The 64,546-nt window shown below is 33.4% G+C and overlaps 5 protein-coding genes across 12 annotated transcripts; 3 read left to right on the top strand and 2 right to left on the bottom strand.

Moving 5' to 3' along the window:
• The first annotated feature begins 9,194 nt into the window (after positions 1–9,194).
• Positions 9,195–12,554, top strand: LOC111404819. Its single transcript, XM_023033568.1, has 3 exons — positions 9,195–9,408; positions 9,687–9,772; positions 12,186–12,554. Exons 1-3 carry the CDS (start codon positions 9,195–9,197, stop codon positions 12,552–12,554), a joined length of 669 nt encoding a protein of 222 aa, XP_022889336.1.
• A 9,587-nt stretch (positions 12,555–22,141) lies between these two features.
• On the top strand, positions 22,142–26,177 carry LOC111404248 (F-box/kelch-repeat protein At3g27150-like). Of its 8 annotated transcripts, none has more exons than XM_023033046.1 (4): positions 22,144–22,464; positions 22,683–22,720; positions 22,827–22,888; positions 24,230–25,643. In XM_023033046.1, the coding sequence occupies exons 3-4, from the start codon at positions 22,877–22,879 to the stop codon at positions 25,475–25,477; spliced, it is 1,260 nt and encodes a 419-aa protein (XP_022888814.1). In that variant the 5' UTR covers positions 22,144–22,464; positions 22,683–22,720; positions 22,827–22,876; the 3' UTR covers positions 25,478–25,643. The 8 variants fall into 8 exon arrangements, with proteins under 8 accessions (XP_022888813.1, XP_022888814.1, XP_022888812.1 ...); XM_023033044.1 differs by having other exon boundaries at positions 22,683–22,742; XM_023033045.1 differs by adding an exon at positions 25,820–26,177 and having other exon boundaries at positions 22,142–22,888; positions 24,230–25,286.
• Positions 26,178–27,017: 840 nt separating this feature from the next.
• LOC111404246 (SWI/SNF complex component SNF12 homolog) lies at positions 27,018–30,368 on the top strand. Its single transcript, XM_023033042.1, has 2 exons — positions 27,018–29,022; positions 29,842–30,368. Exons 1-2 carry the CDS (start codon positions 27,479–27,481, stop codon positions 29,921–29,923), a joined length of 1,626 nt encoding a protein of 541 aa, XP_022888810.1. The 5' UTR covers positions 27,018–27,478; the 3' UTR covers positions 29,924–30,368.
• Positions 30,369–33,798: 3,430 nt separating this feature from the next.
• On the bottom strand, positions 33,799–50,655 carry LOC111404245 (sulfite oxidase-like). Its single transcript, XM_023033041.1, has 12 exons — positions 50,410–50,655; positions 49,851–49,966; positions 49,685–49,747; positions 49,548–49,584; positions 47,648–47,729; positions 47,125–47,243; positions 46,936–47,031; positions 46,021–46,131; positions 45,836–45,937; positions 45,168–45,215; positions 34,451–34,666; positions 33,799–34,151 (listed from the first exon to the last, which is right to left on the bottom strand). The coding sequence occupies exons 1-12, from the start codon at positions 50,482–50,484 to the stop codon at positions 34,035–34,037; spliced, it is 1,182 nt and encodes a 393-aa protein (XP_022888809.1). The 5' UTR covers positions 50,485–50,655; the 3' UTR covers positions 33,799–34,034.
• A 1,917-nt stretch (positions 50,656–52,572) lies between these two features.
• Positions 52,573–53,879, bottom strand: LOC111404818 (protein NSP-INTERACTING KINASE 2-like). Its single transcript, XM_023033567.1, has 5 exons — positions 53,849–53,879; positions 53,554–53,728; positions 53,110–53,113; positions 52,753–53,013; positions 52,573–52,671 (listed from the first exon to the last, which is right to left on the bottom strand). Exons 1-5 carry the CDS (start codon positions 53,877–53,879, stop codon positions 52,573–52,575), a joined length of 570 nt encoding a protein of 189 aa, XP_022889335.1.
• Between the last annotated feature and the right edge of the window lie 10,667 nt (positions 53,880–64,546).

Genomic DNA, 64,546 nt, shown 5'->3' with positions numbered 1-64,546 from the left:
AGACTAAGGACTTTAAGTGCAATATATATATATATATATATATATATATATATATATATATATATACGTACAATCCTGGGAGAGAGAGGAATTCAATTGTGAAAGAAAAAGAGAGAATCGACAGAGGTATTTAAAGACGGTTGTTGTTGGAGTCAAACAAGGTGGCAGCTTGCGAAACATATACAGAGACACACAAACCGAAGATAATTTTGAACAAGTAGTAGGGACTGCAGTTTCACTTGGAAAATTTATCATGTTACATCGGGAACAAAGGCAGAAACAAAGTCAGAAAAGAAGGCGGCTACAGCGAAATTGGGAAATTCATTCACGTTTCATCAATTAATCCCAGTGATGTCTTCTATTATTTTATCTTGCGTTTCTTCCATTATTATGAGTAGCTAGATTTGATTTAGGGTGAACAACGTAATCTTTTGGAACCTTTTTTTTCATGCAATTAAGATTCTAGTGCTTTTATTTAATATGTGTTGATTTTAATGTTGTTCTTAATGCATTTAATTACTTGATCACTAGTTAGATGATTTGTGAACAATGATTGCGTAGAGATGCGGATTATTTGTTTAGACCATATGTTAAAATCCGGTCAATTGATATAACGTGTAGAGATACCTATATTAATTGTTGCGATCGTGCACGAATTCTTAAAAACAATGTTGCGTTTAATTAAATTTAATTTGCATAGAGATATGGAATTGAACTAATTAAATAGGCTTAACGAGAACTTGAGAGGGGTAAGTTGAATACAATAAAAGAATTCGACCGAACACTATTTTTATTTTATGAATCTCAATATTATAAATAAAGGTGACCAATAGGTGAAATTGTTCTGCTCTAATCTCCATTTATTATTTGAATTCTTACTAATTTTCTGTTATATTCCCGAGATTTTTAATAGTTCGATTTAAAAATCACAGTCAATCAAATATATATATTTTTATTTATATTCATCAAACAGGAGTTAGGAATAATAAATTGAGTACTAAAGTATAGTCCCTGTGGGAATGATAATCCGGACCCAAAAGATCCACTTTACTATTTGTTACGATCCGTCCACTTGTGGGATAAAATCGACAACAATACCTCATCTCCGATTAACTATATCACAATAAAGATTGAATGATTTAATTTTGTAGTCACCGTGTGGCAATAAATAATAATATTGAACATGTGTGCTTTATTGAAGTTTATAAATTGCACATTGAAAGTGTGTTATATTGAGTTTTGTAAATCCCAAGTTGGAAGTTTGTCAATTGTGGGACTCAAGAAATAGTTATAAAAACGCTCCACAAGGTAGGAAACTGGGCATATAAGGTTGCCATCTCTAAGGTAACATTTTTATTATATAATTTTATTTTATTTTTTGATAAAAAAGTCTTTGAAATCGGTCCAAAAATTGTGACCGATTCCCAGTTTTCAATTATTTGACCAATTATTAATTAAACAGTTAATATATTATAACCGAACCAAATTTTGGTCCGATTCCTGGAGTTTTCAGTGGATCTAACTGTCCGGTCCGATTTTATGAACATTGCTTCATAATACACTTATAGATTTCACATGTATACTACAATTTTGGGACTAATTCATGAAAATCATCTCGGGACTAGAAAATCACAGAACCTACTGAGTCCTGACAGCAGTTAGATCCTTTTTTGTCGGCTTCCCATCCTGAGTCCCTCTCTGTGCACTGATGCATATGCTGATCAGGGATAATCTAAGGTAATTAATTGTTTAGATTTATGCAAGTCTGCAAATAAAAATAAATAAAAATAATCCATTGGAGCTTCGTTCCCCTTCAACAATTCGTTGCCTGTGAACCCGTCTGCTCAGCAACAATTTGGATCTGGCTTTCCGGGCAATTTCAGATGTTCCGATTGACTGAAGAAAATTGATATCCAATAGGCTCTAAAGACTCCATCATACATACAAAAAACTCTCCGGATATATGTATTTAACACTTTTGCTAATAAAATTCGTACGATAACTAAGAAGCCACATGCGAAGCCACCTACATGGACACTTAAAATTGCAGGGAGGATTTTGGAGGATGGGATATATCCTCACCAAGCTGGAAAAATCAAGCTCCTTTTATCCAATGTTCTCTTCATTTTTCAGAAGAGTAACTATTTCCTTGGACTAGAAACTCAACCCTGATAACCATATGATTATATGGGACAGTGCTTGGTTACCTGCTTCTCATGAAGGCTTTGAGGTAAAAAGGAAAGTGGATCAAGAATTCACGGGAATATACGGTTAGAAATTAATTATATGCCCGAAAAGTATAAGCTTTAATCGGCTCTGATGGAAGTCTTGGATTTCAAGGTTGATATTCCTGCAAGAATCGTGGCTGCCATTTGGCATTATGTGAAGGCTAAAAAATTGTAGTGTCAGGATGACCCGATGACCCTTCTCTTTCAATTGTGATCCTCCACTACAGAAATTGTTTGGGCCTAGAGTCTTTCACGAATCACGAGCATACTGTTAATATGGGTATAGTTTTATTTAATAATATGTTGATGTAGTGGGAGTTTCTTATTCTGATTAAACGCATGTTTGTGTTATTTAGTTCTACATATTTGGTTTTCTGCCGAATAAATTGGATTCTTTAAATTTTGTTCACTGTTACCATTTGCTTTCTGTTTGTGTTTCAAACATAAGGTTGGAAAGCTTGGACAATCTCCAACCTTACATCAAAATTTGCACCAAATTAAAAGTCATCTCCAATCCATTACACCAAAAGTTGCACCAAATAAACAATGTTTAGTTATTTTCTTCATTTTTTTATTTTTAACAATTTATATAGCTAAAAAATATTTATTTATTCAATTTACTACAACATAAATTAGCACATACATAATTACGTTTCGTTACGAAAATATGAAATTATTTAATATATTTTAAAAATGTAGTACAATTAATAAAAATACCACAACTAAGAAAATATGAAATCATCTTATTGAAAATAACGTAGTATATTTAGAATCTCGAAATTATGGTACGACGAAGTCGACCTAGTGTCATAATTTAATTATCGAAATTCATATATTCATCCCACAAGTATTCAATTAATGCATTTCAAAATACAATGTGAGCATCTTTATCCTTGATTTGTCTATAACGAGCAAGGAATTGTTGGAAACGTTGATTTTCGTCTTCAACGTTAATCATGTATGTTTGCATTTTAAAACTTTTTGTATACTCATCTATTATTATTGATTACGCGATTATAATTTATTACAAATGATGATCATCAATAATAATAATAATAATAATAATAATAATAATAATAATAATAATAATTATGAATTAAAATTTATTTATGATGTAAAATGACACAAATACCCCTCATATCAACTTGGTCATACATGAAAAAATGGCAAATGGAATTTTATCACATTTGGTGCAAATGAATAGTGTACTCCAACCCAACACCAAATCGGTGAAACACAATTCACTTGCAAATGGTGCAAGATTTGGTGTTGGGTTGGAGTGGTGTTTTTGGTAAAAATAAAAAAATAAAACAATTGGTGAAATTTGGTTGAAAATTTGGAGTTGCCCTTAAGGATTGATCTCACTATGGAATGAAGAAGGATTAGTTGGAAATAGACGTGTTTGAGATCGCATTGCATGTAATTTCCCACTACACATCCATACTTGATCCATGTCATTGAATATATTTGGTATGGTGACCATTGATAAATCCAGTTACGAAATAAGTGTAACAAAAGTCGCTTTGATTTCATGTTGAAATAGGATATAGTCCAGATTGTAACTGAGGCAAGACAAGATAATTTAGTGTACACTTAAGTTATGGAACACGATTATTTTCAGAAAAATTATGTAGTCCAAGTGGGAGATGGTTGGAATATTATTGATATAGGATATAGTCCAGATTGTAACTGAGGTAAGACAAGATAATTTAGTATACACTTAAGTTATGGAATACGATTTTTTTCAGAAAAATTATGTAGTCCAAGTGGGAGATGGTTGGAATATTATTTGTGAAAATTACACTAGATCAAGATTTTTCAAGATTATATTTCAAAAATCAGATAATAAGTTCATTTAATCATAAATCAGGTGTTAATTTAACGATTAATATCAATATTAATAATATAAAATATATCCAACCCCATCCCGTCCCATCCCATCCCATCCCAATCTAGTTTAATCCCAATCCTAAAATTCATTTCTCTCCATCTTGTCTCTTCTCAGTCTCTCAACCTTACCAACACCTTTATCGTCACTGCACCCACAGTCGAAGACCATCGTTGAACTCATAGCTATGATCGCTTTCGATGGAGTCACTATTGAATGCCAAATTGTTGGAGATCTGAGATTTGAGTGTTGTCCCCGCTGGAGATCGAACTGTTGCCCCATTGGAAAAGATTTGCACCACTGTCTTGCTGAAAGTAGAGAAGCTGCAACACGAGGGTTTGAGATCAATAATGGCGCTATGATGGATGTGGCTTCCCTCGATCTGTACCGTTGATATAGAGATTGCACCGTCGCTAATGGACAGCTTTGCAGGTTGCTGCCAGAGAACGATGGTGGTAGTTTGTTGCATTTTATGGTGTTTTTGGTTTGTTGATTTTTGGTGTTGGGGTGGTTTTTGTTGGCAGTTGATCTAGCAGTGGTGGTGGCGGGGTGTTGGTGGTCACAAGTGCCCGTGGTGGTATGTGATCATTTGGTGTATGTGATCAACTATTTGGTTAATCCGTGATCAAATATTTGGTTATTTATGACCAATTAATTCGAAAACTTGTAATTGATTTGTGACCTATAAATTTTTTGATTTGAAAATGATCAAATATATTATAATCTACCAAAAGTTTTTATTGTGATCATGAAATAATCTGTGACCAATTAATTTGATAATATTTAACAGTGTAACTTATAAATACGTACATGTGTCTAATAATTGTAAATTTGTGACCTTAATTAATTAATATAATTAATTAGCAGTGTATTTTTAACTAATTAATTGATACTTGAGTTTTAAACTTTGAAACTTAAAACCTGAAAATTGAATTGCTCCATATTTAACTCCTGACTTGTGAATTGTCAGGGCCTGTCCTGGGCTGAGATGAGTGAGGCCTGCACCTCAGGCCTAGGACCATAGGGGGCCTCGTTTTGGTCCAATTATTTTTTTACTTTTTTATTTTTTTCTCTTAAGAACAAGACCAGTTGGCCCAAGCCAAAACCAATTATCCAGCCGGCCGAAAGGACCTAATTTTGGCCCAATAATTTTTTTCCCTCTTAAAAATAGCCGGTCCAAAGAACCAAAACTAATTAGAGGAAATTAGGTTAAATACGGCCCAAAACGAAGAGAATTGATTAGTACCCTAAATTACAAATTTATTCATCAATATCCTAATGAACCGTAGTTTAAACGTGAAAAACGGATGAAAAGAGATCATATATAGCCCCAACCAAGCCCTAACTCAAAATACGCTTCAACCCGCTCATCTCTGAAAAAAGGTTGTAATTAAAACCCAAAATTACATAAATGTTCATCTGCAGCAGCTCAACAATCTGCTCAATTTCTCGAAATAAATTGAATTCGTAATTGAAACTAATAACGTGAAATAGTTTCACGTAGGTAAGTTTAATTTCATTTCCTAGATTTTTTTTACTTTAGTATTATTTTTTGTGAATTTATATATAGTTTAATGATTGTAATGGTGAAATTATTGCGAATCTTGTGTTTGATAGAATTCCTCACACAAATGCATTTTGATGCTTTTCATATTTTGATTCATATACCTTCCAATAGAGTAGGAAAAACGAAATTGATCGCTAACATTTTGTTCCGATGCCCTATATTAAAATGGTTGACTAAAGGAATATTATTGTTTTCATAGTGATTTTGATAATTGATACAACTCTAAAAAATTTAGAGCTTGGAATTTCTAAAGTCTGTTGCTTTTATTCATGACCAATTGTTAATAAATAGTTATAAGAACGTTAAAACAGTGTTAGAAGTATGGGATAGAGCAATTGGTGCGATATAATCACAAGATTTGACAAAGTTTTGTGTTGACTGCCCTTTTCTATGTAGTGATTTCTTTAACGTAAAGGTGAAAGATTACATTTTTTGTTTGATTTTTGTCTCGTTTGTATTATTGAATAGATCACTTTTCTTTCGGCTAATGGTAATAACTATGATAATAGCAATAGTGACCCGAGTGAAGTGCATAGGGGAGTAAATGAGGTGGGGAATGGTGACGAAACTATTGGATTGACGATATGGAGATTGCTTATGGTGGATTTGCTGTGGGCCAATTTTCCAAAGGGAGGAAGCAGTTGCTAGTTGTATATACTAAGATGGATGGTGGGTTCAATAATAAAGGTGTTCCAAGAATTTGTTCACTGTATTTGATTATAGAATTGTTGCATAATGGATGTGAGTTATAAATATAAATCATCATTAGCCCTTCAGTTAGACTATCTGTGTAATGTGTTGTTGGATAATCACTTTTTCTATATTACTAATTTGATAAAATATTATGTTGTAAAGGAATCATAATGCAAAATGATTCCATCCATTCATCAGAAGACCCTTTTTATGGGTTCCAATTCATTAGATTACAATTCCTTTTACTCTTTGACATATATTGCATGAACATTATTTATTATCTTTAAATGCAATATGCTGCATGGTAGAGTTTATATATGTAAATAGAGAGTTAGTCCCCAACTTTTGAAAAAGAACATTTTGGCCCTCAATATTCCATTAATATTGCAAAATTATTTTTAGTTGATAGAAACGGTGCTTAACCCAAAGTGGCTCTGCCACCATATTTCATTAAACAAATTAACTTTTTAGCAAGTTTGTAAGGATTGCAATTTTGAATGTGATGGTTATAAGAGTCTTATGTATTCAAACGTCAAATATTAATTAATTATCGAGAACAACTAACTAAAATCGAACAATAAAATCAAGGTTTGCTACTCTTAAATATTCTTAATTCCCTCATCACTAGATCTTAGGCTTGGAAATCTTAGACATCATATATAATTTTATATAAATTTTTGTTTCAGGCTTGTGAGTTGTGACGAGATCATACTCAACCGTGTAATTCTACAATTATCATCAAAATTTCACTTCTCAGATAAGCAATGTCTTGCCCTAACTTGTTATTAAAGAGATTGAAAATGTTTGAAGCCTTGTCGGCTTATATAATTGCAGCCTGGTCGGCTTATATGATTGGTTATTGTGGGATGAACAATTGCACAGGCGCACATAGTAATTGTATTGGAAATTGTAATTGTGTGTTGATTGAGATATTTTGTAATTATTTTTTAGGTTAATCATTGGACATTAGATACAGACTCATACACTATGTCTCCTAAATATGAGTCTGGTACTCAAAAGAGGAAAAGGAAATGAAATGAAATTGCATTGATTCAAAGTCAAGTAGGGGATATTAACAAGTACTTCAAAAGCAACAATGTGAATGCGTTGAATGAGGATGAAGTAGAGATTCAACCTGCCCATGTTAATGAAGTAGATAGTATGGATGAAGAAGTGAGTCAACCTGACTATGTTAATGAAGTAGATGATAAAGAAGAAGAAGTGATGAAACCCGCCTCTAATAATGAAGAAGATGATAAAGAAGAAGAGGGTTCCTTTTCTCTAAATTTGGAGGATCCCGAGAATTGGAAAATCATTGATCAGAAAACAAGAGATTACTTAGTTGAAAGGGGTCCAAAAGGAGTTGATAACATCTCATTTCTAAAAGATTGTACAAATAGACATTTCGATTCTTCACAATATAAGCGACTGCTACGAAATGGGCAAACAATTGATAGAAGATGGCTAGTATATTCAATATCTATGGACATGATCTTCTGCTTTTGTTGGAAGCTATTTAAAACACCCAAAAATGTGACCAAAGTTGGCCAACTAGGTAATGATGGATTCAAAGATTGGTATAATTTGCATCGGTCTATTAAAAGTCATGAAGGAAATGAAGACCATTTATGTTGCATGACTGGCTGGATTGAATTGGAAAATAGGCTTCGAACAAAAACTACAATTGATAAAAGCGTTGAATTGTTGATCGATGCAGAAAGAGAACATTGGAGGCATGTATTAACAAGGATAATCGCTATGGTTAAAAGATTCGCCAAAAATACCTTGCCATTTCGAGGAGATGATGAGAGACTAAATGTTGAGAATAATGGCCTATTTTTACAAATGGTGAAAATAGTTAGTGAGTTTGATCCAGCAATGAAAGAGCACCATCGGCGGGCTAATGCAAGAGAGATTCAATACAGGTACCTTGGCAAAAAAAATCCAAAATGAGTTGATATAGTTGTTGGCTAATGACATGAGAAATGCAATTGTCAAGAAAGTTAAACATGCAAAATATTTCGCGGTTATACTTGATTGTACTCTAGATGCAAGTCGTGAGAAGCGGATGTCTTTAATAGTACGATTTGTAGATGATTCATCAAACTTACCTACAGTTGAGGAACATTGGCTTGAATTTTTTAAGGTAGATGACACAACAGGACTTGGACTTGCAACCGAGCTTCAAAAGGTTTTGATCAAACTTGATCTGGATATTGATGACATTAGAGGACAAGGGTATGATAATGGATCTAACATGAGCAGGAAGCACAAATGTGTACAAAAAAGAGTACACGAAATGAATCCCCGAGCTTTCTATACTCCATGTAGTGCTCATAGTCTAAATCTAGCATGATGTGATATGGTGAATTGTTGTTCCAAAGCTGTACCCTTCTTCGGAGTGATACAATGCATCTACACTTTATTTTCCTCTTCTACCAAGCGATGAAAATTTTTCAAAGATAATGTAAAAGGGTTGACGGTAAAGCCATTGTCACAAACACGTTGGGAAAGTCATGTTGAGAGTGTGAAGCCTATAATGGAGCAAACTGCACAGATAAGAGAAGCCTTACTTGATTTGGCAGAATCTAACGAAAATCCTAAAGTGAAGAGCGAAGCCGAGTCGTTAGCAACACATGAACTTCAGAATTTTGAGTTTTTGCTTGGCATAGTAATCTAGTATCGGTTGTTGCATGCAGTCAATATTGTGAGTAAATTTTTTCAAACCGAATCCATGGATATTGATCATGCTATCGATCTATTGCAAAGACTTGTTTTATTTTTTGAAGATTATAGATAAATCGGATTTGCCGTTGCTATGGATGAAGCAACAAAAAAAGCAAATGACATGGGAATTGAAGCTGTATTTACAAAAAAACGCATAATTCGAAGGAAAAAACAATTTGATGAAAGCGGTAGTGATGAGGTAAAGCAATCAGCAGAAAAATCTTTTAAAGATGAGTACTTTATTTTTATAATTGATCAAGCTCTATCTTCTCTGAGGAGTCAATTTGAACAATTCAAACAATATGATGACATAATTGGATTTTTGTTTAATTTGAAAAGGTTAAGGGATGCGACTTTATCAAGTTTGTTGAACTCTTGTATGAATCTTGAGAAATATCTTGAACATGATGGGCGTTCGAACATCAATGGAAATGATTTATGTTCGGAGTTACAAGTCTTGAAGATTTATTTACCAAATGAAACAACAAAAGCAATTGAAGTGCTGCAATATTTGAAGACTCACAATATTTGTTACTCAAATGCTTATATTGCTTACAAAATTTTGTTAACCATACCAGTTACAGTTGCATCTACGGAAAGAAGTTTCTCAAAATTGAAGTTGATCAAGACCTATCTTCGATCATCTATGTCACAAGAAAGATTAAACGAGTTGGCTATATTATCAATAGAAAAAGAAATGGTTGGGTAGCTAAATTATTCAGATTTGATTGATGTTTTTGCCTCTAAAACGGCAAGACGAATAATACTCAACTAATTGTTTGAAACATTGTTGGTTTTGATAGTTTATAATATAAATCGTTTTTATAATATATTTAGTTGTTGTTTTAATGTTAGTTTTTTAAGTTAGCAATGGGTCGCATAATACACCGTTGAATTTTGTATTTAAATTGCTTTCGCTGGGGGGCCTACTTTACACGCTTCGTCTCAGAGCCCATAAATCACAGGACCAGCTCTGTGAACTGTTTACTATTTTCTGCGATGAGCTTATATGTTTAATTAATAGTTGTTATGAGCTATCTAATTAAGTAAAATCAATATAAGTTATCCAGATGTTGGTCTCTAAAGCATCTATTAGATAAGGAATTTGCAAAATGTAGTTACTCGTTACTAGAATATTTAAGGTTAATGGAACTCCAATTAAAATTAATATATAAAACAGTTTAAGGGTTATGGTCCCCAAGGCTATTCTACGATATATATAAAAAGGAATTATTGAGGAGAAATTTTTAATTATCAATTTTACCCTTATATATTTAATCATAAGCCCAATATACCTCACGCGATATCTATTTAACACTATATTTAATTTATTTACAAAAAAAAAAAAATTAACTTCTACACCACTAAATACAATTATTACTAATTATTGGTATTATGGCTTTCGTTAAAAAAAAATCATTATTATGTACAATTAAAAAAAGTTTCAACAAGAAGCATTATTATATGCAATGAAAAAATCTTAGAAAATATTAGTATAGATAATAAAAAAAATATTTCAACAATAAGAATTGTTATATTTATTTAAGAAAAGCATTATTGTGTACAATTAAAAATTATTATTGTATAGCATGAAAACAAAATGTTTCAGTAATGAATTTTTTATTTTCAATCCAAACTATTGCTAAAATCATTAATAGTGCGGTTAAAAAATATTTCAACAATGATTTGCAAAAGTATATTAAGATATCAGTGATGAAATGGCAAAGTTCATGAACTTATAGAATTAAGGATTTATAGTAGAAAACACCCCTAAGAAACGTTTTCATGTGCGATATAACTCTACATATTGGAAATCATATAAAACCTCCCATCTTTGAAATATTTTGTGTGAAAATTCCTTGATGTCAATATATGTCTGATTTGTGTTAAAATAGTAAAAATATATATATATATTAAAATTAAGAAGGAATAATTGCAATTTCAATGCCCAAATTTTTTTATTTGTTTTTTACAAATTAAATCCAAATTTTTTATATGTGCGACTTATAATTCCAAATCTTTAAAACTTTATTTTCCACACCCCTACCCCACTTAATCTTTCTTCCTCATTTTTGGTTTTGGTTTGGAAATGCTTTCCAATGGCTGGTGGAGTCATGTTCTTTGCATTAAAATAAACTGATGCATGGATCCAATTTCGTGGTCCCTGTAGAAGGGAAAAAGAATTTCATACTCTTTCTTTCGAGAAAATAGAGAACAATAAAGAAATATTAATTGCAGTTTTCTCCATAAGTTCGGAAAAAGCTTATAATGAACCTCAACAAATTTTAACCTTTGAAATAAGATCTTCCCAAGGTTCAAAAAATGCTCTCAACCACTGGCGGATTCAGTGCCTGACAAACTCCCGCAGCTACACGTGCTGGATCCGTCGGCAACTCTTTTTTTTTTTTTTTTTTTTTTTTTTTTGGTTGACAACAAACAACATTTTAGGTAATATTACTGATAATGTGTCTTTGTTTCAATCATCCCTTCAGGTTAAGTTAGTTAGACTGTGCATATACATGATGTAGGTCTTGAGTTTGAATGTTTTGGCAACCAAGTTATTTTGCAATATTTTTAGTTCTAGAATCTTTATTTTTACCAAAATTAATTCAGTGCCAGAAGAGATTTGAACCTGGGACCTTGTGCTAAAATTATTGCAAGCTTAACCATCGTAGCAATTACTCTTTTTTCACTCTAGGTTTAACAAAATATTATATGTTACATCTGGTTTTAATGCAATTTCAATCATCCAAACCTGTACTCTTCATTTAAATTATACAAAACTTGGCAACGATATCGTTTGATGAATATAATTTATTCTTATAACAAAATTATATATGTTCAATTTAAACAAAATAATTGTTATATTTAAATTTTAGGCCTTTTTTGATTCTCATTTATTTCAAAATACATTTTTATCTATCTTATTTTTAATCATACATCTTTTTAATAAAAGAATATTATACGCAAATTCAAAACTTTCATTTATTTTTAACTACACATTTTCTATCAAATCACTATTTCAAAATATATTTTTTGCTAAGAAAATGACATCAAATGGGCTCTTAATATTTTATTGCAGTTGACAGTCGACGATCAACAACTGCCCGTGCTGACTCAAAATCCTGGATCCGCCACTGCTCTCAACCAGCTTTATTCATCAAAAAAACAACCTCTGTGCATAATTCTTCTCTCTTTTCTAGGTTTTACCTCTATCAAGAACATTATTTTGCTTCTCAAATGGATCTCCATAACATTTTTCAGAAAACCCAAAAATTTCAAGAATGATGGATCTTGGGCAATGATCACTGGCTCAACTGATGGCATAGGGAAAGCTTTTATTGTTTACGTTGCCAAAAAATGTCTAAACCTAATACTAGTAAGCAGAAACTTGAGCAAACTCAAAAATAGGACTAATGAAATTCAAGCCAAGTATATCGTAATACATTGATCAAGATTTTCGAAATTGACTTTACGGGCCAAATATTTTAGCTGGGATTCTTGAAATGAAAGATGTTTTGATCAATAATGTACGAGTTACATATCCATCAGCAATGTTGTTTCATGAGGTGGATGAAGAAATTTGGATGAATTTAGTGAGAGCTAATGAGGAGGGAACAAGTTTCAGTACAAGAGGTATTATAGAGGAAATGGTTGCAAGGAAGAAAGGTGCAATTGTTAATATTGGTTCTGGTGCATCCATTGTTGTACCTTCTCATGTGGAAAATAAAGTTTTAATTAAAGATTTGGACTTATATGTGGTATATATATAAAAAAAAAATGATTTAATTTAAAAAAAAGTTAGGGTATTGAAATTTTAATTTTTCCTTTTTAATTTTGCATTTCTTATTGTTTTTAACAGGAAATTTGACTGTTATTAACGATAGGGAGGATTTCGCACAAAATGTTTCAAACAGGTTTTCTACAATTTCCAATAAGTAAGGGGTATATCACACAATGAAATGTTTCTCAGGGGATTTTCTGCTATTAATCCTCGAATTAATTCGTCCTCCAGTCTAACCTAATTATAAAGCCAAATAAAAATTATTAATTAATTCATAGATAAAACAATTTCCTAATTCATTCTCAATCAATAATATAAACTTAATTTATTAAATATACAATGTTATTAATCTTTTGCAACGTCAGTTTCCCCATTTCAAGAATGTCTTTCTAGGGTTAACTAGGCAACCCCTTTTTTTATCGATGAATGCCCATAAAGAAGTACTTGACTATATTGAATTTCACCAAAAATTTTATTGCATATTGCCTCTATGTTTTCACTTCCTATATACTTACTTCCCCACCCACAGTCTATTCTCTCGTTCGCAATATCTCTTCTTCACAAGAAAAAATAAAAAATTAAAAAAAATAAAAAAAAAAGAGAGAGAGAGAGAGAGAGAGAGAGAGAGAGAGAGAGAGAGAGAGAGGAAAAAGTAGTGTTCATAAGATAAAACAAGTTAACATTGAAGAGAATTGTGTGTTTCTATTTCCTAAATTGTAAATTTAGAACTAGATTTTGATTTTAAGTTCTTATCAATTATTTTTACGATTTTTTATCATCATTTCCTTTTTGCTTTCACAAGATTGTTTGAAAAGATGTGTCTTCAATGATACAGAATCTAATTAGATAAAATTGAAATGAAATGAATCAAATATATTTACTTGGATTTTAGGCAAACTTTCGAATTTAGATGTACATATCCATATAGCTAATATATGACTTACCTCAACTAATTGATACATTTCATGGAAACAATGAACCCAATACAAAGGAAATTTTAGATAGTTCTATCAAAACTCCAAATGTTGATTTCAAGCAACATTATATTTAGATCCACATAAAAATTGTGCTTTTGATGTTATACTTGAAAGAATGAACACTGAAAACAAACATGTATTTTTATCAATGGACATGGCGATACAGCAAAAGCCTTTTTATACCGTGCTTTACTATCAAGGGCTCAATCTCATAAGTGATAGCAACTACTACAACTTTAGGTGTAGTAGCACTAATAATGCCAAGAGACAAAATCATCCATTCAAGATTTAATGTTCTACTCTAGACTAATGAATAACCAATGTGTATTATATTAAAGCAAAGTACTAAACAATAATAAAAATATATTTTATCAAGTACTTCAGAACTGATTTAGAAGCAAAGCTCATAATATGCGATGAAGCACCAATAACCAACAAAATAACAATAGAAATCATTGATAGAACTTTTAGACATATCTTGGACAATGCAAAACAATTTAGCGGAGAGGTTTTTGTATTTGAAGGAAATTTTCGTTAAGTACTAGCTATCATTCCAAGAGTAATAAGACCACAAACAATTAACCAAAGTTTGGTTAAATCGTATTCTTGGTAGAAAATGAAAAAACTTGCTACGAAATCAAACCATGCATACTCAAAATAATAATCGATTTGCATAATACTTTATCCAAATTGATAATGGAACAAAACTTTACATAGAGGATGACTTCATCAATTTACCAAATGAAATAAATATAGCATGTGACAATGCTGAAACTTTGGAGTTACACTTAATCAATACCATGTTCTAGGTTTAATGGAAAATGCAGTTTCTCTTGATTATCCGACATAAAGTAGAATTCTTCCAACAAAAAATGAGTATGTTGAGTGCCTCAATGACAAAGTAATTGGATTATTTCCTGGAGAATGTGAATAATTTGCCAGTTTTGATGAATCAATAGATAATACAAATCAATTTTACCAAGAAGAGTTCCTAAATACTCTGTTGATAAATCGTATCTCACCACACAAGTTAAACTTGGAAAGAAATTTGTCTAGTGAGGCTCTTAAGGAATCTGGATCATCCAACAGTGTTGTGATTTCAAGAGACATATTATCCATACAGAAATAGACGCTAGACGAGTTCTCCTTCTTCACATCTTATTAACTTCAGCAAATTGTGAAAGATATCCGATCAAATTAAAGAGGAAACATTTTTCAATACGTTTATGCTTTACAATGATCATTAACAAGGCTCAATGAAAAATAGTGCATACTGTTGAAATATATCTCCTGACCATTTATTCTCTCATTGGCAACCATATATTGCACTTTTCTCATGGAGTTTCAATACAAAAAATAAAAGTCTTGATAAAAGTAGAAAATTCAAAATAAAAAAGTTGTGGGATGTTGACAAAAAAAATTTTGTAAGTTATTATAGTAAAAACATTATATTTCAGTTTATTCAACCTTTTAACATTATATACTTAATTTTCAAGAAAAAAAATCGTATTTTATACACACACACACTTTTTAACAATTTTAAATTTTTATTTAACAATATCAATTACCTCAACTACTTTTGTGAACAATATTAGTATTTCAAAAATATTATACATATCATTCATTAGATACATAAAACGTGCAACACAATTGCTTACTACTAATCATTCAACATTTTATATCTCTTCATTTACATACATAAGAGAGAATCCATTGAGTACCGTAATTAGTCTGTGGGAGACCTCAAACCCCATTGATTCATCACCATAGATTCATGTATTCTTCCTCTTCTATAGAATTCTTGATAATTTTTCATTTGATATGTATCATAGATTGAACTTGCAATTTTATCCGTCTATTTGAAATTAAGATCCAACAATGGATCTTATAATTTAATGGCGAAACAAACTTGTAACGAAAATGGTAAGTCTACACGATTATGACTTCGAGTCAAATTTAAAATTTATGAAAAGCATACCAGAAATTAAAGGCAATACCACCAACTAATAAGTGGAGAGACGACAGATAACCTTGAACTTTTTTGAAGAAAAATTGTTAAAAACTATTAATAAAGGTCATATATCAAATGGATAAGGACTTCCACTTTCTAGCCAGGGTTACGGCGTGCCTAACTAAATGGCAAGATTTATAATTAATATAAATTAATTAATCAGTTGCTCAAGTTTAATATATTGAAAGTTTGTATATTTAATTTAAATAAAAATTGACGAGTCGAGATTGAGCTTTTTAATTTTCTCATTTTTATAACAACATATTAAGATACATGATCTTTCTATAGCAACTCTTTAACTAAGATGCTAATTGAAATTTAAGATCTTTTCATCAATTCTTTCGAGCAACTTCAACACTATATGATAACTCATTTGGGTAACGATTGCTATGAGTTGAATACAAAGACTTCGATGGCTAGATTTGGTGGCCATTTATACATAAAAATGTTATTCTATGATTGGTAAATATGCATTATAATTATTACGGACCGAAAATTTTACTTGAATGTTTATCTCATAAATATTCTTAGATCCATCCACTCCCCTTTTATATTGTTGTTAAAAAAATATCCAGATAAGAAATATATGCATATTGGAAGAGAGATTGAAGAGAGTTTTGCTTAGCAGCGTCTTTAATATTTACCTAGAGATGGTGAAGACAAGATTGAATATGCTGTCTCGTTTTCGTTATTTTATTAATGAAATCTCGACACTTCACTAGATTTTTGAGTTGTCACATTTATAGAACTTTTAAATTGCAGTGCAATGTCAAGATTTATTGGGAGATAGCAAAATTTGGGCTCTGGGAAGAAACAATTTAAATAACTCAATGTGCCATCCTCGACCAACATATATTTTTTAAATGAAATGATTAACATGAAGTCGGGCAAACGACTTGGAACCCAATTTTTTATCATCACATATATTTGAAATAACACATCTTTTCAGTGAAAATTGAATCTAACATGTATGTGAAGTAATGTAAAGACAACATTTGAAAAGCTAGTTTGAAAAACCGCAAACATGATTTGAGAATCTAATTCTTGAATTGAAATTGCATCCATTTTTATGCTCCATTGGAAAAACTAAATTCCTCTCTTGATCACTATTAGAACACTACATTTTAGAGGGAAAAAGAAGCTTTATATTTTAAATAATTAATTATTCCTTCCACTGGAGACCGTAATAAGCAATTCAAATTTCCATTATGATTATCGAATTCAAGAAGGGTATAAGCAAAAACCCACAAGTCAAACTACACAAATCTCTCTCTCTCTCTCCGCTCCTCTCACAAATCACCAATAAAAATCTATCTTCTTTACCAAATCGACGATGCCATTTTTTTGTTGGCATGTTGGGTCTCGTATCAATTATTTATTTTACCATATTCCTTAAAAATTAATCTATTTGTACAATTGTGTTTGAGTTTTATGGTCGACAACATTGATTTTGTTAAGATCTAGAACATTGATTTAACAAATAATTTTTGAAACGAATGAATGCAATGTTGTTAAATGTGAATTGTCAAAATTATATATATGTGTGTATGTGTGTATGTGTGTGAAGTGATCTCCAAAGCACCGGTGCTTAGTTTATGTTAAACACCAGTAATATGGCACACCATTTAATTGATGAATCATTAAATACATGGAATCTATCATTAACTTATTCACCAATTAAATAGTGTGTCATGTCACCAAATACCGATACTTAAAAGATCATTTCCGTATTTATATATATATACACCCACAACACACACACACACACACAAAAAAATAGCATGACTAATTTTTTAATCCCTTCAAAGAAAATGGTGGGTTCCAAGAAATCACCCCTTTTTGCATATATACCTCTCTGTGCCTCGGTGCCCTCTTTCTCGAGATCTACTACATGTACACTAGATCTAGTGTACAAATAGAATTTCCCTTCTCTTTATCTATTATAATACATATTTTATGTATACATGGCTTCTTTCTTCCTCTATTTATGCCGATTGTACAATAGGGTTTATGCTTTCTTAGGGTTGAGTTGAAATGTTTTTATTATGACTTCTTCGATAACTGGGTTTCTTTTCGCTTCCCGGGTGAGCTTCTATTGCTATCTCCATGTGTACATTTATTGTATCTAATAAATGACTTGCCTCAACTTATTGAAACCATGCACAGAAACAATGAACCCAATACAAAGGAAATTTTAGATTGATCTGCCGAAACTCCAAATTTTGATTTCAAGCAACACCATATTTAAATCAGTAAAAAGTATGCTTTTGATGTTATACTTGAAAGAATGAACACTGAAAACAGAGATGTATTTTTATCGATGGACATGGCGGTGCAGCAAAAGCCTTTTTATACCGTGCTTTGCTAGCAAGGGTTCGATCTCAAGAGATGATAGCAATTACTACAACTTTAGGTTTAGTAACACTAATAATACCAAGAGACAGACTCATCCATTCAAGATTTAATTTTCTACTCCAGACTAATGAATAACCAATGTGTAGTATATTAAAGCAAAGTACTACATCAGAATTGATTCGAAAGCAAAGCTCATAATATGGGATGAAGCACCAATTACCAACAAAATAACAATAGAAATCGTTGATAGAACTTTTAGAGATATCTTGGACAATGCAAAACAATTTAGCGGAGAGGTTTTTGTATTTAAAGGAAATTTTCGTCAAGTACTGGCTATCGTCCCAAGAGTAACAAGACCACAAACAATTAACCAAAGTTTGGTTAAATCGTATTATTGTTAGAAAATGAAAAAAGTTGATACGAAATAACCATGCATACCCAAAATACGATCGATTTGCACAATATTTTATCCAAATTGATAATGGAACAAAACTTTACACGAGGATGACTTCATCAGTTTACCAAATGAAATAAAAATATAGCATGTGACGATGCTGAAACTTTGGAGTTGCACTTAATCAATACCATGTTCTAGGTTTAATAGAAAATGCAGTTTCTCCTGATTACATGACATAATGTAGAATTCTTTCAATAAAAAATGAGTATGTTGACTACCTCAATTACAAACTAATTGGGTTATTTTCGGGAGAATGTGAAGAATTAGTCAGTTTTGATGAATCAAAATAGATAATACAAATCAATTTTACCAGGGGAAGTTCCTAAATACCTCGTTGACAAATCATATCTCACCATATAAGTTAAACTTGGAAAGAAGTTGTCCAATGAGGCTCTTAAGGAATCTGGACCATCCAATAGACTTTGTAATGGAACAAGAATAATTTGTTGTGATTTCAATAGACATATTATCCATACAAAGATAGACGCTAGACAAGTTCTCCTTTTTCACATCTTATTAACTTTAGCAAATTGTGAAAGATATCCATTCAAATTAAATAGAAACATTTTTCAATACATCTATGCTTTGCAATGATCATTAACAAGGCTCAATGAAAAATAGTGCATACTATTGAAATACATCTTCCTGACCATTTAACCTCTCATTAGCAACTACATATTGCACTTTTCTTGTGGAGTTTCAATACAAACAATAAAAGTTTTCATAAAAGTAGAAAATTAAAAATAAAAAAGTGTGGGACGTTGACAAAAAAAATTTGTAAGTTATTATAGTAAAAACATTATATTTTAGTTTATTCAACCTTTTAACATTATATACTTAATTTTCAAAAAATAAATAAATAAAATCATATTACACACACACACTTAACAATTTTAAATTTTTCTTTAACAATATCAATCATCTCAACTATTTTTGTGAACAATATTAGTATTTCAAAAATATTATGCATATGATTCATTAGATACATAAGATGTACAACGCACATGCGTACTACTAGTCATTCGAAATTTATCTCTCTTCATTTACATCTGTAAGAGAGAATCCATTGAGTACAGTAATTAGTTTGTGGAAGACCTCAAACCCCAATTATTCATCACCATGGATTCATGTATTCTTCCTCTTCTATAGAATTCATGATAATTCGCCATTTCATATGTATCATAGATTGAACTTAGAATTTTATCAGTCTATTTGAAATTAAGATCAGACAATGGATCTTATATTTTAATGGCGAAACAAACTTGTAACGAAAATGGTAACTCTTCACGATTATGACTTCGAGTCAAATTTAAAGTATATGAAAAGCATACCAGAAATTAAAGGCAATTCCAACAACTAATAAGTGGAGAGACAACACAGAACCTTTAACGTTTTTGAAGAAAATTTGTTAAAAACTATTAATAAAAGTCATTTATCAAATGGATAAGGACTTCCACTTTCTAGCTAGGGTTACGGCGTGCCTAACTAAATGGCAAGATTTATAATTAATATAAATTAATTAATCAGTTGCTCAAGTTTAATATATTGAAAGTTTGTTTATATTAATTTAAACAAAATTCGACGAGTCAAGATTGAGCTTTTTAATTTTCTCATTTTTTTATCACTAATTTTCTCATTTTTATAACTTATTAAGGTACATGATCTTTCTAGAGCGACTCTTTAATTAAAATGCTAATTGAATTTTACGATCTTTGTTTCAATTCTTTCGAGCTACTTCAATTCTATATGATAACTCGTTTTGGTAACGGTTGCTATATATGAGTTGAATACAAAGACGTCGATCATTAGATTTGGTGGTCATTATACATAGAAATGTTATTCTTTGATTGGTAAATATAAATAATAATTATTCCAGACCAACTATTTCCTTGTATGTTTATCTCATAAATGTTCTTCGACCATCCCACTCCCTTTTTATATTGTTGTGTAAAAAATGTCCAGAGAAGAAATATATGCACATTGGAAGAGATATTGAAGACAGTTTTACTAAGAAGCTTCTTTAATATTTACCTAGAGATGGTGAAGACATGATTAAATATGCTGTCTCATTTTTGTTATTTTATTAATGAAATCTCGACATTCACTACGTTTTCGAGGTGTCATATTTAGAGAGAACTTTTAAATTGCAGTGCAATGTCAAGATTAATTAGGGGATAGAAAAATTTTGGCTCTGGGAAGAAACCGTTTAACTAATTCAATGTGCCAACCTCGACCAACATATATTTTTTTAAATGAGATGATTAACATGAAGTCGAACAAACGATTTGGAACCCAATTTTTTACCATCCCATATATTTGAAATAACATATCTTTTCAGTGAAAATTGAATCTAACATGTATGTGAAGTAATGCAAAGACAACATTTGAAAAGCCAGTTTGAAAAAACGCAAACATGATTTGAGAATCTAATTCTTGAATTGAAATTGCATCCATTTCTATGCTTCATTGAAAAAACTGAATTCCTCTCTTGATCACTATTAGAATACTACCTTTTAGAGGAAAAAGGACGCTTTATGTTTTAAATAATTAATTATTCCTTTCACAATGAATATCGAATTCAAGAAAAGTACAAGCAAAAATCCACGAGTCAGACTATACAAATCTCTCTCTCATCTAGCTGCTTTACCCAAATTGACGATGCCCTTTTTTTGTTGCCATGTTGGGTCTCATATCAATTATTTATTTTTCCATATATTTTAAGAATTAACCTGTTTGTATAATTGTGTTTGACAGTTATGGTCGACAACATTGATGTTGTTAACATTTGGACCATTTGTTAAAATTGAATGAAAAATATTGAATAGAAATAATGAAAAATATTGAATAGAAGTCTCTTCATATATTGTAATTCAAGTAACTCAAGTCCCTTCATGTTTTTAACTCCTTTATCAATGAATAGTTTAACTCCTTGATTAATAAGCTAGCTTTTCCTCCATTAGTATAAATAGAAGTCTCTCTAGATTGGAAAATCACAAGTGAAATGCAAGCTTTTTCCTCTAAACAACAATATTCTTTTTCTCACTTTCAAGTTCTTCCTTGCGCTTATAATTTCTTTGTGAGATAGAGTATATCACAGCTAGTTCGCAGGCGGTTAACGTAGTGCAGCGTGAACCGACAACCGATTGTATCCTGAAAATCGAACACCGATCAAAACGTTTTGCACTCCGGTGAGGCGGTGAATTCGATTTAAGAAAACTATGAATACACAGGCCTTCGGTTTGATTTGATTATCTAATATTTACCTACACCATTGATTTAAAAAATAATTTTTGAACTGAATCAGTGCAATGTTATCAAATGTGAATTGTCAAAATTGTGTTTAAAAATAAAATAAAATAAAATGGTATACATATATATACACACACATACGCACAAGTAGCATGATTAATTTTTTAATCCCTTCAAAGCAAATGGGGGTTCCAAGAAACTACCTCTTCTTGCATATCAATTGTGCAATTTGGTCAAGCTTAAATTCAGGCCAAAAAACTATTTGGTGCCCCCTATTGGAGGGGCGGCTGATAGGGTTAATTCCTTGCATATATACCTCTCTTTTCTCGAGATATGCTACATGTAGTCTAGCGTACAAATGGAATTGCCCTTCTCTTTATCTATTATAGTACATATTTTTTATGTATACATGTCTTCTTTCTTCCTCTATTTACGCTGAATGTACATTATGGTTTATGCTTTCTTAGGGTTGAGTTGAAATGTTTTTATTATTGCTTCTTCCATAACTGGGCTTATTTCGCTTCCTGGGTGAGCTTCTATTGCTATCTCCATGTGTACATTTATTGTATCCTTCTGTATAAATTGGGTATATGATTTCTAATCTTGGCGATGCATTTATCTACCATGATGTTTGGTTTTTATATGTTTTCACTTTGATTAATTTGTTTCAAGGTTTAGAACTGTTTTATGTGTTATCAGATTTCTTAATTATGACAGACTTTAACTCATGAAATAATTTTTTGTAGATCTTTATTGTTCGTCGGCCATCACTCTTTCGATTATAGTAATCGCTTCATTTGCTTCCAGTATTGATCATATGAGATTATTGATTTGTTTTTCATGTCAGCTTGATATTTAGTTTGTAATCTTCTTTCCTATCTGTTTCGTAGGAGGGAAAAAGTATCTGTTTTTGAACTAAGGCCAGCCCTGCATCCGTTAAATGGGATTTCTGGTATGAGCGTATTTAATAATTTTTCGGTTTTTAGTTTATCGTCCTTCGTTTGAAAATCCATATTTTTAGTTATTTGAACAGATGATTTAGTGGAGATTTAAATGTTTTGTTTTTGAAGTACTAAACGGCTTGTCGTGGAAATCCTCGAGAAATCTTGATCCGGGCTCAGTTTCATCAACCAAATGAACACCAAACGAGCTTTACTCAACCCACAACTCCCACTTGGTTGTCACAAGTCTTCACCCCACAAAGGAGATACTTGATGATTGGTTTGCAAGCAACAAAGGAAGAGAAATAGAGTAGCAATTAGATCCCCAAGGAAGAACCAAAGGGCGGCCAAGACTCACCTTTTTCTCTCTTTTCTCACAAGACCAATGCACCACAAAACAGCTAGGATGAATGTATATATAATGGGCTAGTTTAGGTTAACCAATGGGCCAAAGGGTAATTGGGCCAACAATCCAAATAACCAGTATATCATTCCAATGTAAAGCAACAACTTGGGTCATCCAAAAGTGTTGGGCCACGAGCAACATTAACTCAATTAAGTTGCTTCAAATGACCCCTAGTTGTTTCTGGGTCGAGTTATCACTAAGGTGTCGATACAACTTATCCAAAATCAGTTTAACATCATCGTCCGAATTTATTGGGTACCAAAATACCCAAGCTCTTCGAATTGATCTTCAAATTGGTGAATTTTCGGGCTCAATCTAACGCAAAGCTCTACCAAAAACCAATCCAACCAAGTTCAAACCACAACCAATATAATTCACCTTGGTTGCTATTCAATCTTACCTACGCACGACAAGAAAAAATAATGATTTGTGGTCACAAAGTTAAGGAGAAGACACCATAAAAGTATATTATGAAAAAACTACCAATTATATACAGTAAACAAGTGTTTTGGACACTTTTAGAGACTATTTTTCACACACCAAAGGGGTCAGTCAGGATTCCTTTATTTTTCTCTCAAAACCACACAAATCATACAAGAAAAGTGGTTAGGGTTATATCGTTATATATACTCTAAAGTTAGACTTTTAGTTGGACCTTTAAGCACTTAAATGGATCAAGATTCAAGTCATCCAAACAGGAATATAATTGGGCTGGGTGTAACTCATGGACTTAGTTATTAGACTTATTTCTTTCATCGGTCTATGCTTATGAAATAATATTAACCCACGTTAATATCATAGTCCGAGATTTATTGGATATCAAATAATCCAACACGGCTTCTCTCAAGTCCTTGACACAGATTTGTAGTTGGATGTCAGAATTTCTTTTATGAGGGGCTTATGGCGTTTATAATCACATTGTCTCGTTTTCTTTTCATTTGATTAGATGAAAATTCAGAGGATTTTGCGGAAAAGAAAGAGGAAACGAAAGATAGGAACCGAAAGAGGAAGTCCAGAAGAAAAGAAGGGTGTTGGTGGTTCAGAAAGGAACCATTGGTGTGATTTGGATTTCAGTGGTGACGATTGGATTACTATTGACACTTCTGACTCGAATAAGGTTGGGACTTGGGAAATTGGCAATACCTCAGATCAGAATGTACCCAATCCTTCTGGTGAAGACCCTCATGATGCAGATTATTCTCACATGTGCCATTGGTGTGATTTGAACTTATGCTTTGTGAACAAAAGGGGTTTGACTCTTTTAAAAAGTAGTGAGCATTACAATATTCGAAAGGAAAATGGAGTTAAAGAACCATCTGTTTTCATGCTTACTTCTGGGGAAGGTAATTGGTTGGCATTTGATCGAGAATTTAGGTCCCATAGGAAGCTTCCAGTTCTACCGTCAGATCCTTGTTTTAGTTGCGGAGATAAAGAGACACTTTGTGCTGGTACTCACCTTCTCGTTTCTGGTAGAGAAATTGATGGTCTAGTTATTTGGAGGTATGAATTGGCTGAGAATAAATGGTACAAGGGTCCATCTATGACTAGCCCGAGATGCTTGTTCGCTTCTGCAACTTGTGGTACCTTTGCTTATGTGGCTGGTGGCATGGGGGATGCAGCAAATTGTGAAACCTATGATACCGCTGAAAAATATAATTCAGGCAACGGATCATGGGAACCACTTCCGAGGATGAAAAAGAGGAGGAGGTTTTGCTCCGGATGTTACATGGACCATAAATTTTACGTGATTGGTGGGAGAAATGACGATGGAGAACTGACATGCGGTGAATTTTTCGATGAAACAAAAAACACATGGGAACTCATTCCCGACATGTTGAAGGACATTCCGAGATCACCACACCACTCTCCACCACTTCTTGCTGTGGTAAATAATGAACTCTTCTTGCTTGAATGTTCTTCCAACAAGCTGAAGGTGTATTTGAAGAAGACCAATTCATGGAAGGCGCTGGGGCGAGTTCCGGTGAGATCCGCTTGGGACGGAGGTTGGGGAATCGCATTCTTGTCTCTGGGAAACGAGCTGCTTGTAGTAGGACCATCGGATTTTTCCCGTCACATGGCTATATATACTTGCAGCCCAGATGCCGATGCCAGTGAATTGCAGTGGAGACCTATTGATGGTGACGAAAATCTGCTTGGTAACTTCATTTACAATTGCTGTGTTATGGTTGCTTGAGGGAGGATTCTTAAAGAATTCGAATCCACATTATCATAAAGGATGGTCTAGTAACAAGATTGTTATTACTACTTTTACTTCATGTAAATCCTTGTTCACTTGATTTACTAACCTCTGTAATGTAATTTCCTCATTCTATCACGGAAGTTGCTTGTCTTTCTGAACTTCTCAAAATTTCTTCTCGGACAGAGTATATTTTCTCTGAAATTTCTCATAGTTTCACTTTACTCGCAGCTGTTGGATATTGGTTAAATAAATTGAGAATTGAAAATCGATTAAAGTTCGTATCGAATTCAGTCAAATACTCAAAAGCTCGACTCAATCAATCCGCTTGGGACGGAGGTTGGGGAATCGCATTCTTGTCTCTGGGAAACGAGCTGCTTGTAGTAGGACCATCGGATTTTTCCCGTCACATGGCTATATATACTTGCAGCCCAGATGCCGATGCCAGTGAATTGCAGTGGAGACCTATTGATGGTGACGAAAATCTGCTTGGTAACTTCATTTACAATTGCTGTGTTATGGTTGCTTGAGGGAGGATTCTTAAAGAATTCGAATCCACATTATCATAAAGGATGGTCTAGTAACAAGATTGTTATTACTACTTTTACTTCATGTAAATCATTGTTCACTTGATTTACTAACCTCTGTAATGTAATTTCCTCATTCTATCACGGAAGTTGCTTGTCTTTCTGAACTTCTCAAATTTTCTTCTCGGACAGAGTATATTTTCTCTGAAATTTCTCATAGTTTCACTTTACTCGCAGCAAAAATTAATACACAATTTTAGCTATAAGCCATGCAGTGCTTCAGGGGCCCCCCAGGGCATAATCCAGTGATACAAAGGATCTTGTTCCTTGATCTAATGGGGCACATCCCTCGATTTACCTCCCTCACAACACTCCAGGAATGGAGTGGTAGGGGCCTTCAAAATTGGGGTTCGACCTTTTATGTAGTGCTTTAGTGATGATCAAGTAAAACAAAGATGCTTAATTCTAAGTCTACACTGCACATTATCTACATAATAAAAATTTTGGGAAGTAGGTATTAGCAGCAGAGTATTGAACATCTCCTTAGTCCATGGAATAGAGAATTAGTTATCCTAAAATGACAATTTGACATCAAAATGCGGTCATAATCCCCAATCGGAATACGATAGTTATTTCTTCACGGTTACTAGCAAATTAAGACTCAATTATGAGGTCGACCACAGCAATTAAGGTATGACCTGTTGAACTCTAATGATCAAATGAGAACAGTATAAAATAAAGGTGAGTGATAGGTGAGATGTCACATTAAGTATCATATATCATATCAACTCGACATGTTTACTATAAAAAATAATAACTTAATCAACTTATGTCGACCATTGTCTTACTACGTGTATGCTTCGTAAAATATTAGCCTAACAAAATTAAAGAAAAAATTCTGTTATGTGCAGCAAAAAGAAAAACAAAACAAAGTCTACAAAAATTTGGATGACAGCCCAAAACATAGTGGACTTGTAAATGAGCCCAATCTGCTTTAAATGACTATAACCAAAATGAAACCTCACTCGCTCCATTGTTGAGTCGTAACTCGCCGAGCGAGTCAACTGCCGCGAAGGAAGCTCCGCCGTTTCCACCTCGCACCAGTGAGATTCTGTTGTAATCTATTCAATAATTTCGATCGAAAAATTTCTAATTATATAATTTATCAACTTTTTTCTAATTTTCGCATTGTATATGATTAAGGTTTAGGTTTTCGATTGTTACAGTCTCTTTTATGTGATAATAAGCTGTCGCCAAGTTTTGATCTTTTCGAAAAATATTCTTTTTGCGTCGAAAATATACGGTTTTTGGGGCTTCGTGCTTAATTACGTACTCTTAAGCTTTTCTTGGGTTCCTTCTTATAGTTATTAGCTTTTAGGCATTTATATGCAGTAATTAGAGTCCCTCTCTGTGCGCTGATGCATATGCTGATTAGGGATTATCTGAGGTTATTAATTGTTTAGATTTAGCTATGTCTGCAAATAACAATAATCAACCAAAGAACATTGGGGCTTCGTCGCCCTTCAACAATTCGTTGCCTGTGAACCCTTCTGCTCAGCAACAAGTCGGATCTGGCTTTCCGGGGCAATTTCAGATGTCTCAGTTAACTCCAGCTCATGCCCAAGCCATTGCTCAAGCTCAGTCGAAGGCTCAGGCTCACGCCCAAGCACAAGTGCAGGCTGCCCATGCTCAATTTCAAGCGCAGTTGCAAGCTGCTCAAGGGCTTTCATTCAACCAAGCACATTCCAGCGGGGCAAATTTGGGTTCGCCATCTCCCTCTCTTTCAGGAGCTGGAAGTGCCAATGCTAAAAGGTATATGCAGAAACCACCTGTGCGGTCGACTGGCTTCTTGCCTAACAACACAGTTTCTCCTATGAGGACAATGGATGCTTCAGCTACTATTCGCAGGAAAAAGCAGAAGCTTCCAGAGAAGCAGTTACAGGAAAGAGTGGCAGCAATTTTGCCTGAATCTGCTCTTTACACACAGCTCCTTGAGTTTGAGTCTCGAGTGGATGCTGCTCTGACAAGGAAGAAAATTGATATCCAAGAGGCTCTAAAAACTCCGTCATACATACAGAAAACTCTCCGGATATATGTATTTAACACTTTTGCTGATCAAATTCGTACAATTCCTAAGAAGCCAAATGCGGAGCCGCCTACATGGACCCTTAAAATTGTAGGGAGGATTTTGGAGGACGGGATGGATCCTGACCAAGCTGGCATGATGCAGAAATCAAGCTCTTTACATCCAAGGTTCTCTTCATTTTTCAGGAGAGTTACTATTTCCTTGGACCAGAAACTCTATCCTGATAACCATATGATTATATGGGATAGTGCTCGGTCTCCTACTTCTCATGAAGGCTTTGAGGTAAAAAGGAAAGGGGATCAAGAATTTACCGTGAATATACGGTTAGAATTGAATTATATGCCCGAAAAGTATAAGCTTTCATCAGCTCTGATGGAAGTATTAGGTATCGAGGTTGATACTCGTGCAAGAATTATGGCTGCCATTTGGCATTATGTGAAGGCTAGAAAGTTGCAGTGTCCGGATGACCCTTCGTCTTTCAATTGTGATCCTCCACTTCAGAAAGTGTTTGGGGAAAGAAAGATCAGATTTACTGCAGTGACACAGAAAATAACACCCCATCTGTTTCCTCCACAACCCATACATTTAGAGCACAGGATCAAACTTTCAGGAAATTGTCCTGCTGGAACTGCATGCTATGATGTCCTAGTTGATGTACCCTTCCCAATACAGAGGGAATTGAATGCTCTGTTGGCCAGTACTGAAAAAACAAAAGAGATCGATGCCTGTGATGAAGCAATTTGTACTGCTATAAGAAAGATCCATGAGCACGGTAGAAGAAGGGCATTCTTTCTTGGTTTTAGTCAGTCACCCATAGAATTTATTAACACTCTGATTGATTCTCAAAGCAAGGATCTGAAAGTTGTTTCTGGGGAAGGAATTCGCAACCCAGAAAAAGAGCGTCGATCGGATTTCTACAGCCAACCCTGGTATGTTCATAATTATCATCCTGTTCCCAGTTAACTGTTTTTAGCTCTTTACTTTATTGAATATCATCGTTGTAAATAGGTTGGGTTTCGTCGATCAGATTATTTTGGATGCAATTAGGTCTGACTTATTATTTAAGCAAATGGTTCAGACAAAAAGATGGAGTTGAATGCATGCAATAAATTTCAGAAGTATTTGAGATGTTTTTGCTTTGTTAACTGATTCAAATGACCAAAAATCTATGATGCACAGACACTCGTACAAAGGCTCCATGTCCGTGTCTGTCACGTCGTATCGTATCAGACGTTTTATATATTTTTTAAATTCCCGACAATCTAGTGATATTTAGAGATACCCCTCGGGCAAGTATACAGCATGTCATGGGCTGTGTCTTATATAAAACTCTATAAAAAATAAAAATAAAAAATGGATATGAAATATGAATTTAAAATTTTAAAGAATTTAAATCACGTCCCAATGTGTCTGTGTCCTACCTTTCCAAAGAATCGCTTGCCAGCGTGTTCATGTCCGTGCAACTTTGTTAAAACCCTTATAATGCCCTAAATATTGAAATTTTGCTGGTATATCAGGCATGTCATAGACATTGTTAAGTATTGTCCATTCTCTTTTTATCTGAATAGAAACTTGTTCGACCTGAATTTCTTGTATTCAATACGAAGGAAATAGGAAAGTATTGGTATTTGGTAGGTTATGTTTTCTACATGAGATATCAGCTGCTTCCATTTTAGAGTTAAACTTACTTCCTATCATATCCCCATAATCCTGGACTTGTTACTGAAATCAGAGTATCTTCTTGACAGGGTGGAAGATGCTGTTATACGCTATCTGAATCGTAAACCACCTACAGATGCTCCTGGAAACACGAGTAGGCAGGAACCCTAAAGCTTTTATCGATATTTGAACTGTAAACAGCCTGCAGATGCTTCTGGAGGCCAAGTAGGCTGAAACACTAGAGCTGCTAAAACTAGTATGCAGTTGCTTCTATCACTTACTGTTCGTTGAACATCTGCACAGCTTTTTTGTGACTGGTATTTGCATTTTTCAGTGGTAATGAACCATGAATCCTTGTAAAAGAAGCAGATAGTATATCTGGTCATTCAGCACTGTCGTTTCACTTGCTGTTTCTGGTTGTCAGACAAATTTGCATTACAGATTTATTTATCTTTGCCAATGTGCAAAAGCAGTTCTAGCTTTTAAGTGCTGTTGTTTGACTGGTCAAATGTTGTATTGTATGTCATTGTGTAGATGCCAGCCTAAAGTGAAACACTCGAGATCTTGCTAGATGATTGTACTATTTATTTTATGGATATGCTTCATCTTCGATCTATTTGCTTTTGCACTAAAAAATTTGATCTCACGTCCCTTTTCTTTAGAATCTGAGATATGGTGCTCAAATTTTTGGACACAAAGGTCTATTGATTTAGAATTTTACTAAATAAGCAGAGTCAGGTACTTAGCATTGTAACGAGGACCTTGAGTTGGTGTCTTCATTAGCAACCTCATATTGCAGCATGCTGATTGAGCTAGTGGAGTAGGCTACGAAGGTTGGTATTGGTTTCTCCATCCAGATTATTTTCTTGTGACATATTTGTTATGTTGGACACGATAGGACAAAAAAATTAAGGATAATTCTAAGTGTATATAATTTGATTTACCAAATGGTTTACCTACTCTCACAAGCACGTGGACTCGCGTGAATAAAATAATCCTAACATGTGGCCCCGACATCTCTATTGTGAGTGTATGAAAAGCATTAGGTAAAAAAAATTAGGTACATCTAGCATGGTCCAAAAAATAAAGGAAAAATGTTACTTGTATAGATTTTTTTAACAAATAGGGTTACAGGTGCTGAGCTGGCAAGATTTCATTGGCTGATTTAATCTTTTTTATCTTTTTCTTTTTTTGTACAAAATGTTTGAAATTTTGCCAATTCAACATTCTGTAACTACATATGTTAAAACAACCTATAAAAGTAGCATTTCTCAAAAGTAAAACGTATTTAAATTTTGAAAGATGATGCACAAAACACGTCTCAGTTCTGCAAGCTGCTTTAAATGGAATATGTGGAAGCCTGAGCTTACATTTCAATTATTTACCTGAATTAAGAGGAAATTTATTTGAAGAATGAGCATACATTTGTTTAGCAAACTTTCATAGGATTGCTTTAGGTAATCTCTTGAAGGGGCTGATATCAATCTTTTATTGTCTCGTTACAATCATTGTAGAGATTTGCCCTCATTCAAAGAGATTACTGATGTGTAACGCCATAGATAATAAGTATCTTTGGTGACATAGAACTAGAAATTTCTGGTCTTGAGATCTGGGTAAAATTTTCAAGTTTGCACTATTTCTTCAATTCTAAGATATCGTCACATTAACATAAAGAGGTGTCCTTATTGACATATTTGATATAGAAATACGTTAAAAGGGATGTCATCTCTCACTATAGGAATCCCATTTTACCAAAACAGCTCAAAAAATTCCAGCGAAATCTTTAAAGAACAGAACATAATTTCTTTCACACGTTTGGAAACTGGGAAATATAATATTGTACAGATGATCGTATAAACTTCCTAAAAACACGATAAATTACATGTTATCCACATCTAAACCAGTCCCCGACAGTGCAGGATGTTAGATCCGACTGCTTTGTCTACATACTGGAATGCCCAACCCGAACATGAACTCGGTGCCATGAGGTGTTCAGTATCCCTCTCAAGTTCCAGATAACTTCTACATCTTCAGGTTGGACATTTGCAGCTGTGTCCACCTGCCAATAAGAAGAAAATATAATACCACAGTTGACACAGAGTTGAGCACTGTGATACTGGCCAACTTTTTTCATGCACTCATAATAATCATTACAAGCGCCAAACTATATCTCCAAGTTTTCATCAGATCTTGTTTGGCAAAGTTTATTTTAAAAATAATAAACTAATAAAATAAAATAAAATAAGTGTAGAAATTAGTTTTAAGTGACTCTTGTATTCAATACGAAGGAAATAGGAAAGTATTGGTATTTGGTAGGTTATGTTTTCTACATGAGATATCAGCTGCTTCCATTTTAGAGTTAAACTTACTTCCTATCATATCCCCATAATCCTGGACTTGTTACTGAAATCAGAGTATCTTCTTGACAGGGTGGAAGATGCTGTTATACGCTATCTGAATCGTAAACCACCTACAGATGCTCCTGGAAACACGAGTAGGCAGGAACCCTAAAGCTTTTATCGATATTTGAACTGTAAACAGCCTGCAGATGCTTCTGGAGGCCAAGTAGGCTGAAACACTAGAGCTGCTAAAACTAGTATGCAGTTGCTTCTATCACTTACTGTTCGTTGAACATCTGCACAGCTTTTTTGTGACTGGTATTTGCATTTTTCAGTGGTAATGAACCATGAATCCTTGTAAAAGAAGCAGATAGTATATCTGGTCATTCAGCACTGTCGTTTCACTTGCTGTTTCTGGTTGTCAGACAAATTTGCATTACAGATTTATTTATCTTTGCCAATGTGCAAAAGCAGTTCTAGCTTTTAAGTGCTGTTGTTTGACTGGTCAAATGTTGTATTGTATGTCATTGTGTAGATGCCAGCCTAAAGTGAAACACTCGAGATCTTGCTAGATGATTGTACTATTTATTTTATGGATATGCTTCATCTTCGATCTATTTGCTTTTGCACTAAAAAATTTGATCTCACGTCCCTTTTCTTTAGAATCTGAGATATGGTGCTCAAATTTTTGGACACAAAGGTCTATTGATTTAGAATTTTACTAAATAAGCAGAGTCAGGTACTTAGCATTGTAACGAGGACCTTGAGTTGGTGTCTTCATTAGCAACCTCATATTGCTGCATGCTGATTGAGCTAGTGGAGTAGGCTACGAAGGTTGGTATTGGTTTCTCCATCCAGATTATTTTCTTGTGACATATTTGTTATGTTGGACACGATAGGACAAAAAAATTAAGGATAATTCTAAGTGTATATAATTTGATTTACCAAATGGTTTACCTACTCTCACAAGCACGTGGACTCGCGTGAATAAAATAATCCTAACATGTGGCCCCGACATCTCTATTGTGAGTGTATGAAAAGCATTAGGTAAAAAAAATTAGGTACATCTAGCATGGTCCAAAAAATAAAGGAAAAATGTTACTTGTATAGATTTTTTTAACAAATAGAGTTACAGGTGCTGAGCTGGCAAGATTTCATTGGCTGATTTAATCTTTTTTATCTTTTTCTTTTTTTGTACAAAATGTTTGAAATTTTGCCAATTCAACATTCTGTAACTACATATGTTAAAACAACCTATAAAAGTAGCATTTCTCAAAAGTAAAACGTATTTAAATTTTGAAAGATGATGCACAAAACACGTCTCAGTTCTGCAAGCTGCTTTAAATGGAATATGTGGAAGCCTGAGCTTACATTTCAATTATTTACCTGAATTAAGAGGAAATTTATTTGAAGAATGAGCATACATTTGTTTAGCAAACTTTCATAGGATTGCTTTTGGTAATCTCTTGAAGGGGCTGTTATCAATCTTTTATTGTCTCGTTACAATCATTGTAGAGATTTGCCCTCATTCAAAGAGATTACTGATGTGTAACGCCATAGATAATAAGTATCTTTGGTGACATAGAACTAGAAATTTCTGGTCTTGAGATCTGGGTAAAATTTTCAAGTTTGCACTATTTCTTCAATTCTAAGATATCGTCACATTAACATAAAGAGGTGTCCTTATTGACATATTTGATATAGAAATACGTTAAAAGGGATGTCATCTCTCACTATAGGAATCCCATTTTACCAAAACAGCTCAAAAAATTCCAGCGAAATCTTTAAAGAACAGAACATAATTTCTTTCACACGTTTGGAAACTGGGAAATATAATATTGTACAGATGATCGTATAAACTTCCTAAAAACACGATAAATTACATGTTATCCACATCTAAACCAGTCCCCGACAGTGCAGGATGTTAGATCCGACTGCTTTGTCTACATACTGGAATGCCCAACCCGAACATGAACTCGGTGCCATGAGGTGTTCAGTATCCCTCTCAAGTTCCAGATAACTTCTACATCTTCAGGTTGGACATTTGCAGCTGTGTCCACCTGCCAATAAGAAGAAAATATAATACCACAGTTGACACAGAGTTGAGCACTGTGATACTGGCCAACTTTTTTCATGCACTCATAATAATCATTACAAGCGCCAAACTATATCTCCAAGTTTTCATCAGATCTTGTTTGGCAAAGTTTATTTTAAAAATAATAAACTAATAAAATAAAATAAAATAAGTGTAGAAATTAGTTTTAAGTGACTTTTGTTTTCAAATATGCCTGGATAACTTTGCTTAAGTAAACTAAAAAACTAATTTTATTGGAAGTAACCGTGTTAATATATAACATACCGCTTTAGCAACAATCTCAGCACTCATTGGGATATCAGCCTCAACCTTGAAGACCACCCATGCCCATTTGTCGCTACTTGCATCGTCAGAGGTGTATGGAACACCAGCTTTCTGGAATCTAGAGGCTTCCATCCAGGTTTTGCCACCATCGACGGACACGTCTACTCTCTCTATGCCACGTCCACCTCCTGATACCGCATAACCCTTGATAGTTATCTGACAATCGACAGTATATCTTAATGTAACTTTACCCACAGGACTATTCAAGTGAGCAAACTCTGGAAGCAGGAAGCAATTGCACAATTACACACCAGTGCCCAAATTGTTTACAAGATTGGAATTTTGCCATAGAAATACTTCAGAGCATCACAACATACATGATATTCTAAGCCACAGAGCCACCTGAAGTGCTTCATTCATAAGCTATTGGTTATTTTGTACTACAAATTAAAGCTGATTTTAGTGAATAAAAGAGATAATGTTCAACAAAACCTTTTCAATTTTATGTATAAATCAATGGCCAACACCCATGTAGTCATTCAATCACTTGAATAAGAAAATTATTGAAAAGTAAATAATGATTTTGGAAAGAGGTGATCATGTAGACAATCCAAATCAAACAAGGACATTCAAATGTAGGTGGAGTAATATTCTTATTCTGTTATACATCTTTATGAACTCTGAATTTTAAAATGTAACGTGACCAAATTTTTGTGCATACTAATTTATTTTCCATCAAGTTCCCCAAATTTTCAAGCCTATCTAAAAATAAGAGGTGTTTCACCGGTGCAGTACTCAAAAGCAGCTAAAACAAAATTCAACTAAACAGTTCTAGGTATTATTCTCTCATTTCGGATTCTTGAATTTAATTCCATATTAATATCTTAGGACTGGATGCATAAACAAATATGTTATACCAGAAAAGCATGATAGTCAGTCTACTGCCGACTGTTTATATAACTGACACCACATATGAGTGTCCTTTGCTACTGATCATTCTCTGGCAGAAGAATATACTCCTGCTGGAGTAGAATCAATTGGTTTAATGGCACACTAGCTTTTTACATGTTCCAATTTTCTGCAGAAATAACAAATTCTTTGACAAAAGTGGCATTTACCACCATTTGCACTCTCACACTTATTACAATTCGTGACTGTTGTAGGTGAGACTGAATCCTCTATTTTATCTTCCTTATTTGGAACAAGATTATTATCATGTCCTCCAGGGTCCATGCCATTTGGATTTGTTCTGATTACTACTGGCATTACTCTCATTTGGTGATGAAGGTTGGTGGAAATGACGGAATTCTTGCGTTTTAGTAATCTCTAATTCAGCTTCTTCTATCACTAAAATAAAGTGACTCCTTGAGCTTTAGCAATTCTTTCATCTCGATTCAACTCTGGGTGTAATCCCTCGGCAAAGAGTTCAATTTTAAGTTCATCGGTACAGACCACATTTGAAGCAAAACAAGATAACTCATTGAATTTCTTAAGATAGTGTCTAATCCTATATTTGAATATTATTTTAATCAACGTGTCTCCCACTTAAAATTTGCGTGTCCTACTTTTTTTTTGAAAATTTGCATGTCTGCAACATCGTGTCGTGTCGGACACGAAGATAGTCACTAAGAGATTGGGTTTCTGGACATAGGTGTACGAAGTCAATGAGTTTTTGGCTACTAGAGGAACTTGAGAAGTATTTATTTATGAACAGTTCAAGATAGAGTTCCAATTATCTGAGTCATGTCTTCAACTAATTAAACGGTGTCCCACAAGTGACTAACACTACCCCTAATCATGAAGGTAGCGCGGTTGAAGTTATTCTCTTTTGGGATTTACAGTATGCAAAGATCCGTCCTATATGGTGGGACTCAAAAGAGGTATGTCTATTTTGATCCTAGGATACAAAGAATTTAGATTTCTCGTAATGTTTTTTTCTTTGAAAAAAAATCTTTCTTCACTACGTATACTTATTTTCTCCCTTATGCTCTCTATCTTACCTAATTTCCACCATAGAATCATATCGGTACAAGCCGGGTCTTGTTTACACTCGCATGTTAGTTGCACGTCACTGGTCAAGAGCTTCTTTCTCAGACGATTGTCCTCCCAAGCATCTTTGATCCTTCACCAGATGATTTGCTGCCTCATGTTCCTCCACGTCAAACTTCTCGTGTTCCACCACCACCAAATAGGATTAGTTTTTCCTCCTATAGCTCTATGTCTGCTATCCTTAATTTGATTCCATTCATTCCTCCCACAGACAAGCTATGGACGAGTATTGGCAACGGGCGATGAAAACAAAAATTGAGGCTCTTGAGGCCAATCAGGATGTTGTGCCATGTCCACAGTAAAAAGTCTCAGAGGTTTATACAGCACATCATGGCATTTTCTTGAATCAACATAAGTATATTCAAAACTTGCATAAATTGGTTAATTTATCTGAAGCCTCCTCCATTGGAGCTTAATGTTAAATATCGAAAAGAAGAAAATTTTCTTCCAGACCCTACTCTATATTGAAAGTTGGTAGGACGTCTTAATTTATCTCACTATCACACGTCCCAATATTTCTTTCGTTCATTCATACGATCAGTAAATCTATGGATGCACATCTTCATTATTTGGTAGCTATTCGTTGAATTATTTAATATCTTATTGGGACTTCTCATTGTGATCCGTTTCTCCCTAAGGGGACGTCTCTTGAGCTCACAGTGTATAGTGATACTGATTAGGCTGGTTGCCCTGATTCTCTTCGTACTGCTAGGTGTGTATCTTTCTAGGTGATGCTTTCATTTCTTGGAAATGTATGAAACAAGACTGTGTTTCTAAGTCGTCCACTAAGGTTGAATATCACGCTATGTTAGCTACCTGTTTTGAGATTTTGTGGCTACGAGGACTCATCACAGAAGTCAGTGTTTGTCAATCACAACCTACAACACTCCATGCTGACAACACTACTATTACTCAAATTGCGGCTAATCATGTGTATTATGAACGTACCAAACATATTGAAGTAGACCTTCATTATATCCGGAATGCCTATGATTCTAAGGTCATTGCTCTTTGATGGAGATCAAGATAGGAATAAAAATATAGAGTTACAGTTTAAATAGAAATTTTAAATTGCGTTTAATTATAATTAGATTAGATAAGATTTGTTGTGATATTTTAATATTATTAGGAGTTTGTTTTCTTTTTAACTTTTTTGAGTTTATTACCCTATAAATAGAGGGCCTTATTCATTGGAACGACGCTCGGCCCATGTGGCCCTGGTAAACTAGATTTATCCTATTCATTGTAATTGAACCTTGATTATATGAATAAAGATTGATTTTCCTCTTGCCCTCAATTCTTCATTTCTTGGATACCCTTTCTTTCTATCCTTTCTCTTGTTCTTTGCATCTTACGTCACTCTTCCTCATGTTTTCACTACTCAACAGACTGCAAATATCTTCACCAAATCCTGAACTTACCATCATCATAATTTCCTTATCATCAAATTGATGCTTGTGGACTCATCCGCATCAATTTGAGGGAAAATATTATAGGGTGATTGATTCTATTATAGGAGTGATTTATTGCTTTCCTTTTAAAGCCACACAAAATTAGGAATTGATTCCCAATTGTAATTTTCCTTTCTTTTATATTCCATAAATGTGTATATATGAAAGACAATGTCAAAAGAATAATTCATTCAGCAAATTGGCCTCAAATTAGCATTTCTAGCTAGCACATTATAATATTAAAGGAAATTAGGGCGTGTTTTGTTTGCGTTTTTGTTTTCTGTTTTGGTTGCTCAGTGATGAGCTAGAGTTTTGGATTCTAGGAGAAGGATCATCTTTGCATTTTTTTGGTGTAGGCTGTTTTGTGAAATTTCTCCCAACTACAGCATCTTGGCTAGCGATATATTGCTGGAATCTTTGCCATACTTTGGCGTTAGAATTTTTGTTGGAACACGAATTAAATATTCAACTGAGCTCTCCTGACAGATAGAGCTCACCGTGTGTGTCGGCACACTTCGTGAATTTCTTTTGAAAATTCTTCTTGGGGGAGTGAGCTATCTAGAGTGTTCTTGGAGTGGTTTTGGAGTTCTTCTTGGTTATTTCTGTACTATTTTGTTGTTCTTGGTCTCTCGTCATCAATAGTTTTCATAGTTGGTTGCTCTCGTTTGGATTTCTTCTTCATGGACACAAGATTTGTCATCGTCACAATTCAAGATTGTAAATTGATGCTTTTAGCAGCATCAATTTGAGGGGGGTGTTAATGAGGTTAAATAAAGATTACGAAAGATTATCGAAAATTATGAAATATTACGGCTATATCTAACCTCTATTAAAAAGGAGAAGGAGATGGCATTGTTGATTGAATAGTAAATGAATCCATTGTTACTCCACAAAATGTAGAATCACTTTTTTTTTTTTTTTTGGTCTTCCATCACGCATCACTCCTCTTCACCTCCTCTTCACGCAATCGGCTAGCTTCCTCCATTTCTCAAAGCAACCTCCCATGCTTATTTCCTTCATTCTCCACGACCGTGCAACTTCCCTTTCTTCTATTCATTTCTTCTTCTTTTTTTCTATTTCGTTTTCCTTTAATTTGGTGGTTGCCATTTTAGAAGTTCTAACCATTTATTTTTGTTTTCTTTTACAGAGGCTTTCCATTATAGAACAATCGAAAGAATTATTGAAAGAAGGTTTTTGGCAAGTAAATATAGATTTTTGCTATGAATTGAATGTATGTTGATTTGATTTTACTGTGTGGTTCTAGGTAGATTTTTTTAGAAGGTATTATTCTGAAAAGATTAAGGATTTTATTTTGTTTTACCAGGCAAGCAAAAAATGAAGGAGTTCTAATGGATCGCTTGGGTTGGAAAAAGGCCCACATCTTCAACCATTCAAGTTGGCAAGTTCTGATTTTGAATTTTTAATGATTTTGATTTTTTTTTATTTTCATTTCTGCTGTTGAAAGGTAAATAGTAGTTTTAGCTCATTGTTATCTCCTCAAGGTGGTTAATCAAATAGGTGAAAAAATAGGGTAAACTAAAAAAATAAATAACAAAATAGTTTTATAGTTTGAAGCTTAAATAATAATAATAATAATTAAAAAAAAAAAAAGAGGAAGGCAATTGAAATCACTTGCCAGGACGCATGGGGAAAGCTTCTTTCTGCGAGGTAGATTGTCAATTCTTCACTTTGATTCATTACTTACATCACTCAAACGTTATAGTTGGTGTGGTGGAAGCTTGTACTTCTAAAAACAATTGATTTTGATTTATCCATATTCTTGGAGCCAAGTACTTTCTAATGCTATATGTTTTTTGTGATTGTATTTGTTTTAGCTTTTGATCTCATTTTTGGTAAACAATATGTTATAGTTAAGATTTCATCGTCATTGTGGGGGGGGGGGGGAAAAAACCTCTCCGAACTGTTCGAAAAGATGGCAAAACTATCTCTTCGCATTGTGCAGAGAGACCAACTGTTGGAGAGATCAATTGATCTCTCCAAACTGTGCGAAGAGATTTTTTTATTTATTTTTAATCGATATCATTACTTGATAAGTGCATTTCCATTTTTTTATATACAATTATGTTTAATTTATTTATATAAAATGCTTTAAAAATAATAACTAATAATAATTATTAAGCTAATAAAATATAAACTAAAAAAGTATACAAATCAAATTTCTCAAAAAATTAGTAACAAAAATGTAAACAAAATGCATTTACCTATTTTTAATTTCGTCTAATTTACTAATTTAAATGAAAAAAATTACAGGTGCTATGTGGAGTCTCCGCACAATTTGTGTAGAGACTCCGCACTTGTGCGGAGACTCCGTACAAATTGTGCGATTTTTGCGGACACGTGAGGACTCCCTTATTTTATTTTATTGTGCGGAGACGTGAGGACTCCCGTATTAAAAACAATGTGTAATAAATACGGTATGATGCAAATATGGTATGCTGTAAATACAGTATGATGCAATTAAAGTATTTGTAAATATGGTATGCTGCATATACGTTATGATGCAAGTACGGTATACTGTAAATACGGTTGGCACCATATTTGCAGCCTACTTACCGTATTCCGCCTATCATATTTACAACTTACCGTATTTGAAGCCTACCATATTTGCAGGCAACTTATCGTATTTACAGCTTACCGTATATGCTGCCTAACATATTTGCAAATTACCGTATATGCTGTCTACCATATTTGCAACTTAACGTAAATTTCAATTTTTGCACTTACAAATTTCGAAAATGCAGAACATTGTACATTCACTTACCAAACCGGATATCAAAAAAAATTCCAGATGTTTATTTTTTCGACATAAGCATAAAATAAATATTAAAATATATGATTTGTGCTCAATCTTCAATTTTTCAATATTGAATTAGAAATATAATCTTCACATTCAACTCAATCATATCAATACTATCAAAGAATAAAGGCAAAATAGTTTGTATATTGTCTTATTCAAGCATGAATATACGAACATATTTTTTTCTAGAAAACACAATACTGTTGCAATTGTAAAAATAATTTACAATTATTTTCTTATATCATGAAAATATTTCTAGATATTGCTTCAAAAACTTTCCAAAAAACTAAAATTCATTTATTAATAAAAATACGATAAATACAAAATTTGTGCAACGCATGTGATAGTGACTAGTTATAATTATATTGTATCATATATAAATATAGTTTTTACCATATTTAGTTTGATTTGTTACTATTTAATGAAAGAACCTTTCAGATGGTATCAGGTCATTCTGATTCTAAACAAACTAACACTTGATTTTGTTTTCGGCACCGGCCTAATTTTTTTCTTTTTTTGAATAAACACGATCTTTCTCTCAGTAATTTTTTTTTTTTTCAATCTACAGTTTTACACGTCAATGAATATCTCCACCTCGTCCACTATATCTTTTCTGAAAATGCATAATGTGATGCATCGAATAGCCCGCTATCAGAAATCAAGCTGATGGAGGCGTAAGCGTATACCTACCCACAAAAAAAAAAAAAAAATAGAGAGATTCAAAATCAAAATCGGCAACAAAAGGTGGAAATATTGTGCGATTCTCTTGCCAAAGCTCCAATTCTAGTACCCAAAGCAGTATTCATCAATTTGGTCTCAGTATTAGTTCCCACTAACTAAAGCGAAGGCATCACCTATTGAATTTGGCTGTGCAGTGGCCTCCGTTAGTGTCGTTTTGCCCGAATTGACGCGAGCCAATATTCCAATGTTGTGGAGCTTCTACAGCGATTCCTTCCACCTTGCCTCCTCCTCCTCCTTCAGTCGAAGGTTGGGGAGGTGGTGATTTCGGGTGTAGTATCCGTTGAAGCGATATGTGATTTTAGGTGTGGTGAGGAAGAAGCATTCTACGATTATTACACAGTAGAGGCTTAATTAATAGTTGTTGGAGTGGCAGAGGTGGTGGCGGATTGGTGACAATGAGTGGGGCAGAGAAGGCGGCTGTGCTTGATACTGTGGCTACCGGCGTGGAGAGTTAGCAACTGTGGTTGGTGGCGGGTTAGATTAGAATACAGTTTAGAGGTTACAGATGGTGGATATGGGCTGGGTTAATAGGTAATGGGTTGGCCTGGGTTAATGGGTCAGCTTATGTTGAAGGTGGGATGATTTTTTGTTTGGGCTGAAAATAGCGCGTAATGGGCCTGGGTTATATTTTGACAATGGACTTCTGGATAATTGGGCTGATTTATGGTTACTCGATTGATTTGATTTTGGGCTGAGTGCTGGTTATAATTTTTTTTGAGAAAAATTTATATGTAAGGTGTATTGCTTACACCAATTCACAAATGAGGTACAAAGTTTAAAAATTCAAAATTCAGGTTTTTACATAATTAATTGAAAATATTTATTAATTAAATCTAATAAAGTCACAATTACAAGATTAATGGTCACAATTTCATAATTATTGGTCACAGATTTACTTATTGGTCACATATCATCGAATTAATTGGTTACAGATTATTTTGATGTCACAAATCAAAAATTTTGTAGATTACAGATTATTTCGAGGTCACAGATAAAAAAATTACAGGTCACAAATTGTTTCATTGGTCACAGATAAAAAAAATTACAAGTCACATAGTCACGTATGTTCAAATTTATTGGTCACATATTCTAAATAGTTGATCACATGCACCAAATACCCCACCATTGATCCCGATCCAGCACCAATCTTGGTCACAAATCACCACCGTCAACAAAGCAAACACCAAAAAAAAAAAAAACCCACAAAAAAAAAAAAAACCAAAAAAAAAAAAAAAAAAAAAACCACCACCACTGTCATCGCCTACACTACACCCCCCCCACCTCCACCTCCAATCAACGACCGCACCACCATCATCTACTAAAAGCACCATCTCTCCCAACATTACCACACCACAGCAATCGTCCCACCAACAAAATCATCAAGTCTCCCATCGCCATTTTCACTTTCAATACAACACAAAATCAAACCCCAACTTTAGCAACCAAAACAAAGCTGCTGCATCGGCGTTGCAAGAGAAGTCGATCTGAGCGTCCTCCAACCATCGCCGTCGATCTGAGCACACTGCAGCGACATTGCGAGAGAAGTCATGTACAGCGACTTCATTGTCGATCTGTGTAGAGCCACCACTTCCAATATGTGCAAAGCCACACCCAACGACGATATCTGTGCAAAACCACAAGCAGCGACAATGCGCAGCTTCTTCGCACCTGTGAGTGCAGCTGCAACTGAGAAGGGAGAGGTGTGCGTCGAATCTGCTTCGCACTACAGAACTCATTATCGCGCTGCGACGGCGATCTTCGGTAGTAGGCGGCAATCTCTGGGAGTGGGCGGTGGCTCCGAAGGTTCAAGTTAAATGGAGAGAGTGGAAAGAGAAATGAATTTGAATTTTAGGGTTTGTAATTGGATTGGGATGAGATAAGGTTGATATATTTTATATTAATATTAATATTAATAGTTAAATCAATACCTGAATTGTGAATAAAAAACTTTCTCACTTGATTTTTGCACTGTGATTTTGTAAGTTTATGTGGACATCTTAGGCTAGGGTTTGAAGTGATAGGCCTGCGATTAAAAAAGTTGAATATGGCGTGGTGGGCTGAAATTTTTGTTTGGGCATAAGAACAATATAATTGAGTTTGAGTTGAGGCTCTTAATTAAGTTGGGTGGTTTGTTTTTGGTTAATTTTTGGGTTTTATCATAGTTAGGCTTCATTACTTGGCCAATTTTTGGACTGCTTTATTAACATAAGTTCGATGATCGTTGGGGTGCATTATCTGGCCTGATTTATTAGCATAATTCGGGTGACTTTCGTAAATTGGTTGATTAAGTTTATCGTGGGTTGAAATTTCTTCCTCAAGTAACATGTGACAAAATACAATTTTATATTAAAAAAAAGGTGAAGGGATGAAAGAGACATGATAGTGCAAATCGTTGGATTTTGGTTGCTCGGGTGATGAGCTAGAGTTTTAAATTCTCGAAGGAGGATCATCTTTGCATTTTTTGGTGTAGGCTGTTCTGTGGAATTTCTCCCAACTACATCTTGGCCAGAAATATATTGCTGGAATCTTAGCAGTATTTTGGCGTTAGAATTTTTGTTGGAACACAAATTATGTGTTCATAGTTGGTTGCTTTGACTTGGATTTTCTTCTTGGACAAAAGTATTGTCACTGTCGCAATTCAAGATTGCAAAGAATCAATTTGAGGGAGGTGTTAATGAGGTTAAATAAAGATTACGAAGATCATCGAGATTACGGATTACGGAATATTACGGCTATATTATAATTATATTGTATCATATATAAATATATTGTTTTTACCATATTTAGTTTGACTTGTTTCTATTTAATGAGAGAACTTCTCACAATAAGAGGTATCGAGTCTTATCGAGTATTATTCAATATTATTTGTCACAGATCATTGAAGAAGATAATTGGACTTCGATGAGGGATGGCCAACAATTGGCAATGGTGGTAGACAAGAAACAATGGGAATCACTTTTGTTTATACGGAACAAAAATTAAAAGAAAGTAAGCTCTTTTGGGTTTTTGGTTAGGCCATGCTCTATTCCCCTTATTTTTTAATTAGTTTTGACTTGGCTTCATGAAGTATTGTAGAACAAATCTATTTTGTACGGCAAAAAAATGTTATGCATATACCTACTGCCATTTAACCCAAGCTTCTGCAATTACTTGTATAACGCAAGTGCAAAATCAGTCTTCTACTTAGGATATTATTCTGCTTGTAAATTGGTAAAGGTACTAATATCCATGGTACACCTATCTATCCTGAAAAGGTGATGGTACCTGCACATTCTAATTAGGTTCAGTGCTTGCATAAGCAGTATCAGTATGTATTCAGTTGGGTAATGTTTCACATACCAGGATCTGATTCTGAACCATCACTTCATAATAAACCCAAAAATAAAAATAAAAATAAAAATAAAACGAGATCACCATCTTTTGGTATTATGTCAGCTGTTTTCCTTTAAAATGTCATCCCAATCAAAGTTTAAATGAGCAAGAGGTGTGTAAGAGAGTGCCTTAACTAAATGTCATTAGCTTACATGATGTATCAATGAAAATTTGATAGCTGCAAACATGAAAAGCAGTATAGAAAAAATTCAATGAGACATTTAGTGCCAGGAAATCTTGCTATATAAGATGCATCATATGCATAACAATATTATGGTATACTGACCTTTCCAGGTTTTACCACATTTACATCCTCCAGAGAACATATTGCAGACTGCAAGCAGCATAAATTTGAGTATCAATTAAAAAATTGTCTTCAATAAACTTTAAAACATTATACAAAGGCTGGTAGCAGTTTCCTTAAAAAAAAAAGCAAATAGTGCTTCCAACAACTTTGCAGTCAGTGTAATTAATAGTATGTTTCCCAAGTGTTTATAACACCTGCTAAAAGTCAAACCACTGTTTATCCACATATTTCGTGGGACCCACAAGTTCTAAACATTTAGCCACCACTCTTTTCTATCTGTTTATAAACACTTGCCAAACATTGTCCAAGATTTTTCGCCCCTTCCTATTCTAAAATTTGAAAATCAAAGAGTCAGATCTTAGAAATTATTTTTTTATCCTATTCTGGTGGGTAATGGAACACAGGAAAAGCATCTTGGACTTAGGAGGTTCTATTTATAAGAGCACTATAACATTGCAAAAGTATTTAGAAGGCTCTAACAATGAATATTCCATATTAATAAGTAGATTCCCTCCACTCATATTTGACTATATTACTGCTACGTGTGCAAAAGATTATAAGAACTACAACACAGTTTTGAATGAATGTTTCTTTTATTAATTACACAGATACATTGATAAAGAGCAGATCTGCAAATAAGTAAATACCTGGACAGGAAAATCCATTTGTGGTCTCCTCGTAGACCAGTTGATATTGTCCCAATTAACTGAAGGTGGAAACATTTTATAATCCCTTTGCATAAAGAATCCCTATGCAGCAGCAACGTAAACTTCATAAAGCTTAGTAAAGAAGATGCAATCATTCTTCAGACTAATTATGGTTAAATTTCAACCTGGCATTCTTCTGCCAGGATATTGATTGAATCAAGCCATTTGACAGAACGAGCACCAATTACACCTGGGACAATCACCCGTAATGGGTATCCATGATCCCTGTTAAGAGGCTTTGCATTGTTGGCAAATCCAGAACACAAGGATTAGATAGAAAAAAGAAAGAAAATTGAAAGGAAGATGAAGCTAAACTCTATCTAGAAGAGCCTATAAAGCAGAGAATTTATGCCAACATAATAAAGATTCAAGTTCATCAAACATGATAAAAGAAAGGACTTTAAGCTACCAATGGGTAATCAAGTTCAAGTAGAATATAAATCATAAAAAACTTGCAAGTAGAGAGAGAAACTTAGTGATTCCATTTAGATCAGTGAGAATTTCATCAAATCAGAATGGACATTCAATTTGCATGATGTATTACGTACTTTATTTGATTGAATTATATCTATCTAAAGAAAACAGAGGGGGCATGTAAATACTTATAGCCAATATGCACACATGGATGGAGAGCGAGATAGATTGCTAAAGTTCCAGCATGTGTGACTTCACGTGAATATAATAATCACACAGAAAGAAAAAGGACAACAAAAATCATGCAGATATTAAGAATGGTCTGTACTTTAAATTGATTTAGTGAAAGGTGAAGTAGACATTAGGAAACTGCATGTGTAAGAACAAATTTATAAAGTCTAACATCTACATGTCCAATATGTGGTCCTGACTCTTTACGGCACAGAATGTAACTATATTATGAGAAAAAGCTACTAAAAGATTTTGATAAATCACATAAGAACAGGAAGAACATTCTTGCGGGTAGAGTCAAGCCATGGAAGGGGTCGTCTGGAATTGATTGAGAGAGCAGCGTGATTAATAACTATATACTAAACATGTTTGTCACATAATCAAGTATATAATACCTCTCCATTCATCTCATATGCAAGTAAAACATCAGCCTCGGGGTTTGTGGCCTGACTTAATGGAATTGATGCTTTATAGGGGCCTCCATTTTCCTCCTGTGTTTATATTGACATTAATATATCAAGTAAAATTTTCACATCGTGCAGTGACCAAAAAGTGATATGACCAGGAGGGGAATAAGTGATTACCTTACACTTGTCAATGCTTATAAATTCTACATGTTTTCCTCCAGATGGTGTTATCTGTGAGGGCTTATTAATTCCAATCAGTTCAAGAACATCTGCTAATTTAGCTCCACCCCAAACAGCTGAAATCAAAATGCATGACGATGGGAAATTAAGGAACAGAAACAGGAACCAACAAAACTCACTGATCTAATATAATATAAAAGTTTTAAAAGATCGCTGTTGAGACAAAGGAGAAACCCATTTTGAATCAGTTTATCTCAACTACTTTAAAAGCCTTCCGAATCCTTCAAGGGCGTATAGGATGCCAGTCCACATAGTAAAGAATACAACTATTTACTTTGACAGCTAATTCAATCCAAAATATAATAATTTCATCACGGAATTAAATATTTTGAAATGAAGCCACTATGCTTTATATATAGGACACTTCAACATATAATGCTCTCTCTTTGATAGGCAACATTTTCTAGATAAATAGATAGTTTAACAGAATCAAAATTCATTCTTTTCATAATGTACTTACCATTTCCTATTGCAGAAATATCCCATCCAACTCCCTTAACCTTGAGAGTTTTGCTCATGGCAGTTCTTCTATTTCCAGCACACTGCAAGTAGAAAGGTAAAAGTACAAATCATCTTAGCAAAATAGAGAAGAAAACTCGAGAAAGCTAGTATACCCATTCACAAATAGGCAGGTGGAAGTTATTCGGCATAACCAGAATCCCTAACCTCAGTGGAGACATATTGTATAATACCATGAGCTACTATGCTGGCTCGCAGCCATTATAACTCATAAATTATATGGCTATGTACCTTCCATTTTTATGATCATTAGCTCATGAATTCAGTAAATTCCTAGTATAAACCATGATAAGATGCTCTGGGCACATTATCACGGGCGTACACAAGGGATGGCATGGAGGTCATTTGACCCCCCAACTTTTGGGCTGGTAATTACAGGTTGCCAAACAAAGTCAAAACATTACATTCTTAATACCATTTCAAAGTGCTAAAAGCCTAATTTTTTACATCGTTAACAGTGCGCAAAACAACCAACTTTGCAAATATTACAATCTGTCAAAGTAAGTAATGCCAAACTGATATTTTGAGATTTTTGATAACATGTTAACTTTAAAAATTCTCCTACGATCGTAAGCAATTCGAAACAAATTGCCTACGTGATCTTGAAACTCGTTCGAGAACTACATCATACACATATCGAATGTTTCAAACAGACATCGAAAATAGTTAAATGTGCGTCAAACGTGCATCTAAAAAGAGGCATGTAATTCACCTTTTCTTTAAAACTTTTTAATTATTTCATTAATATTTATAATTTTTGCGCAATAAATTACTCAATATAATTTACATCATTTTATTAGGAAATTTTAAATGAGGTACAATGTTAAAAAATTTTAGAAATTTTACATCTGAAAGAGTCATACCCCATGTTGTAAATATACATGGAATATGACCTTTTCAGATGTAAATTTCCTCACAACTTTTTTGAAAGTTTGATTATGCCCATGCCCCCCAACTCAAAAAGTCGGCATCCGCCACTGCATATTATGTATCATTTTTAAATTTCTTCTAATACATTAGTAAATATTAAATCTTCATGTAATTGTCTTTTTCTTGTGCTCTTATTTGAATTAGCAATTGAGCTTATTTATGTTGCTGGCATTGTGGGAAGGAGACATCAATAGAGCACGGATTCTATAAGGTCCAAACTATGTGATTTAATTCCATGTATAGTTTTTTATCTAAGCAATATTGTCAACAGAATTATCACAACTAATATAATCAAACAACAACCAAACTAAGTTTCATTCCAACTCAAAAGTAACTTCAAAGAATATTTCTCTAGCGAAATTCATAATCAAGTTAAAAAAGTGTATGAAGTATATTCAAAAATAAAAGAGTATAAAAATAAAGATACACTATATGAATGTATGTATTTAGAAGTATTTTAATCAACATGTTCATCACTTGATCTTTTGAAAATTATAGTGAGCCTGTTCGGTAATGATTTTGAAAATTGATTTTTTGATCGTTAGGAGAAAAGTAGGAACCACCTGTGAAAGAGTAAGTCAAAAATTACGGTTGAAATAGTGAAATAACAGTCAAAAAATCAATTTTTTGGGGGTGAAAAATCACTCCCAAACGGGGCTAGTGTATACCCTGGACAACCTTCATTTCAGTGTTTCAAAGGTAGTACTACTTATCTGCATCTTAACCATCTAATCGTGGCATAAATTTCTCAATGTAATGCAACCTTTCAATAGTTGCCCTAGCATGTATCCATGCCACCAAAAAGAAACGCAAATAACCCTTCTCTTGATTCACGCCTCTTACCATCTTAACTAAGAAGAGATAAAACAAACCTCTATAAACATAAAATAATTCTTAAAGAACAAAGATACCTGCAAAGTGGCAGTGACAGTATATTTCGGTAGCTTCCTGTTATTGACAAACAATATAAGTCCAAAATTCAAACAACCTTGGAAGATGATAAACAATGACATGGTAAGGCACAAAATTAATAGTCTATATCACTCACCAAATGTCTTTCATGTACAGCTCTTTGGGGTTCCCTATTAGACCAGTTACAGAAACACTATATCTGCTCAACGAAATAGAATTTGTCAGTCATATGAAATTCATACATTTCAGCAAGATGAAGACTGGAAAAAAGGTGTATTCATGAAAAAGGGAAGGTGCTGGACCTCTCTATGTCATCAACTATTGGAATGGGCCCGTGATTCCTCTTATAGAAGAAATCTGCTGGCGTAACGTAGGACGAAATCAAATCGGAACGGTGTGGTTCAGCATTGAAGGGCGCCTGGACCAAAAGAGCACCGATCAACATTTGTTACACCATTAAGCACACAAAGCAGTAATTGATTAACATAAAAAATTTGCCAAAATGGAAATTTCACTTCAAAAGAGAAATTATATTTTCTAACGTATTGCATAACAATGTTATCTTTTGTAGTAAATCATAACTACTTAAGAATGAGAGTTTAGGACATATAATTTTTATATTCTTGCCTATTGAAGTTGGAGTAGGGGCTAGGGCCAATTATCAGTAGGACAAAATGTTCAGTACACATATTCAACAGGTAAGACAATTAGATATTAAGAATCAAGAAACTCAAATTCTCTGTTCTCAACGGTTTTAAGAATTGGAAATTTTCTTCAAAACTAAAGAAAAGAGTGTGCACGATCAAGGATGCATCTAGGAAAGGGTGTAGAGAGAGAGAGAGATGAGTTATTATTGCGAACCGTGGAATTAATCAGAAGGGCAGGGTGGCGAGGGGGCTCTTGCGAATAATCGGATGGTGCAGTTAGTCCAGGCATTTTTCAGTTCCTCCAGTCGTTTGCCGTTTGCTCAGCTTCTTGAATCTGGATAGAGACAGCAGCGGGGATACTCGGACGGAGAAGTGGATTTGGATGATAGTTTACATTCCTAGAGGACATTCGTGGAAATGATTGGTTGACATCGTCTCCAAAGTGGCCTTGGACCATTGTCAACAAAAAATAAAAATAAAAAAAAAGTTCAGTTTTAAATAGATATATAAATGGCAAATTGTCAATTCTACCCTCATCTTGACATCTTCAATCAAAGAAAGAGGAAAGAAAATGAGGAAAAAAGAAAATTTCAAGTAGTCAACTATAACGGTCGAATCCGGTCGAGAGTTGTCATCCTTAAAGTCTACCCAACTTCGACAATCACAAAATTCGATTATTATTTTTAACAATGTTAGTTTTTTTGTGGGATTAAGAGAATAATTTTTTATTTTGTATATCTTGTGAAATTTGTGATTTAAATTATTATTTATAATTTTATTTTTCGTTATTTATGTAGATTATTGGTCTACGATGAATTTTGACAAAAAAAAATGGCCAATTAGCCATCGGAAATGGCGACTTTTCATTTCCGACGAGAAAATAGTCAATTTAGGGTTGCCTATTAAGTCAATTGAGCCGATTGTACCATTTCTTTTTCTTTTTGTTTTTTTTTAAAAATGGGCCAACAGTCAGCCCAGCTCTCGTTTGGGCCAAATTTTTGGCCCTTTTTTCCTTTTCTTTTATTTTTATTTCTTTTTTGTTTCCTTACTCTTTCTTTCTTTTTTTCTTTTTTCCCTTTTTTTCTTTTTCTTTCTTTTTTATTTTATTCCTTTTTTCCCTGAATTGTTTTTCCTTTTTTTTTTAATTTGTCTTGTTTTTATTATAATTTTTTTGAAAAATTGTTTTAAATTTTCGTTTTTCTTCATATTATAAATATAATTTTTTGTTCGATTTAAAATTCTTTTTAATTCTTCTCATTTTGTGATAAAACATATTTTTCTATTTAAATTAAATAATATTTATTTTTTAATTTTAATTTTTTCAATTATAGTTAAAAAAAATTATAATAATTTTTTTATTTGTAATTCATTTAGTTTTTTATTAGCATTGATGTAAAATGAATCTACATCTTCCGAATAATAGTTACAATTTGGTTCGCTTAATATTCTGAGATTATGCTTTATTTCGTTATCTCTTATTCAATGTTATATCATTTAAATTTTTGTATAATGAAATACCATCTAGATGAGAAATTGAGACGAATGCGGGGAAAGCTACTTGGGACAGTAGCTTGGACAGTTTCACTAAAATACTGGACCTGATAAATGATCAGCATGCGGATATTCTGTGTCAGTCCTTCATCTGACTCCTGTATCAGTTGAAGGTGGTACAATATTCTGGATAGATCATCGATGCACTATTATATTCAGGGGCGGACCCAGGATAAAAATTCAGTGGGAGCGAAACCAAAAAACCATAGGAAAAACCCGGGAAAACCTGAAAAAACCTCAAGAAAAATTTTTAAAAAAAATTGAAAATCTAGTGGGGGAGGCCGACCCCAGTCAACCTTAAGTGGGTCCGCCCCTGATTATATCAACTGCTCGGGCCATTCGACGGCGATGCTTTCCATTTCGACTTCGAGGGCAATGTCGCTACTTTTTCCTTATTTAAGTTTGGCTTGGTGAGTGGACTCTAGAGAAATGATAAGATGATCATACGACTCAATTGCACCGAATGGAATCATGCGTGAGAATAAATTAAATTATTTCCATCAAAATGAAATAAATCTCATAATTATTCATTTACTTCACTTCAATCTTGGAGTTAATAATAGTTTAATATTTATGAATATTTCTAAATCGATATACCCTACAACTTGGTATAAAAAGTATTTCTTAAGAGCAAATCAATCTTTTTCCGTCCGCCATGCGTTCGCTTTTTAGAATTAATCTTTTTTCTCATTTCTCAAATACATTTTAATGATTTTGGCACTAATTTGGTATTTTTCTTTGTGCAAATATTTTTTCCTTTCCTCTTCAATTTCCACCTTGTTCATATATAGAGAAGTAAGCCACATTACACTAAGCCCCTTTGTAATCATAATTGGAGTTTCTTAAGTTCTATTCGATCATAATTGTTCTTAAGATCCTTGTCAACCAGCACATCAAGCTTCTTATCTTGGTGAATTTTCTTCACCTGTGACCATACACAATTGATCGGTTTGTTACAGAACTTTGTATTAGTATTTCAGGAAAGGAAAAAGAATGAGTTGCTTACCCACTCCAGCATAGCCCCTTTTTGGTTTGCTTGCTTGCCAAACTCTAGAGCCCTCTGACCTGTGATCAATTTTAGCAGAAGAATTCCAAACCCAAAAACATCTGTTTTCTCTGAGGACTGGCCTGTGGATAGATACTCCGGAGCAATGTGCCCTACGGTGCCCCTAACAGTAGTAGTGACGTGTGAATCCCTGTGGTCGAGAAGCTTTGCCAATCCAAAATCTCCAACCACGGCCTCATAGTAATCGTCAAGTAAGACAGACTAGTTATTTATGGGACATGACAACGGCGAGACACTCTATATTGTAAGTGTTTTTAATTTTTTAACTTTAAAACTTAGTTTTTAATTACACGGTACCGAACTAACATATTATTGTTCAAATTGTAAAGGCGATTGCAACATGTTTACCATAAAGTATATTGATTTTTTTAGTATAACACATAAGGTTGATGGAATCAATCAATCATAGATACAGATTTATAGAAATAAGTAAGGGTGTGATTTATACGAATTTAATTTTGATCGGTAAATATTGTATATTAAATTATTTTTTAAATTATGAAATAATAGTAAATATTGTAAATTTTTTGTAAACATTGTACATTGAATTTTTTTGTAATTATGAAATAATTGTACATATTTAATTATTTATTTAATTACGAAATAATTTTGAATATTGTAAAATAAATATAAATATAAATATTGTTCATTTAATAGCAATATCATTATACATCGGTCTAATTTTCATTTAGGAAAATCTGAATTGTACAAAATTAGCGAGAATGCTCTATTGCTCTGCACCTGTCGTACCTACGCAGTCGAGAAAATTCTCTGGTAGATGGTATTTTAGATGTACGTGAACGTGCAAAACCACATATTTCAACTTCTAGTAGCAACAATGTATTAAGTGAGAGAATATGACTAGGAACTTTCCACTCGACTTTCTTCGGTATAGAAAATATAGTCTCAACATACGCTGCTCTCAAGAATCAGCCAAGGTAATAAGAAGATCATAATGTTCTCACTACCAAGCCTCGATACATAACCACTACGACTACATGCTTATACAGAAAACTCTCCAACTGAAATCGACTACAAGTGCTCGTGTTATTTGTCGAGTCCACCATGTATGTCATATTACGTACACATTTCATGGAGAAGCGCAACACATCTAGTGATTCCACTTCAACTTTCTTGCAATCTCTGCAGCTTTAAAGAGTTTATCATCTTGAGTCCAGGCTAGCCGCACGCACAACTCTGTGATTCTTGCAACTCTATTTATCTGCACGTCAGTCGTAAAATCACTGCTGCAACTTGTTACGAATATTCTCAATCATTACGAGAATTGGTAACTCTCGATCCTTCTTGAACAATGCATTGAAAGATTTCGAACTTATTACACTCTTTAACACTATCATTATTTAATTATTTATTTCGACTATAAACTTATTACATTCTTCAACACTATAAGCTTTGATCACTTTCTTGAACAATAAAATGATGCTTTTGTCCCGATACCTAGTTTTCAGATTATCTTTTATATGATACATGCAACATCCATGATACACCTTGAAAAAAATTTTAGCGATATAATTTATTATAGACGATCCTTGATTAGCTACAAAGGAAATCCTCGACTTTCCGATCACTCCCTCAACTTTATAAAGAACTAACACATCGATAAATCATTCTCGCTGTCAACTATGCCGAATGCGATAGGGTAAATTTGAATGTTGCTGTCTTGACATGTAGCAATAATCAACTTGTCTCGGTATCTAACTTCCAGAGTTGTACCATCGACTAGAATTACAAGTTGTATCATATTTCGAAATTCCCGAGTACATTGTTCAAGAGCCTTGAAGAAAAACTTAAAACAATTCTCGTGCCTCCGTCTCAATAAAAAGAGCCAGGATTAGTTTTCGACATGTTATGATAATACCTAGCCAATTTAGAATAGCTATCCTCGGTCGAGCCCATTAAATTCTTCAACGTGCATTCTTTGGCCTTCTAGGTTTTTGGTAGCTCGTGACCACTCTGTACTCTCAATGGACGTCGTTAATGATATCTAAAAGTCTGTGGATCATCTGTGAGTTATAATACTTATGTATTATCTGTGGACCAATAAACCATGCTCGAGCTTCCTTTAATCGTTTTAACAAATTCTCACTTCGTAAGTATGTTATCGTGTATACTTACGAATCATAAATAATTCATTTGTATCCATCTTAGTCGCTTGCTAGTGCCAACGACAACTGTTGCCAATGCAAACAATTGTAAACAATAACTTGTTTGATTTCTTTTACCTTGAACTCAAAGTTGTATTTTAATGTCATCCGGTGCACAGTTTCCTGTAAATTTTTCTTTATTTCAAACAGTTGCTTGACATGTAAAATCCTCATCATTGAGAACCACAAGCAAAGAATTAGAGGACAGTCCCTCGATCCAACTCCTGAGCTCACATCCCGCTCATGTCTCTGATGGGATAAAGCAATTAAATCTCCATTTGTAAATTCATTTTCATTCTCCTTGTCATAAATTATCGACGAAATTTTTTGTGCGTAACAACGAGATCATGATGAGGAACAAATGTCTAGAGAATAACCACATCATCCTTGCGAGCTATTACCACTGTATTTCAAAATCATTGGCAATGTCATTCGCTCCGTCAAAAACTTCATGTTCACCTTCGACATCATTCATTACTAAAATCACACCAAAACAAGTCGTGTGCATATTGTTCAAATCAAATAGATAATTCACTTCAACATCAGAAGCAACCTTCATAAGTGGAATCAAAACGGGTGAATTATTGTCGAATAAAAATCTCAGTTTCATATCATACTGAGAATAATCAACATTCAGCTTGTTTTATAAGTCTTGGTACATTCGCACATACAATGTATTCTCTGTCATGAAAATTGGAATACCACCATATATATCACTCATCAATTCTCATACCCATCGATTATTTTCATCTAATTCGAAATCACCAAAGTAATAAATCAGGACTACAACCATATCTGCATGACAAGACAAAATTTTTAATTATAAGAAAAATAGTAACAAAATCACTCAATTACAGTGGCAACAGAAATTTATAAAAAAATTATAGCTGGCTGGGCCAACTGGTAACCGTTGACAGTTACGATCGGCCATAACAATTGGTTGTGTTCTGCCCCAGTTTGAAAGAATTTATGATACAAATGATTTTTTCTTATTCATTCTTTAAAAATTTCTATATCTGTTAAAAAATTTATCTACATGTTAATCTATGTCAAAATAAGATTTATCAATTAAAAAGGTCTACTAATTTAACGAAAATGAAATTAAACATTTGTAAATATAATTATGATTCGAAGTGATTGATGTAAAAAAAATATTTTCCTTTTCAACGTTCGATAAATTTATGAGATTTTGAAGTTCAAGATGGAAAATGAGAAAGTTTTTATGTGTATTGGAATAAACAGATAAGAAAAATTAGCTGATTTTGAAATTTTAAATGAAAATTGTTTAATTTTCACTTGTTAACTAAAATGGTAGTATTGTCTTTTAAATAAAATAATATTTTGTAGCTATATAATAGACTTAAGGGCATCTTTATCTTTTACCATCCAAAAGGCCATTATGGAAATATGATAGAGTTAAAAAGTTAAAGCGAAAAATAAGAGATTTGACAAGGTCAATTTTAAAAATATCCCACATTCCTATGATCTAGCGACACATTATTGGGTCAAAATTTCTTTCACCAAATAAAAATGAATTTCACACTGATATATATAGATTCAATCCGAGTTCTTTAATTGACATTTTATTTGTATGTAAAACATTATGTAACTACTTATGTATAAATAGTATTATTTGTGATGGGATACAATTGGATCAAAATTTATTTACACAAATAAAATAAAATAAAACTTTCTCACTCTCTTTTTGACACATCATATGTATGCAAATCATTATGTAACTTATCTACAATATATTAAATATCAAATTAAGTGAAAATCATTTTTTGAACTATTCTAACCCTACTATAATTCAATTATTTCAATAATATCTTATTTTTAGTTTTTCAATATGTATTTAACGTTCAATTATACATTTCACTATTTACATGCGTGTATGATAATCAATATTTATTTTTAGGGGCTTGTATTTCTATCATATTTAGATCAAAATGGTGCAATCAGTTCCACTTTATATGTTTTGGGGGTTATTCAATCACTTTAGGAGTAAATAAAATTTTCAAGTTCATGTACACTTCTATATTTTCAAGATTATTCATTTAATCTAAAATATGAATTTATTCTCCAAGTAAATTATTTCAATAATATTTTACTTCCATTTTTCAATACGTATTTAACATTCAATTATGCATTTCACTATTTACGTGCATCTATGATAATTAATATTTATTTTTCTCAGGCTTGCATTTCTCTCATATTTATATCAAAATTGGGCAAATTAGTTCCATTTTATATGTTTTGGGAGTTATTCAATTACTTTAGGAGTAAATAAATTATTCAAGTTTATGTACACTTATTTATTTTCAAGATTATTAATTTAATCTCCAAGTTCAAGTACACCATTTTATCTCAATTTCTTTTCAAGATCACTTGTATATAAAAAAGTTTTTATATTCATTAATTCAAATTAAATATATTCCACGCTCATGAATGTAATTGATCATTCTGTTGAAATTCTTTTCAAGATCACCTCTATATAAATTAATATTTTTTTCCATATTCATTAATTCAAATTAATTAAATAAAATAAATTTATTTTTACAAATTAGCACATCAAGTGAGAATCATTTTTTTACCAATTCTAGCTCTATTACAATTTAATTGTTTCAGTAATACCTTACTTTTCGTTTTTTATGTTTTGGGGGCTATTCAATTACTCTAAGAGTAAATAAATTATTCAAGTTTACATATACTTATTTATTTTCATGATTATTAATTTAATCTATGATATAAATTTATTCTCCAAATTCACGAACACATTTGTATCTAAATCGTTTTCAAGATCATGTATATGTAAATTATTATTTTTCTAAATTTATTTAATTTAAATTAATTAGATTCCATGTTTATGAATATATATGATTGTTCTCACAAGCGTTAGACATAAATGAATTAATCTCTCAACAATTTAAATTGTTTTCGCAAATTGGTGTTATTTCATTTTAATCATCAAATATTTTGCTCTCCCGTATCATGGAATAAAAGGTTATAAGAGACTTATCGGCGTATGAAAATGAATGGTCCATTAAAGTGATGGTAGTTCGAAATGGTTTGACCGAATCTTGTTACAACAATGCGGAAAAATTTGATATTTTGCTACTCATTCTAATTGACAAGGAGGTAATACGTGTAATATAATACTATTTATTTTGTAATTACATTATCCATAAAATGTCCTTTATCTTAATATTCAATTATTATTTTCACTTTTTCATCGTCTTCAAACTTGAGGTAAAATACTTCATGAAAATTTTTTCTGTGTCAATGTATGTGGACACCAAATCTCAATTTGACGTGTAAAGTCATATGACAACTACAAAGATTTTAGTTAAGTCAAATATCTCTAATCACACAAAAATATATAGTGGACAATGAGATTCTCGTTGAATAAAAAGTTCATTTCACATAACATTCTTTTTTTTTACTATATTTTATATTCATGCATCTTCAAATATTATGTTTACAGTACTTATAAAACATTTCAAAATAACGTGCAACCCTTGTTGACCTATGATTAGTTATTTACAAGTAGCATTATTCTAGAAACGTAGTTAAATTTCATTATGGATTGTCCCACTTTAATCCTTAGTCACATTTTTGAAAATTCATTTTTATCCAAACTTGTTTTTAATTTCACATTGTCCAATAAAATAATTTACACATATACTCAAAAAATTTCTTACTTTTTAACTAAAATATTAAAAAAAAATTACTATTGCAAAATTGAATCTCTCAAAAATGGGGCTCTAACAAATCCTTAATTTATCTCAATAAAATCATTTAACTTTTTAATGGCAATATGATGCGTGTTACATTTTTAGTTGTTACGATTGCAAAATCTATAAATAAATTTTATTTAAATTGAAAGCAATTCAACCAACAGCATATTCAAAAATAAATATCAAGATTTTCTAAGTACAACATAATGTAGTGGCATATTTATCTAGAGATGAAGCAAATGAAATATTGAGACATTAAATTTATTAGCAGTTAACATTAGGTGATCCAATTGAAATAATAAGGACCAAATATGAAATTATTCTAAAAAAAGTTATCCATTTATAAACAGTTTAATTTATAAATAGATTAGGCGCTTGTGTTGGGCCGGCTATATAGCTAAAATTGGACCGTTAAACTTTTTAAATTGCGAAAATTTGACAAATCTTCACACCAAAATTCAGGCATTTACACTCCATTTTCCACAATTGCCCTCCTCATTTCCTGCCTCACCTACGCACTATCATTCTTGTCTCCACCTACTTTCTCCTCCCACAGATTTACACTTGTCATGCTATTTTTCTCCAATCAGTCGTGAAGTCAAGCTCCGGATTATTCCGTTTGAGGTTTCTACAGTACATCGAAAAAGGCACCTTCTATCAGCAAAAGACAAACCTCCTTGACGACACGCATCCCCTTGTTTGGCCGTGCGAAACCACGCTCACATGATCACATCATGGATCCTTATTTTCCTACGGTAAGTGTTGATGATTTCGACGTTTCTTGTGCATGACAGTCGAATTTTTATTTCTGGCAGTCCCCAACTTATTTAACGCCCTACATCCTGCCATTTGTCGTTGCAGATGGGCCACAAGTACATTCTTCCACGTCTAATCCTCCTCCAAGCAAGACCCAAGCATCGGCCCAAAAGAACGTCCAATGGAATCCATGCGAGAACCGAATTTTCATTACCACACGTGAGGCCTTCATAGTGGATGGTCACTGTAACGAAAAATGCTTCACGGAACAAGGATGGAATACACTCCTCCACTTTTTCAACTCCAACTTCGATTATGATTGGAGCAAGCAGTAGCTTAAGAATCATTGGGATGCTCATTAGTAAAAGCATAAACAGTTCCAAGACTTGCTCAACTGCACTAGTGTCAAATACATCTCCGCAACAGGAAGACTTTCTGCCTCGGACGAGTGGTGGGTGCGAAATTAAGGTACTCTGCTCCTTTGACTCATCATTCTCATTTTTGGCTCACGTGAGAATAGGATTGTTTAGAATGTTTCTTTACCGGAGATTTAACTTTGGACGGGGCTGTAGTGATACGTGAGAATAGGATTCTTTATGAACAAGGTAAACGGTTAAAAATGTCGTTCCATATGCTGTTAATCAAAATATGGGTTCATATGGCAGGAACAATGTAATTTTCTATTTGAAGATCTGACGAAATCGACTAGTTCAAGATACAATTCTGGGTCTTCTTAATGTAAACGAACAACCAGAAATCTTGAGATAAAACATTTGTGCTTTTCACTCGGCTAGTCACACCCGATAAAACAGATGTTTCTCTTGTTGAACACTTGTTTCATTCAAAGTGAAAAGTAACTTCATCGCTGTTAACTTTGAGCCAATCTGTTTTAGCATACAAACTAAAATGAATGGGTGGAAATTATAATTATAATAATTTTGTGTAGTATTAGTGGTGTTTAAAAGTAGTTAACTTATTGTTTGCTTTTTCACAGAACTATGAATAGTGTATGTATTTAATTAATGCTACGGTTGACAAAATATTAAGTGAAGTATATATTGCCCTCCTTTTGTACGTGATTTTCATTACATTATAATGTGATGAAATTGAATAAAGATAAGTTGGTGGTTTGGTGCTTTCATCTATGAAAAATTACTGAATTGATATTCAAGTGCTTGGATATAAATTTTTTGATTTTCCTTTTATCTCTTGAGATAAGTGATAAGAAAAATAGTTTATTAGTATGTTAGTGTTAATTTTAAATTGTTAATAAAAGAACATGGAAATAATAAATTTATTCCGTCTAAGTTTACGGAAGAACATCACATGCATTCATTTTCAAATTGATAACTAGCCCCCCGAATCTTTAACCATTTCAGTACCACATTTGTGCGTTTCATTGGCATTTCTAAGGTAGGATTTAGGTTAACATTTTCTTGGTTGGTTGCCAACTTAAAATAACTCTACACATTTCTGTTTCATGTAGCATGCACTTACATATTGTAGATATAATCCAAGGAAGCTCTACGCCAGTGATTGTGAATTGAGCTTCCTCATATTTGCATATGCATTTTGTTGCGTTTCCCTTACACGATTACATATTTCTTATGTTCCACTTCGTTTTTGGCCTTCGTAACAGGAAAACAAGGAATAGAAAGATTTCAAAACACAAAGACTGCAAAGAGGTATATAGTTACAAGGTGCTATTCGGGGACGCTTTCGACAGTGAGAAGTGCACAGTCACACCGACAAAGCTGTGCAGAATAGGATTTGCCATGTTCGAAGATAGTAGACATGAAGACATGTGCGATTCTACTCTGGTCGGAGAGGAAAACAGTGGGTCAAGTGATGAGGCCAATAAAACGAATAAGACTGTATCGAGCATGGATGTCTCTGGTGCTACGAAGTGGTGACGAATGTAAGTCCGATGAGGAGAAAAAAAGATAAGAGAACAAAAATTTATGTGAGGGATTTATCTTACTCTGTTGATCACGCTACCTCTGCCAGTGAGAAAGTGGCTGCCAAAATGGACAATTTGATTGGTCTTGATGTGTGGTATGCAAAGACATGCATGAAAGAGTTGTTGACGACGAGCAGACTAAAAAAATTGACTTGTACTTCTGGATGTGCACATTCCTGTCCCTAAAGCGTAACAAGGAGATACTTGCAATGGAGGACGACACAACTGAGAAATTGGACTGGTTCGAGTAGAACTGGTAGGAGTACAGGAAGACCCGGTCAAAGTGAGGGCTGCGAACTAGAAAATTTTCCCATTATGGTTGGTTTACGTGAACACCGTTGGTGGTCATTATTAGGATTTATTTCGTCTTTGTACGGAGCTTATGTATGAATTTCGTTTGGACTGTACTAGTACTTTTGATTTTCTGCATCCATATGTGTTACTACGTCAATCATATCTATGTAACTGTTTCAATATATGCCAACCCTCATGTTACTTTGAGTGATTAACTTTTCGTAAGAATCCTGCAAAAACAACGACCCCTACTATTACACTTTACATCAACAGCTTCAAGATTCTTTTTTTGTGAGTTTTTTTACGTACTGTTAAAAGGCTTTCATCATTTGTATGATGAAGGGACACCTTCTATAAAAAGGACTCATGCAACCAATCTCTTTCATTCTAAAAAAATGGTGGCTAATAACACAATTGGGGTCTCATTTTTCTTCTGCTTCATCTCAAAACACTTAGCAGAATATCACTTCAACTACTAAGTATAATGGCTCATTTGGATTTCAATTGTGTTCTCATGCCTTACTGTGATTATGAAGTCGATGTTGGGAAAGAGGAATTCCTATGAGAGCTGCAAGATGTAGCAAACTATTATTGTGAATAGAGGTGTCAAATTAAAAGATTTCCGTTCAAGAGAAACAGACACGTGTTCATGCTAGATGCTATGACATGTAGTCCAGAAGAGTTTTATACAGAGTTCAAGATGTATCCAGCAATGTTGTGGATGTTCACGCTTATACTTCACGATGAATACGAGCTACGCAGTGGATAGCATGTAGATGTTTATGAACAAGTTGAAATGTTTTGTGCGTATTAGCGCATGGAAAAGGCTATAAACAGGTTCAAACGCTATTCAATCATTCTTTAAAAACTATTGGACACTACTTCAAGACTGTGCTCGCAGTTGTTGTCGAATTTGATGCTCGTCTAATAAGATCTGATACTAACTATAATTACGGCGTCGAGCATCACTTACCAAATTTGAACAAACATCCATTATTCGGAGATTGCATAGGTGCGATTGACGAAACGCACGTCAGAGTTGTGAGGAACGAGTAAATTTTATCGGCTGAATGGGCATTCCAACACAAACATTTTTGTAGCATGTGATTTCAATTTGTATTTCATATTCGTGCTTGCCGGTATGGTGAGGACTATGCATGATTCACGCATATTAGCACGGGCTATACATTGTCCGAAAATTGATTTTTTGCATCCTACTCGGGAAAATATTATCTCGTCAACTTGAGATTCGCCTATAGACCTGGGTACATGGCTTCGTATAAGATGTTCGATATATTGCATCATTTTTAGCAGTTCTAATGTGGTCAAACAGGTCACAGACAAAACTTTCGCAATGCGAATAAGAAATTTAACTTCAGTCATTCCTCGTGTAGAAACATAATTGAACGTGCATTTGGTATCTTGGAAAGGTCAGTGAAAAATACTGGATCGCGTGCCAAGTTACAATTTCAAAGAATAGACTGCTGCTATCGTAGCTATCATGGGTATACACAACTTCCTTCGACGGGTAGGAGTTGTCACCGAGGCTTTCACAAGAGTAGAGACGAATCCCAACACAGGGGATGCAGAACTTCCAAATGAACAAGAACAAGTTGTAGCTGAAATTAGTGCATCAAAAATGCAAAAAAATGAGTGGGATCGTTTCCTTGATTATTTGGCTCAAAGTCAATGGCGCATGTATTCCTATAATAACGCCGTAGTAAATTTTCGTCTTTCATTGTGCCTTGCAATGCTTTTAGGAATGGAAAATGGGAATAAAATAAGAACTACCTTCCATTTTCAGTTTACGTCAATTTTATTTTATTTTATTTTTTTAAAATTTTTGTTAATGTGTTGGTGGCCCACAAACCAACTTGTGGCTTGGGAACAAGCGAAATGGAAAGAGGCTGCAAGAATCCAAAAATGGTCAAAGATTTGCATTTTACTGGAAAAAGATACACGTGAAATGATTTCCAAATTCAAACAAATTTGATGAGGGACGAAATGGTCAAAATGTCTACATTTGGTTTTGATCATTTGCCAGGCGGTTTCTCCAATTTAAAAACATTAAGTCCAAATTTACCTATTTAGCCGGCCCAATCTCCAAGTTCCAGTACACACCATTTCGTCTAGATTTCTTTTCAAGATCACTTGTATATAAATTATTATTTTTTTATAATCATTAATTCAAATTAAATATATTCCATGTTCATGAATTTAATTGATCCTTTTGTCTAAATTCTTTTTCAAGATCACTTGTATATAAATTCATATTTTTCCATATTCATTAATTCAAATTAATTAAATAAAATGTTTAGGAATGTATTTGATTATTTTCATAAGTCTTAGATGTATATAAATTAATTGCTAATTATTTAAATTATTTTTAAAAATTAGACATATTAAGTGAGAATCATTTTTTACCGATTCTAGCTCTATTACAATTCAATTATTCCAGTAATACTTTACTTTTTGTTTTTCAATATGTATTTAACATTTAATTATCCATTTTACTATTTACGTGCATGTATAGTAATTAATATTTAATTTTTAGGACTTGCATTTCTCTTATATTTAGATCAAAATTGTACAAATTAATTACACTTTATATGTTTTGGGGACTATTCAATTACTCTGAGGGCCTCTTTGATAGGAATGATTTTCCATGGAAATTGGAAAACATTTTCCATTTCCATCCAAAACTGCATGTTTGATGGCAAAAAAATTTCTATAGAATTGGTTTTCCAATTCCCCCCTCACGTGACCCCCTATTTCTTCTTCTTCTTCTCTTTTTTTTTTTTTTTTTTTTTTTTTTTTTTTGT

The sequence above is a fragment of the Olea europaea genome, chromosome 11 (genome assembly GCF_002742605.1).
Source record: "Olea europaea var. sylvestris chromosome 11, O_europaea_v1, whole genome shotgun sequence".
NCBI lineage: Eukaryota > Viridiplantae > Streptophyta > Magnoliopsida > Lamiales > Oleaceae > Olea > Olea europaea.
The sequence above is the reverse complement of the archived record's forward strand: the minus strand, read 5'-3'. Positions and strand labels throughout refer to the sequence as shown.

What these genes read in the sequence shown, in the direction of transcription:
- LOC111404819 (XM_023033568.1), top strand. Translation starts at nt 9,195, where the DNA reads ATGGATGAAGCAACAAAAAAAGCAAATGACATGGGAATTGAAGCTGTA. An exon ending in TGAACAATTCAAACAATATG is followed by an intron (nt 9,409 to 9,686) that starts ATGACATAATTG and finishes ATACCAGTTACA; the next exon opens with GTTGCATCTACGGAAAGAAG. An exon ending in TCACAAGAAAGATTAAACGA is followed by an intron (nt 9,773 to 12,185) that starts GTTGGCTATATT and finishes ATTTTATTGCAG; the next exon opens with TTGACAGTCGACGATCAACA.
- LOC111404248 (XM_023033045.1), top strand. An exon ending in GAGATCCGCTTGGGACGGAG is followed by an intron (nt 25,287 to 25,819) that starts GTTGGGGAATCG and finishes CTTGGGACGGAG; the next exon opens with GTTGGGGAATCGCATTCTTG.
- LOC111404246 (XM_023033042.1), top strand. Translation starts at nt 27,479, where the DNA reads ATGTCTGCAAATAACAATAATCAACCAAAGAACATTGGGGCTTCGTCG. An exon ending in GATTTCTACAGCCAACCCTG is followed by an intron (nt 29,023 to 29,841) that starts GTATGTTCATAA and finishes TCTTCTTGACAG; the next exon opens with GGTGGAAGATGCTGTTATAC.
- LOC111404245 (XM_023033041.1), bottom strand. Translation starts at nt 50,484, where the DNA reads ATGCCTGGACTAACTGCACCATCCGATTATTCGCAAGAGCCCCCTCGC. An exon ending in TATTTCTGCAATAGGAAATG is followed by an intron (nt 47,244 to 47,647) that starts GTAAGTACATTA and finishes TTTTGATTTCAG; the next exon opens with CTGTTTGGGGTGGAGCTAAA. An exon ending in CATATGAGATGAATGGAGAG is followed by an intron (nt 46,132 to 46,935) that starts GTATTATATACT and finishes AACAATGCAAAG; the next exon opens with CCTCTTAACAGGGATCATGG.
- LOC111404818 (XM_023033567.1), bottom strand. Translation starts at nt 53,879, where the DNA reads ATGGTGGACTCGACAAATAACACGAGCACTT. An exon ending in GACAAATAACACGAGCACTT is followed by an intron (nt 53,729 to 53,848) that starts GTAGTCGATTTC and finishes TCTTGAGAGCAG; the next exon opens with CGTATGTTGAGACTATATTT. An exon ending in AAGGGGCTATGCTGGAGTGG is followed by an intron (nt 52,672 to 52,752) that starts GTAAGCAACTCA and finishes GTATGGTCACAG; the next exon opens with GTGAAGAAAATTCACCAAGA.